Genomic DNA, 72089 nt, shown 5'->3' with positions numbered 1-72089 from the left:
ACCTTTGTTTCCTTTTTCATCCCTTCATTCTTGGAAGTTTAAATGAAAAATTTAAACTAAAACTGTAAAACAACTTATTTGTTTTATTTTGAAAATTTTATGTTAAGTTTTAACTTTAAAATACTTTTTAAAATGAAAGAATGGGTCAAAGATAAACTCTTTTTTTTACCAAATTAGATAATTCCCTAAAGCTATATCCAAATTGGATGGTTTCAAAAATTATTTATTAAAAATAATGATTTTGACTTTTGATATTGATTTTAATTATAATAGATATAAAAAAATAACTTTTTACATCAATTATAATTATAATAAATATAAAAAAATTATAATTGATGTCAAAAAGTTAAAATTATTAATCTTTAATCAATAATTTTTGAAATTATCTAATCTGATATATAGTTTTAGTAAACTTGATAATAATAAAAAAGTCTCAAACATAACAGCCTAGACTATGATGAACTGTATAATATAAAATGAGGGGTAATAATGATTGGACTCTTGATCATTTGATTGAGGAAACAGTATTATATAAAAATGCAGTTTATTAATCACGTGAAGGTTCATTAATTAATGACTTATTGCATGTGTCATTTCTTGTTTATTTTTGTAAGTAGACCATATGTCTTCTTGGGACTTGGTTTAAACAAAATATGGGGGGTGGGGGGAGTTGAATGAATAAAGAAATGATAGCAGAAAATACCTTTTATGTATGTAAGGAAACATTTTTTGCACACTTTTATTACTTTGATATTAGATGCTTCTTCTTTTTTCTACTAAATTTTTTTATCCAATAATTTTTTTAAAAAAATATACAAGATGACCAATAAACAATTCTCATTTTTTTTCTTTTGCAATTAAACGGACTAGACACCTAATCAATTCATCGGTCTTTCAATTGAATCAATTTGTCTTGATTTTATTTTTTAAATCAAGTGATTAAGCAAATATACTTTATAACACTTGAACACGTAGATTAACTAATATAAGAATATTCTAACTTAATTAGTCTTAAATTTAAATTTTGAATATATAATTGTGTTAATTAACACAATATCAAAGTATATTTATAAATACTATATATATATATATGTATATATATATATATATGTATATATATATATATATATTACTTTAAATAATCATAAGGACGTCAATCCCACTCATAATAATGTTGGTAAAATAGGTTTTACGACAGCACAGTTCATTTTCATTATATAGTAAATTATAGTGCCCACAATATCTAACCAATTCTAAAATCTGTATGCATGGTATGCAGTAATTTATAATTATAGCGTTTTTTTATACAGTATAATTATATCTAACCAATATTTTAACAACAGATGCTTGATCCTACTAGTTGGGTCTGTTGATTGTCCTTTTCAAAATTAGCTTGATGTAATTAAGAGATAAGCAAAGAAAAAAGTTTCAGACTATATATTAATAAATTAGTAATTAGCTAGCACTTGCATGTATGATTAGTAAGTGATACTCAAAAGTGACAATGGCTATATGCCCGCATCACCAATACTGCATACAGTAGTGAGACATCTATATGTCTGCACCATCATATATATATGAATATGATAGATACCAAATAGTTTCATTGTGTAGTCCATTCCACTCTTATATAGTCATTCTCTACCACAGGACCATCCTACTTATAGCTACCTATTGTCTACCGAATTGTTACATATTATATATAAAAACACATGATTCATATATAATCTATATAACCTGAATACCGACTATGTATTTGAACTTCCTTTCCCTGTAGACGACGCTCAAAAGCAGACTTACACTGCTCATTTGGGTGGGGGCAAATAGCTCATGCTCTTTCATTTTCAAGTTTTTGCATAAATGATAATACACTTATAATTCTTAAAACCAACAAAATGAAGAGCGTCTGACTTTTTTTCTTTCTCCATGTCGGCTTTCTAAGAATCATCCTAGGCCATTGTTTAAATGTTATTTATGGCTTTTATCCTTTACTTTTTTTTTTGGGCAAATCTTATTATTACTATTCTTTATTCACCTACATTAAATGCTTTTTGAAATACATGGGAACCCATTAGTCGACAAGCAAATTCCCCTTTTTTTAGCTTTTAAATCATTTGATTATTTTGGAATCTTGTTAAAGTAAGGTTAGCTAGCTTAATTATTCGACTAAAATTATCCATGCAACAACAAAAGGCCAAAAATGAAAAAGCATTAAGCATGAATTTAATAACTTAATCTACATAACAACAGAAATGATTTAAAAGAGATATCGCTTATAAAAGTTTAAAATCAAGGTTCATCCTAACCTATAAAGATAAAAAGAAGAAGAAAAAGAAGATAAATATGAAGAGAAGGTCATATATCTTGAAGAATTGTTTCCAATTTCTTCAAGGCTTCAATGGCGGGTGATGATTTCCCATGCTATTTCTCACTTGCGATCCTTAGAGGAGTCAAAGAATGCCCCCACTGATGTAGTTTCTTCAAATAAATAGCAAATTTGGGCTTTCTAAATCACAAAAGACCCTAGGTCCACTAAGATATGAAAATCAAATCGTCATGGATACATTAGTACCGTTGGGTGGAAGTCGGTCGATGCAACATTTTTCAAAAATTTGGTCTGCCTCAGGAATGAAAAATGAATAATACTCATTTGATGGTGAACAATGTGGCATTGGGTGCTAGTGTGCAAAGTCTAATTAAGTTTATGTGTCTCCATGAAAGTTGTAGATATTTTCACCCTTGAAGTTTTGACATTGGTCCCAAGTCATTTTGATATTTACAAGTCAAGATATGCTCAAAACATTCCACCTATGTTAGTGTTGTCAGGACAACAGTTAACTTCAACTTCAAGCCCAATTTTTTCAACAATGCACATTGACTCTTTTTATATTATTTGTACCCTTAATTTATTGATCTAAAAAAAATTATATTTATTGATCTCTTAAAATAGTGTTCTACCCTTAATTTAAATATATGACAAACCTAAACAAATTACACTAAAATATATATAAAACAAACATACACCATTATTTATTTTTGAACTTCATATATAAACAATATTTTTTCTCAGCAAAAAAAATATAAACAATATTTTACAAACGTTCAAACTATGACTGAATAATCTAAAAGTATTTTTCATATTTTTCTAGAAAATAAAATAAATTCATAAAATGAAAATATGTTCTTAATTTTAAAATACATTTTTTTTAAATAAGCCAACCCTAAGTTTTTTTATTACTCATTTCCTTCATAAAATGAGGTATGAAGTAAGAATAAGAAGAATTTAATATAAAAGGTTATTTGTATAATTAGTTATATATTGTCGAGTACATTTAATATATCAATTATTCAATATGATAGTACTAATTAGTAATTAATATATTTAAATTTATTAAATTATACAAAGCTACGGTATTTGGTGACGTGGTTTGATGTGACTGGAGGGCGTTGTCAACACAAACCCCCAAGCCACAATAGAAAAACCGTACAAACTACGAGTTGACCTGGTATTTTCATGAATGACTCCACAACAATATTTCACACCCACCTAGAAATCTTCTCAGTCTCTCACACATTCCCTCGTCATTCCCACTATCCACTCACAACTCCAAGTCCAAGAAGAATGGTTTTTATTAGTAATGGAGCAAAAAACAAACAGTCAAAGTGTTAGAAAATAGTACTAGTCTAATGTTAGATTGTTTTAATTAATATAATTTATATTTATTAAAATTAAAGTGCCAACATATTATATCAATATACTAAATTATTAGTAGTGTATATAGTTTCCATTCCATTTGTGTAATTCTTGTTAAATAAGAACTATATCAAATACTCCACTTAAAACTAATCTAACATTAAAATCGATCGAGGTCGACCTTATGGGGTGGGTACGTAGTATGGATAAAATCTTGAGTTCTAATTTTGTTGCGTTATCATTATATGGATCAATTGATATATTCACACAAAAAAACATTAATTGATATATATATATATTGATTTTGGAGGGAAAAAATTACTACATTTTAAGTTTACCTCTGTTTACAGTGAACTTCTAAAATTTTCCACGTTAATCGCAAAACGTGAGAAGTGTAAAAGATTCAATAGTCATAAAAATAATAAATGCTTAAAAATTTTATGAATAAAAAAACTTATATTTTAAGGATCATTATAATAGAATAGAAGTAGCTTGTAAAAGTAATATTTATATCTTTATAAAAGATATAAACTAAAACATAATAAATTATTAAGAAATAGATGTAATCTCTTAAGATAAATCGGTATAAATTTTTGTGTTTCTCTCTTGCCCTTATATACTTTTAACTTATCTTGATTTGTGGAGTGTGTCTTTTATTTTTTTTGTTTTATAAATTTTTTTATATATCAATATCATGCTTAGATCATTGTCCGATATAGTTTCTTAAAAATCCTTCAAAACCTTAGTTTCAGATGATAAGTTACTCTGCGAAAAGTTGTCAAATTTTTTTATAAATCACAATTCAACTTCTCCTGTGATTTTTATCTTTATAGATTGTAATATAACAAAATGGAATGGATTAGAGTGATATATAATAAAAGGTCAATTCATCGTTTGGATATTTTATAATATAATGAAACAAAAATTTCATTTCATTGTTTGGAAAATGACAAAATAGAACGAGTTATAACTTTTTAATTCTTATATTATCCTTTAAATTTTCAAAGATAAAATAATCATTTCATAATTTAAAAGCTTTGTTCCATTGAGTGCACACTAAATTCGGGGAAAGAAAATAAGAGTTAAGCAATGGAATTGAATGCATCATGATCCATCTTTTTCCATTATATTTGATTCCTATTTTCAAAATCAAACAATGTAAAATACTTCTCTTTCATTCCATCCTTTACCTTCAATCCAAACATAGCTTAAATAACTTTGATAATATGATAATAGTACATATTTTTAATTTCTAAATATTTGTTTCTTCCTTCATTGATATTTGATGGAATTTAAGGATAAAAATGAAGTCTCACATTAAATAGAAATGAACAAATTTAATAACATGTAAGTGAGGAAAAATCTAACCTAAAGGCTTATGGTATGTTTGGTAAGAAGAAAAGAAAATAAAGAGAAAGGAAAACACATATAACAATACAATTTCTTTTGTTTGAATTAAAAGAAAGTAAAAAAAAAATGAAAAACAAGTCAACTTATAGAAAAAAAAATTAAACATTTTATTTTCTTTCACTTTTCTTCCGATTCAAATTTTTTTTTTCTTTCATTTCTCGTCTTTTTCCCTCATTCCAAGCATATGATTAAGATTTTGGGTTGAAGGTGATAATGTTAAATTGGATATCTTTGATGTTTTATCCGTTAGTTTCCAAACAATTGGTATTCATTAATTATTTTATTTTAACTTATGAATGATATTTTTTTATAATATTTTTTTTCAAAATATATTTCATTTTAAATATATTTATTACTTATTTTAACAAAATTAACAAATAATAATATTACAAAATTAACCTTATCATTATTAATTTACTTTTAGTTTTTTAACTCATAATATTAATATTATTAGAGATATAAGTGAAAAATAATTAATATTGTACTCCTTCTGGTTTTGAATATAAGCAACAAAACTCTTATATATTTTGGTCTTAACTATAAGCAAATCTCAATTAATGAAGCCTTATTTAATGATATTATCCTTAAAATATCATTCATTTAATAAGGTTTAAAATTTTTTTTTATGCTTACTATCAAGTTTCAATGGGTAATTTAGGAAAAAAAGTATTTTTAATTGGAAATGAAATAATTTAATGAAGTTAACTCATTTCCTAAATAAGTGTGAAACATGTTTGTTTGTTGCTTATAATCGACACCTGATAAAGAATTAAAAAGTTAAGATGACAATTATAACACAGGCTTAATGATAAATTTTACTATTAAATTTTGTAAATTTTACCATTCAAGTTTTATTTTCATAAATTTTAGCACTTAATTTTCATAAAATCACATATTTTATTGCTTAAGTTGTTTGTTCATCAAATTTACCATCAAACTTTCAACATTTACTGTCTATATATATATAATTTTTTTTTGCATTTTAACATAACATTAGTAACAAAATGATATAAAAAGTCATTTTTTAGATTTTGTATATCAATTATAGTTATAACAATGTAAAAAAATAATTTTCTATATCAATTGTGTATATAATTGATGTAAAAAATAATTTTCTAAATCAATTATAATTACAATCATCGATGAAAAAAGCTAAAAACATTATATCTTTAATAAATAATTTTGGAAATAATCTAATTGGGGGATAAAATATGTAAGAATTAAAAACTCAAATAGTAAAATTTACAAAAATAAATCTTAAATATAAAATTTATAAGAATAATAAAAATCAAATGATAAAATTTACCATTAATCTATTTTATAACAAAAAAAATTCTTATACAAAAATTATAATGTGATGGAAGAAGTAATTTTTATGGCTGTCTTTCCTTCTTATATATTTTTTTTCTTTCTATCAAACGAATCCTAAATGTAAGGCAAAGGCTTGTTCTTGGATAGCGTGATCATCAAAATTAGTATGCAATGATCAAAGTGAATTGATGACAATTATTATAATATAATAACAATAATAATAATGATTAAGAGATGACAGTAACAAAATAAGTGTTGGAGTGGTAGGTGGCTAGCTAGGTGCACTCTACAAGACACTACTATGAGCCGTGCGGGTCGGAATTCCTGTGATAGGCCTCATTCGCCGGTGTTGCAGATTGCCGCCTCCTTTCTCTGCAATCACATTAAATACTTTTTATCTTGCAAAACTTATCATTATCTAATGATGCTAATTAAAACAATAAAATCTTATTTTTAAAACTAATAAATATTCATAAATATTTTATAATTAAATTATTTTGGTTGTAAAATAATTAATGAAAAAAAACCCTTATAAAATAAACAAGAAAAATTCAAAATAATGTCTTATGTATAAGGAAAAGGAGTACTACTGTATTAGTATAATATTTATTTTTCATGAGAAATTAAAAATATAATTTACAAAAAATAATTATATTGCATTCTTTATTAATATGATAAGCTATTGGATTGTCCGTGAGATTGTTAGTTAATATTATTATTTAATAAAAATATTTATTATTTATGTAAATAGAGTAATAATGATTAAATTTTAATTTTTAAAATTAATTTCTTTAATTCTTCAATCCCCGCCTGAAGGAAACAATGCATAACATTTAATATTTGTGGATTAAAACATCTGAGGGTATTTTAGTAAAAACTAATTAATGCAAAAAAAATTATTAAAAGAGACAAAAATCTCAAAATAATATCCTATATTTAGGAACAAAGAAATTATTATTATATTATGATATTTATTTTTTTATGAGAGATTAAAAATACAATTTATAACCAAAAATTACATGTAGTTACTTTGTTAGACTCCTAGTAAATATGATAATTCAATGTACTATTAATGTAATAGTTATTACATCTTAGTTAATATTGTTACTAAACTATTTATTAATAAAAAAATATTTAAGACCAGAAATGATAAACTATTATGTAGGGACTTAAAAACAAAAATTTTAAAAAGTTTATGAATAAAGAGGATATTAATGATAGTTAGATAGAAGTGTTCCTTTAACACTTTGAAAAATTATGATATAGTTTGCATTAAAAAATATACAATAATAATAAATAGAAAAAAAAATAGGTTTGTATATCAATATGTGGTCCCGAAACAATAAAATTTTTCTTTAATAGTGTGTACTTATACATAGACCAATCTTTGACAAGTGAAACTAGGTTTAAACTTCTTTTTTAGTTGGTGTTTGATGCACTTTGTTTCGGGTAGATGTTTTTATTTATATTGTTAAAAAGATATTGATTTGAGTATTTTTTTTAAAAATTATTTAACATAATTTTATGTGTCTTTATCTTTATAAAAATAACATTTTTCTCATATCTTTTATTTTAAGAAGTTTTCTAATATAAGATAAAGATAATTTACAATTAATTACATGATTAATTACGATAACTAATTACATGATATTATCCTGATATATAAAAATAGAGTATTATTATTATTTATGGACAACTTTCACATTCATAAAATAATACTCCTTGCTTGTATTAATTATATTTTTGTGTTAACAAAAAATTAATAATATTTTCCTAAAATATTTATCTCATTAAATTAAATTATTTAATTTAATTATCAAATAAATTATTTTCTTTTACAAAGATTGAAACACTCATTTGTGTGATCCTATAGGTTCAGTACTAAATCAGTAGTAAATTAATTATAATTAATTTACCCATCAAGATAGGTATCTAACGATACTTCTTAACGTCCGGATAGTATGAAGTAACATTTTTTTACCTTCAAGAACTACTAGAAAAATAATATAATATTTCATTCCATCATTTATAGCTCAAGGTTAACTTTAAAGTATAGTATTATTGTCAAATTCTAATAAGCTAACACACTTAATCAATGAATGACTTAAAAAATTATTTTATTCTTTCATTCAATCAATTGTCTTGCATAAGGTTTTAATTCTATCATATAACTAAAACTCATTTGATGGATTCCTTTTAATTAATCATTAATTCTACAAGTATTTAATTATATTCAATATTAATTCAACTAATGCCTTAGACATTAGGTATTCAAAATTAGAATATAATAAATAATTTATTAATTACTATGATAATTTCATGTCAAAGAAAATTATTATATATTTTTTGAGATATTGACATATCAAGGTAATATTAATTATTAAAAATTCTCAATTAAGTTAGTTCAATGATGACATCCACATATACATTATCTATACATGTAATTTAATAAATGAGATCTATTAATTTTTATTCAATAAAGAATATTACATATATATTGATTTATCCGAATTATTGATATCTTATTCGTAATAATCTTATAATCAAGAAAAATTTAAATTAAAATTATAAATAACTTATTTTTCATTATCATAATTTCTATCATGAAATAAGTTTCTAATTTTAATTAAGAATTTATCAAATTAATCATTTAATAAAATAATAAATATGATAATAAAATAAAAAATAATTATTTACTAAAATTGATAATATGATAGATTAGATTTTAGACATACATATTTATTCTCAATAACTAATTTTTTTTATTGAAATAAAATTTTACACATTTATATAACAGGAGACTGGACCGATTGATTTGTAAACCAACTCGTTCTTGATTGGTTATGCAAAGAATTTTTGAGAAATCCAAATAGATGAAGTTTGATTGATTCAAATTTCTTCTCCAAACAGAGCAATGAATAGCCCTAGATTTACCTTTGAGACTAGTAATAATCATCCATTGAAAGGGTTTCCGATCCCCCATTTCTTGTTTACCCATGGTATATTTATCATAAAGAAGTTGTACGTCATATCTGATCATAGAAGTGATAATTGAAAGACAGTTGGTCCACGTTTTTCTCATTTCATCACATGATGCACACCTTATTGGCTGAATGATGCTGTGACTAAATAAGTGTTCTTGAGTGAAAAATATTTTTTGAATGGCTAAAAAGAATAAATGGGTTCATATTAAGAGGACTAGAAGACTAAACACTATTCCAAGAAAGTTTGGCAAAGAACTTACGGCTGAAAATAATTAGCCACATATCCTTGAATGTAATTGTAATATTATTTTTGATATTTTTTAAAGAAAAAAATAGTTTACATAGATAATATAAAATAATTTTATGCTATTATTCAATAATAAATTATTATATATAATAAATTTTATAATAAAATCTTAAAATTCATAGCATACTTTAATTAAATAATAATATAAAATTATTTTATATTATTAATACATAACCATCAAACTTTTTTAAAGCCAAATATTAATAACTAAGCCGACATAAAAGTAACAAATAAATTATCTCACAAAATTAGTTCATTATTGACAACTTTGAGCTTATCATTAATTAAAGTATTGCTAAATTTCTAGCATGCCAACAAGTTTGACCTTTGAGTTGCCTACTAATCGTTGGCAATGTCATTGCTAGTATATTTCATCTTTTCAACCGTTTAGCCATCAAAAACGATAAGGATGTCATAAATACACATGATTTTTTTAATGTCAGTAGTATATTTCATCTTTTCAAATGTTGGCAATGCCATTTCTAGTGTATGAAATATTAAAAGTGATATTTTAATGTCATTGCACAGTAGTATTATCTTTTATTGAGAATTAGTCAGTGGTAAGCGGTAACTATACTTTACAGGCACATGTCATAATTCCACTAAAAACAAATATAGGCACACGTCATAAAATTAATAATAATTTGTAATATTTCATATAAAAATATATATATATATATATATATATATATATATATTATAAAAAAAAAATTATTTACCTTACCTATAATATACTTGATTTACAAGATAAAAACTTGTCAATAAGTTTTATCCAAATGAAATATTTGAATTTTATTTGTAATAGGAATTTAAATCTTGAGTTTTATTTTTTATATTAAAATATTTTATAAATATTTACATTCCAATATAAATAATAATTATAATTTTATTAATTATTTCAGGATTATTATTATTCTTATACCCTTTACTTCACAAATATTATTTTCACATTATGAATTTTTTTTGTCTTATATTTTATTATATTTTTATAAAAATATGTTCTTCGTTAAATTTTTAAAAAAGTATAATTTAGTATATTTTATATTTTCAATTATTTTAAATTGTTTTTATTTTATAATACACCAGTCATTTTCTTTTTGAGAAGACACTAGTTATTCTTTAACAACACTATAATACTGACCCGTGCTTTGCATGGTTATAACTCATTTTCTTAATCAAAAAATATAAAATTTAAAGAGAAAAAAAATGAAAAATTAGCATATATAATGATATGTGTGCAAAATTTTGGATAACTTTAATATAGTTAAAGATAATACACAAGTGCTATGCTAATTTTAAAAATAAAACCGTTGAATTGTATTGGTACATTTTAGGTATAGACCACTAGTCCAACCATTGCCTTGGTACAGATAATTGATAGTAATACTCCGGTGTACGAGTAATGACAAACACATTTTTTTAGTATACTTTTATTAGAAAAACAGAAATTTTGATGAAACTCTTATTTTATTTAGTAATTTTAATTAATAATTAAATATATAATAGTATTACAAAAATTTGTTAGAAAATGTGATATTATTAATAACTTTTTAGGATAAATACTAATCAATGTCATAAAAATATTAGTTAAAAAATTTAAATTGTATTGATTCTTTTTATGGTAACTTAGAACTTAATAATAATTTTTTAAAATTTCTTAAATAATATCTTAATAACACAGATTCACCATATATACGAGATATAGTAATATATTTGCAGTTTAGGTTTTAAAAGCTTCAAAAATTGTAGTTTAATCCATCTTCTTGTACGTACATGCATCCTTATCAATATCATCTCCAGAAACGAATATCACCACAGAATCCAGCATGAAAACCCCAGCATAGTTTCTGCAACTTTTTCTCCACAAAGCTACGCTTGCCTCAGTCACCTAACCCAGCCCCTCAATATGTCCCCTCCTCCATCAACTCCACAAATACCACAAAATCGATCAACCTTTGCCATGTAAACAAAAAATAAATAAAAAATCTTTGCCACGCCTATAACTAGTCCTTAACTGCCACGAACAATAAACTATGCCACTGGTCCTGGTCCTGGTCCTTTTTTAGCCCTAAGCCTACCATTACTTGCCTCATCACCAACAGTGGCAAACCAAATTCATCATCCTCTCAACTTTTGTAGGTGAAAGTTAAAAGAAGACTAATATATCGAAATATCGAGATTGAGATATATTTAAGAAGTTGATTTTTCTCGGTGTTTCAGTTAAACCACTATGAAAGCTTGCATAGATAGAGGATGCCATGCCTACCCTTCTTCCCCGGCACCCAATCTAAATCACCTGACAATTGCTGGAATTCACCAACCCAACCAAGTTCCCTCCTTGTTGAGTTGAGCTCAGCTGATAAAACCACCATTTTGCTATAGGGATTTTTTGAGGAAAACTTAATATCTCAATTAGTGTAAGAGATAGAGGGAAACAATCTTAGTAGAGAATATTTTTAATAATTTAATTGCATCTATTCAATTAAGACTACGGCTAGTCCTTCATAAATAATTAAATTTTTCATTAACAGTCGGTTCAAATACACGAAATACAACCTTGCAAACTCAAGTATAATTGCATATATCAGACTTTCCAAACTCAAAATTTAAGTATTTTTTTAACATACTCTTCAGATTCTACACATTGATCTTTCCAACACTAATAAACTAGAAAACAATAAACATTAATGCTATTTTTGGAGGTTTTTTGGTGAGCTTCAATAATAGCTATAATAAATGAATCTCTCAAAGAATAACTAGTCAATTAAGGCGGTACAATGAATAAAAGAGGAAATTGAATGTGAGTTGAGAAATGAAAGCGAATGCAGTTTGTGTATGCAGTAAAATTTACTTTTCTTTCTTTGCCGTTGCAAACTCTTGATAAATGTTGGTCATATTTGCTTGGTGCAATGACTAAATTTTTAAATTTTGTCTCTATGTATTTAATATAGATGATGCTTTTTAAATGCTTCATAACGAATGTAACACTTGGAAGATTTATCTCACTTTTCTTTTCGCTTTGTTTTATCTTAAGAATATGACACATTTAAACACTACTTCATCTGTTGCATAACAATTATAGGTAAGAAGAAAAAAATAAATTCCAAAATAATTATTATTTTAATTTTTTAATGTAATGTTATTTATCTTTTTTCGTTAACATCCATTATAATACTAATGATAGAAAACAATAATGATAAGATTATTTTGTGAAATTGTTGTTCTTTTCATTTATTTATTAATTTTTTTTGTCTATCTAAAAAAAAATTAGGACAATAAATATTGTGGAACGGAGAAAGTATTAACTAACTTTTCTTTAACTTGATCTCATTATCATATGTTAATATGTTTTCTTCAAAACCAAATGGCTTGTCAAGGATAGTCCTAACATTTTTTGTTAACCAAGTTAATTGCAAATTATTCACGCTAAGCATTATTCTTTTAATCTTAAATTCATCAACTTTAATTTAGAAGTGGAAACAAATTAGACCAAGCTAGACATTTCTTTAAATAGGTCTAGTTTCTTAAATATAAAATGTAAATCTACCTTATTTACTTTATATATGTCAATTTTTAAGGTTTAATATTCAATTTTTTAAAAGCTTGACTTGATGAAAAATCTTTTTAAATTTCTACCGTATAATACCATTTATAAATAGACTAACTAGCCTATCCCTAAGTAAGCCAACATAACTCTGAATGGGTTAATAAATAAGCCCATGCCTTTTAAAAGGCCAATTTAATAATATAATTATAAAATGATGTTAAAAGTAAATTATATATAAATTAAATATATGATAAATATGTTATTACTAAATTTGTAAATAAATAAATAGCTCAATTCATCAAGCTCGAAAGACCTTTTTTCAAAGTTTAAAGCTCAACATGTTTAATAAAATAAACTTTTTGAAATTTTAACCTGACCTTTTTGTCTAGCAAGTTAAGTTTGATCTTAAATAAGCCATGTCAAAGGCGCATGTTAGGCTGTCAAACTGATGTTTACCCTTGCCTAGAGTAAATAGTGTGCAAGATGAACCATAATTGAAATAGTCCATGTTGTAATTAGAAAACGAGTGTTATCAATAGGTTCCTTAAATTAAGATATTGGTTAAGAAACATTTGCTAATTAGATCCTAAATATTTTTTTTAACTAATTAAAAGGATAGCAATAAACTATTTATGTCGTCAACTAATATTTTTTCATTAAATATCTTCTAAGAACACATTCGTAATGAGAAGATCTTGTATGGATGTAATGAATATAGAGGCAACTAATTAAATGACCAAAATGTATTAAAATTATAATAAAGTTTGTTATAGAATCTATGTTAAAATTATTTTAAGAGTAGTGTTATATTCTTCTACGATATTCTTGTAATACTTTACAGTTATATACTAACCAGTACACTTAGTGGTTAAAGAAATAATAAAAATATTTTATTGAGAATCTAACTATTTATTAAAGTAAAAACAATTAACACTTACTCTTTTAAGTAATTAAAAGCTTATATAGCAATTAGCAAGTCTTTACTTTATAAAAAAGAGTATTACATGAAAGGTGAGTATATTTAATATCTTAAAAAACTACTTTTTAAATATATTTTTCCTTTTAATTTCTTTGGAAGAACACATTATATAAGTTCCTCTATAATACTATTTCGATTTTGTATTAGGTCTGATTATAGTTTATTCTTATTGACACTGTGGTTACGCAAAAATTACTGTGACTAACGGTTGCATAAAAAAATGAGAACTTCAAAAAAAAAGAGAAAAAGGTACGATGACAATTTGGTGGCGCTGTGTTCCCTTGTAGGAACGCATATTTGTTTGAGGTCACATGATCATTATTTTCATGGAAATTCGATCTGGTTGCCTCTTTTTCACCGGTCCAAATCTCTCTACCTCAAAATAACTAATCACCCCACTGTTTTATTAGTTAATTGTGACACACAAAAAATAATCACGGATTAGAGTCAGCCCGAAAACAATTTTTTAAACTAAGTGATCCATAGGTAACTAATGTTGTTAATTAATTATTTTTCAAATGGATGCATTTATATGTGCAGTGCATGCTTCATTTTCAATTGAAAACATTGAGAAAGACATTCTAATGTAAATTCAAAAAATAAAATTAAAATAAAGATCTTATTTATTGGTAAAATTACCTTTTGCCATCAAACGTAAATTTGTATTTCCAAACTTGTGAAGCTCAATTTAATCTGTCATTGCCGATAACTATTGATTTAAATTCTTGAAAATGAACAATTTAATCTTAAAAATACTAATAAAACAAAGATAATGTGAAATGTGAGGATAAATAGTATTTAGGAGGAACAGTGAAGAGGGAGTGAGGTAAATGGTGATAAGGATTAAGGAGGGGGACAGCGGAATTTTTATTTTAATGGAAGCGAAAACCATAAATTAATGGACACAAAAGGGGCAATGTGTCACGAAAAGCAGCGGGTTTTCCGGTGCAAAGGACGAGGGACGCAGAAAGCTGTTTCTTTGACACGTGGCATAAATCTGAGCCGTTGAAGGAACATGCGAAGTTGGTATGATCGGTGGAGATGAGATGGGATGAGATTACATTCATTCCGTTGTTGAAGAGAGAGAGAGAGAGAGTACTTGCTTGGTTGCTTACTGTGCAGTGCAGTGCAGTGTAGTGGTTTTGTCATTGTGCCAAGTTAAACACACAGGCTTCAGACACAAAAGGAGGAACTGCTCAGAACTAAAAAAAGAGCTCATAAACTCTGCAGAAACATCAGAGAGAGAGAAAGAGAGGGAGTTATTTATTAAATTGAAGGAAGCATCAGAGGGTTGCAGAGAGAAAGAGAGGGGCATGGCGGCGTTTGCAGTGCAGCGATAGCTGTAAATAACAACTGTGGTACTGTTGTTGGTGCTGTGCTATGCTATTGCTATTGCTATCTTCTCTTTATTATTTTAATTATTATTGCATAATGCACATATATTCATTCACTCACACGCTATATTATTAGAGTATTACAAAAACGCTGAATTCGGAGAGTGACCAAAGAAAGAATTGAAAGCGCGATTAACGCTGCGCGACACTGTTGGACGCCTGTCCTTAACCAACGAAGCTTCAATTACCCTTTCCCCAACCACAACGGCTAATCCATAACGAGATATAACAACAGAAACACAACACCCAACACACTCTTTTTTAGAAAAACATCACCAAACAATTTTAAAAATTAATTAGTTTTTTTTTTTTTTTTTTTTGTGTGCGCTTCTAGTATTTTGTGTTTAATTTCGGTTTTTGGTTTTGCTTGTATTTGTGTGGCCACAACACTATTGATGACTCTAGTTGCCATTACACAACACAAAATCCAACCATCAACAGTGTAATAGTTTTTCTCAACATAAATTCAACAAGTTCTCTACCTAGCTGCTATTGTTGTTATTGTTATTGAGATATTGATATTGATATCATTATTATTATTGTTCTTGACCTCGTCTCGCACTCCCAAATCCCAATTCTCAACCCCACGCCTCATTCAAAGCTCAAAACCCAGGGAATTATTTCAACCAATAGTTACAACTTGCAATAACTTACGACCCTTGTTTTTCTTTTCTTTTTTAATTCTCTCTCTCTGTTGTTATTTTTACATGCTTGCGTCTTTCTTCTTCTTCATCTGTTTCTCAATATCCTACAACACACAGCGATCGAGTTTTCTGATATGGATTTTGGGCCACAATTGAAGCCCGGGTCAGGTCCAGAACAATGGCGGGGTTATTCTCATTAGGAGGAGGAGGAGGAGGGCGAGGAAACAACAACAACAACCAAAGCAGCGAGATTCCACCAGCGGAGACCCTATTCTGGTACAGCAGCAAAAACGACGACGTTTCGTCCTACCACCGAGGGTTTGAGCTATGGAACCAGCAGGACCAGCACCACCATCACCATCATCACGTGATGCATCCACATGCGCGTCCTCTCCTGCAGCGAGATCTTTACTCGTCAGGAGTTGGGCCCAGCCGCGGCGGCGGCGGCGTCTCCGATGATGATCACTCGTCGTCGAGATCGGCTGCGTTGGTGGCGATGCGCGCAGCCGCGGCCGCGGAGGGAGGAATAAGCTGCCAGGACTGCGGCAACCAGGCCAAGAAAGACTGCCCTCACATGCGGTGCAGGACGTGCTGCAAGAGCCGCGGGTACGACTGCCAAACCCATGTGAAAAGCACATGGGTTCCGGCTTCTAAACGCCGCGAGCGTCAGCAAGCACTCGCCGCGTTACAGCAGCAACAGCAAGAACAACAACAACAGCAACAGAGAGATATTTCCAAGAGGCCGAGAGACCCGACCTCTTGCACTCGTTTACCCTCGTCAGGTACATAATAACGCACACTACTACTCACTAACTCACTCATACATACACACACTCCCAGTGCCTTTTTGTTTTGCCTTTCTTTGTTCACAGTGATGCAAACAGAAAGAACTCGCAGTTTCTGTGATTGAGTGATGAATGAGAGTGGGGAAATAAAGGAAAGGAAATGAAAAAAGAAGAGAATCTCTGGCCAGAGAAATTCTCTGAAAAGATATCGGGGGACTGGTGAGAAAGTTTTGGAAGTATACCTGCAAACAATGGAACCGTATCGATTGCGTGTGAACCAAAATCCACCATTTTCATATATCAGCTTTTCTTTCTTTCTCTCTCTTTTCCTATTTTTTTTTTCTCTACCTCTAACCCTTTCCCTTTCAATAAAACACTGTTATGTAGTAGCCCTGACGAATGGATTGACAGCAAGAAACTGTTTTTCTTCCCTCCTCTTTCTTAGCACATTCTCTCTCTCACTTTCACGCACTGCCATTCACCTCCACCACTTTCTTTCTTTCTTGATTATTAGATCACAAGAATCTAGTTTTTTTTTTTTTTTTTCTGTAAAAAGACCTTTGTTTTTAACCATGTAACTAACCCATGTGGTTGTTTATTTTCTTTTCTTCTTCTTTGTTTTTCTAAGGGTTAGAGGAAGAAGGGAATTTTCCTTCTGTGGTGAGTTCTCCAGCTGAATTCAGATGCGTGAGGGTTAGCTGCGTGGAAGATGCTGATGATAGATACGCATACCAAACCGCTGTGAGCATAGGAGGACATGTGTTCAAAGGAATCCTCTATGACTATGGTCCTGAAAATAATAACCACAACAACAGTAATAATAATAGTAATAATAATTACACGGCTGGAGAAACCTCTGCTGGTGTTGTTGCTGCAGCTCAGCCCTTGAACCTTGCTGCTATTTCTTCAGCTGCACTTGTTGATACTTCCTCTTTGTATTCGGCTCCGGTTAACGCATTCATGGCTGGTGGTAGTGGTACGCAATTCTTCCCTCACACAAGATCTTGAAAAAGAAAAAAAAAACAAAAAAAAAACACAACCGGGATTGCGTGTTGATTGTGTCTCACCCTCTCATAGTTCATCTTCTCTTACACTCCAACTTTGTGTTTCTATGCGATATTGTTGTTGTTGTTGAGAATGAGGCCTAGTGGTAAAAATTTGACACTCATATTTTGATATGGATGTGAGAGAGGAAAAAAAGAAAAGACAGGAGAGAAAAAGAGAGAAAGAAAACATATATATATGGATATGGATTTGGATGTTTGTTTTTATTTTATTTGTTGTGCAAATTATCAATGCTTAGTTCAAAAGATAGATCATTCTTCTTCTTCATGTTGAAAAACTAGCAACTAAAGTTACTTGTTTCTTAACTTTGTACGATATAAGGACACATCTGGTTCTAATGTTGTAGTTTGGTGTAGAGTGTCTTCTTTTGTTTCATCAGTTTGTTGCATTATTATTATAATATTTTATTTTATTTTATTTTTTATAAATTTTTTGATCTTGGAAATTGCTTTTTTTTTTCCTGTTTATATACCTGTCGATATAGCTGGTTTGAAATTGAACTGGAAAAGACAAAGTTTTGATCTTTATTTGGATTGAACAACTAACCCTCAAAGAAAAACTTGTTTAGTTCCTTCATATTTTGGATGGGGCGGGTCCAACCATGCACAAGCATATTCCAGTTTTAAAAGGTGAAAGATCTCTCTCTTTTCCCTCTTCCCATGTGATGATCACTGTAATTCCATTATCTCACCCTTGCACAGATCGTGACGTTGAATTTAAAATGGGAAGTATTGCTTATCAATTTGCTCGTATTTAATGCACATGCAGGAAAACTATACGTATATAGGGGAAGCACTGCATTTTATGTGTAAGGAATACAGCTTATGGCATAACCATACTAGAGTATCTCATTGATAAAAGGAAAAACTAAAACAAGTAAAACAAATATGCAAACTACGTTTTCTGAACTTTCCTTAAGCTTCCCATATGATCAATGCAGCATGATCTCTCATCATGAATAACCCCAGTTTTATTCCCATAAAACGATTTGGTTGTAGAATCTTTGAAATTTTGATATATATATATATATAGGCTCAATTACATAATGTATAATGTATAATAGATAGCAACTGGCACCAAAGTCAAAGCTTGTAAGAAATATTGTGAACCATATTGTCCTTATCTGTATGAATATTATTTTGAGCAATTATTGTTATACAACGAATTTTTAAAATCATCATATAAAAAGAGAAGAGAGATGTCTAAAATTTAATAAGTGGTGTAACGAAGCAAAAAAATGTTAAGAGAAGGTGTTATAAAAAATATTCACAATATAACTAATTTTGTAAGAATCACGCAGATTTTAGGGATTGACTTTCGGTAACTATGATGGATAAAATGACGTAGGCGAAATGATTATATATACACATGGACAGTATATGGTATTCACACTTATGCACTTGTCTCTTCTCACTGCTAATGAAGAGTAAAAGCATAGATACAAGTTAGAAAGCCAAGCTGGCACAAATAATTGTGTATACTTCTAAATTTTGCCCCCAGTTAATCTATTAGAAGTTTCTGTTAGGATTTGATTAGTTATCATTATCATGTAGGACTTACATTTCGTGGATTTTCTTTCATTCATATATACGAGTTTTCAGCAGTAGATCTACATTTTCATTCATATAAAAATTGGTAAAAAAAAAAAAAAAGGATTCTAAAAAGAGTAGGTTGTCTTGATTTGATTAAATCCTAATTGATTGGTCGAGGTTCATCAGCATGATGATGTCAGCACATTATATATATATATATATATATATATATATTGTAGAATGATTGCTTCTATGTCTGTATGCATAAGTGTGTGATCTAAATAACGAATCTATCCGTTCGGATATTATCGTGCATGCACTATGATTTTATGGTGACTAGCTGGTTTTAGGTATATAGCTCTCATTAAGTTAATTCAGATGATAACGCGTTGAGAATTTCTTTGCAGAAGAAAACATTGTTTAATTTTTCAATAGAAGGGCAAGAGGCAATTAGTATTATATTATGCATTTTATCCAAGACAATCTTCGAGCAATTTTACATTTAATTAAACAATAATTAGCGTTTGTCTGCTTTCAAAGACAGCATATTTATTTCCCCTTGTCATGTGATGAAATTCCTATTGTCGCCATTCATTTTTCTTCCATGATATTCCGGTGAATTTGAAGCCCATACATATTACCTAGGACTCATGCTTTATCTCTCATTCACAAGGTCCTATCCAAATTGTGAGGTCTGAGTCTTAATCAGTCAGAAGAATTTCATATCATAAACCACTAAAGTTTGTATAGTGTATCTAGCTTGCAATTCAGAACATAAATTTCTCAAAAATTGTTGCAAATTTGTCAATTCCCTAATTATATCACTACATATAAGTACATTCGAACAAAGTTAGGAAAAGATATTTATATGATAGTTTATTTTTTTTCCTTTTAACTTTCAAGAAAAGTACTTTTCTTTTAAAAAAAGTTGTCTGATTAAATAAATGTTTTAGACATTATTTTATGAAAAATATATATATATTTTTATAAGTCCATACTTTAATTGTCTGCTGTTCTTGCATCTGTTAACGCAAGATTGTGTACAAAGTACGCTATTCCTGCTGCTGCTCCAGTTAAACAAGCTGACAAACCTAACCTAAATCACTAAAACTAGTTAGAGTTGTATTTGTCAACATCATCTTACTGAAAAATTAGGTGCTTTTTCGCGAAAGTGTAACTCAGAAATATACTGGCAGATTCATTCATTCATGCCACCACTTTTTGTGTGCTGACTAGGAAAGGCATGCTTAATAATTTCTTGGGTTGCTATTCAGAGATGCTACAACTTGGTGTTTGCATTCAGTTTTTTGCTTTCCAAATTTTTAAGGGTTTTTTTGTTTGTTAGAATTAATGGTTACACAAACCTTATAACGTGGGTGCAAGATGGTGTGCTTTCATGTGGGGTGGTTCCATCTTTCCCAAGGTGACAAAACACTCATATTGGGAACAAAATTGGAGCCCCAGGAAACAAGAATTTCTGGGGTTTTTTTTTTCCTTCCCAATGATGAAATAATTAAAAGCACTTTACCAAGTTACCAGGGAAGTGGATGATGCTGACGACCACCATCTTCTCTCTGCTTTAATAATTCGATTTCTATTCTTGCTACCGGCAAAGAGTAGTGTGTTAACATTACTCTGGACTTGTTGGTGCTTGTTCTACGTTTGAAAAAAGATGAAATTAACGTGAGTTTACTTGCTCCTCCTGGACTTTCTATACTATTTATATTTGATACGTGGCTTTGCTTCACAAATTATTTTCCCTCATGCATTGCCTTTACCATCCTCAACTGTTCCCAATGCCCTCAAACTAGAGTAATTAAGCCCTTAACTATTTTTTGTTGAGATAATATAAATATTAGTCATTTTAATTCTCGTTTTATCTTAAACTTTAAATCCTAAAGCTTTGTTCATTTCATAATTTCTTTTCTATTAGTATAATCTTTAAAAAAAATTATAGTCAACGATATTTTATAAAATAAAGTGGAAATTTTATAAAGTCAAAGTGATTGTCATGAAATACTTTAATAAGGGTTTACTCTTAAAACTGTTGCATCGGAGATTTGAAGGAATGCATGCACACGTTTGATTTCATTGACATTGCTGGACCCGTGGCTCTGAAACTCTTAATAACGAATAAAAGCTCACGGGTATTGGTATCAGGTCAAACAGAAGCCTAGTTGTAGTGATGACAGTTTAAATTCTGATTGGTGCAAGCAAGACCTCTTTCATAGATGGGGGGTGCTTTGCTATTGCGGTCAAACAAGGTTTGGGCCATATTGATTAAATTTTTCATAAATACTCTTGCAGAAAATAAAAATTATGTATTTCAATTTTTAAATAAGTTAGCTGAAAAAACTTCTATAGAAATTAATGCATATATTAATTTTAACTTATAAGGAAAATTCAATTTATTTTATCTTCTCATGAATGTTTATAGAAAATTTATTTAAATAAGGATAATGTTATCTAGTGTTTTAAGAATATTATTTAAGAAATTAAAATTATTATTTTTATCTAGATGTGTAAAATTATCCTGTGCACATTTTTTGACTTTTTTTTTATGACTTTCACGATAAATACCTCTAAATAAAACCTTTGTATATGAATAAGCTCAGGAATTGGGATTCACTGACTGCGGATCTAATAGGCTTGCACTGTCTGAAACTTCACATGTACCGAAAACAATGGCATTATAATCTAAGAAAGATAACTGTTTAAGATTAAAATAAATATATAGAGAGAGTTTATTAGATATGTTACGATGTAGGTTGATTTTGAAGTTAACCATAGTAAATGCAGTGTTTCTGACGAGTCGCATAGGCAATTAAAAGAACATTATTATTAGGGCATGTAGCATAACGGAGAACAAAGGGTGGAAGCTGGCATTAGTGAATGGGCTTATTAAGCCCGAGGGGTGAGTGCAGCATATGTTATATAATTGTACGTTAGTCTCTGCAGTGTGGCATAATGGTTTGTTGTGAGGGTGGTCCCAACAATGCCGTGTACACACAAATAGGGCTTCTACCTTTTGCTCTCAGATCTATCAGAGAGAGACCATGCAGGAGGAGCAGTGTCTGTCTCTGTGTCGGTGTCTCTGAGGGTGCAACCTTAAGTGCGTGATCATGAAGATAACAAGGATGTTAGTATTAGTGAGCCGTGCACGTACCACTTAATGGGATATTTATGGGAAAAAAAAAACAAACTCAAATTCTCTCATAAACTCACCTATTTTGATACCTGCGTGTTAACGTGAAAACAGACTATTTAAAGGTAAACCCACTAGGTTTGACTTAGTACGGAATAATTCATACAAGGTCTTTAATTTCAAACCTTATAAGTTATTATTGTACGCTGAAGAAAAAAGAGACTATATATATAATAACTCGTGATATTAGAATAAACATAACTCCAAACCCATAATATTTTATATAAACTCGTGAATCAACTTGTTTTCTATAAATGCTTGAACCCAAAGACTTTTTCTAGCTACTTTAAATTGGGATACCATTACTTTCTCCTAAATTTTAATCTACCAAAAACTTAACTCCAAAATATTTTTATGCATTTACTAACTAATAAATATATAGATATATACTTACAAATACATACATATTTTTTTTAATAAACCATCTAAATACTTTTTTAGTAGAGATAATCTTCCTTGAATAAAATAGAATTATTATATATGCATGATAAAAAAATTTCCTTTAAACATTAAACTTGCGGTATATATAGAACTCGAACTTGAGACTATTTATTAAACTAATTAAAGTAACTTCCCACTAATTTATTCACATGTTCCGTGATATACATAAATATGTTAATGCCTTGTCAATGAATAAACAAAATAATTAAGTGAATGAATATATAAATTTTTAATTTGCAACGGCCAGCCTTGTTTAAATTTGACGTAGGAATCTTTGTCTCGAGTGCTTGAACTATTGTGAAGATTATTACAATTCATAAATAGAGAGTTTTTCAAAATAAATCATGGCCAAAATAGCATTGTTAAAATCCAAAGAACAATATTTTTTTTCCATACAAAAATATATCACATCTTCAAGATTCATATCACATTGCGGTATTTATTTAGAATTGCCAATACTTGTGTATAATAATCATGGACGGAAATGTACTAATTAATGACTCATGTATAGGAATTCGAACTTATTTTTTCAATATGAAATTGCATCTTCTTGGCCTTATCTATGTACGCATTTGAAAACATTTTAGTAAAAACATTATATTCACCCTCTTCCCCCTGAAACATTGCACCATGTAATATTGCCCGATAATGCTAAAAGCATATTGGTCTAATTTGTGATCAATTGTTTTGCGAAGAATTCTGATGGGTTTGGTTGAAATCCTTTTCATTATCAGATTTATCATATTCCTTCTCAGTCATCTACCATACCTTCTGAATTGCCTTTACGCAAACATCTTTTATGAGTTTAAGAATTGGAAAAAGAAAAATAGGTGTCTTAAAAATTTATATATGTTCTTGATACCACTTTGAAGGAAATTGGTGGAAAATGAAAACATTCAAACTCTCCTAAATCATAACATGCTCATTAATTTTTTTGTATTGTATCCTCTCTGTCATCCTTTGCAGTAGCGACGGAAGCGTCTTGTTTGTTGTTAGTTCATGCCAAAGCATAGTTGGTGTACTCAGCCACAGCCTCATTCTCTATTCCCATTCCACTTCAAAAATTGTTAATTGAGAGTTATTTCTTTTGTTCCGGGTTTTGTGTTTTGTAGAGTTTTTTAGCCACCAATATGTGTCAATTTAAGTACGAAGATATTTTATAAAAAAAATTGTGTTTTGTGATAACATTTAATCACCAATAGCTTAAAAGTATAAACTACATTAAATCTACAATTAGTTAAGGATGAAAATGAATCGTTTTAAAAATATAAAGGGCTAGAATAATTTTTTTAAAAAATGAGAGACCAAATAAAAAAAAGATGAAGGATCAAAACTGATATATAGCCTTTTTTAAAATATGCATTAAAAATAAAAAGTTAAATAGAAAAGGGTTTTGAAATTAATTAGATTTAAGGAATGTATATAGAGAGAGAGAGGGAGGAAGAGGGAGATCCACTTATTTTATAGAGTTACTCCTCATTCTTATCATTCATAAAAATAATTTAATAAAAAATTAAAATTCTAATTTAATTCACAAATATGTGAAAAATACAATAATTATGTTTTGTCATTATGCTTTTTTAAACCTTTTGTCATTTAATTATAATGTTTAAAGATCAAATTCATATTAAGTTATACAACATGTTGTGATACTTTTTATACATTCAAGAAATAAAAAAAAAATTCTTTGATGGACTAAATTTTCATGACTTTACACTTTTGGAAACAATACGATGATTTATCCTTAATTCATCCTCCACCTTAGTATTTACTCATCATTAAAATAGTATTCTAATGCATACAACTTTTAATTTTAATTTTATATATAATTTGTCAAGAGGTTACAATTCCAAATTCAATATTTCATGGAACCCAATCAATAATTTGATTTTTAGTAAAATCGTATATTAAATTTACAAAATCTTATAATTTTAAGTAGGCTAAATTGTAATTTTGATTCCTAGTTTTTTAAATTCATGATTTTGATTTTTTAAATTTTTAATTATAACATTTGATTCTCCTAATTTTATAAATTTATAATTTTGATCCCTTGATAGATTATTAACTAATAATTATGATTATTAGAGATATTAAATTAATTATAAATTAAATAAAATTATTAATCTTTAAATTTTTTCGATAACAAACTATTAACCTTAATTTGATGTTACCGCTGGTGGAGTTATATGCGATAGTGAAAAAAAAGAGATATTTACAGAAAAGAGAAGGAACACAATGTCATGAGAAATTAAGATTAATAATTTTTTATTTAATTTTTTAATAATTAATAATTTTGATTAATTTATAATTAACTTAATAATTTAATTATCAAAATTATTTGTTAATAATCTATCAAAAGGACCAAAATCACCCATTTATAAGACTAAGAAAATCAAATTATAATGAAAATTTAGAAGGACCAAAATCATGAATTTAAGAAATTAGAATGATCAAAATTATAATTTTACCGTTTAAAAGTATAAAAAAACCCTAATAATTTAGGTTAAGTTGAAAATGATCCAGCTCACTTTAGCGTACTTCTACGCTCGAATGAAAAGAAATGCAACGATAATTTGTATACATTTGACGCTCAAATTTATATACAATGTTGGTAAAAAAAAATTATATTATCAATTATAATATTCTAAATGACTTTAAAAGTAAATAATTATCCAAAAATCAACGAAAGTAAAATTCACAATTAGCTAACAATGTAAAAAATCTCTTTACTAACACGTTGTAGTTAACCTTAACCTGCATTCTAACATTCGTGAGAAAAAATGTATTGTCATTTGTCAGTTTGTCGCGATAAAAACCATATCAGAATTATAAATTGTTCACATTTTTTACAATTACTTTTAAAATGACATTAGCGTGGCTCAAAAACCCGACTCATTTGATGAATTTTGTGTCAATCAGTATTTCGATAATAAAATGAGGCTTTGCTCTTCGAAACCTCTTTTCCTCAAGAACAATATTATCTGATCTGATTTCTTTGACAATAATAGCAGAAATTTTTAACCGAAAAGACAGAACTTTACAAATTAGAGAAAAGTTTTCACAGAATCAGCTAATAGCAACCTTAAACTGATAGAGTTTCCTCTAATTACGTGAATCAATTCTACTATGTGTGCAAAGTCCAGTATGCCTTTTCTTCCGAACCAGCCAGAGTTGTTCTAACACGGGTGAACATATATACAAAACAGGTGCTTTTACACTCGGAAATTACTTGAAAGGTAATCAACTTGCCTCTCAATGATATGATGCTTGTATAACGTAATTATTGTCCCTTAACACTCTTTGCCTTCCTCTTTGTCTCTACGAGTGAAACAAGAAGAGTACATTTCTTCTGGATTTGTTTCAATTCGTCCTCTAAGTCCACAACCTATTTTACATCAGCAGCACTAAAAAAATTTAGAACGCAACGACTATTTTAATCATAGTCATCAAACTTTGTTATTTGACTAATATTACCGTCTGTTTCAGTTCAGTCTCTTTTTGCCTGTACTCCTCACACCTGCGGAAAAGGGTTTCAGTAGGATTCTATTCGATAATATAACAGGTAAACAAGAAGCCAAGGCACCTCAAGCAAGGTATATATACACCAAAGTGATTGTCATGTTAACCTTGCATTGCCAAAAGTATGGAAAAATCATACAAAGGTCGACATGTCATGTCATACGTATTAATGATTATTATTTGTAGTGCATTGAATAGTAAATTTAAGATATTGCGATAAAGTAGAAAATCTTGGATTAGTGGGAAGTTTCAGGTATAAGATTGCAGGATATAAATATCCAATCCAACAAAGTATTTAATGAGAACCATGTTATTTCTGGAAAAAATTAGGAATGTTCTGATGTAAATCATTGTCAACGGATCCTAACCCATATACATGCAAAATTATTGAAGAGAATAATACAAGGTAGATAAGATCACATCCAAAAACAAAATAAGGAGATAACAGAACCAAGGTCAATATGCTTTTGGTTGATGTACAACAAACGGATCAGGGAAAATGGTAAGCATTACATTGAAGGAACAAGTATAGCTAGTAAAAAAGAATACGGATGAAAATGACAAATAGTTTATTTGTCTTAAAAAAGACAATTTAAAAAGTTGATTTACCTCTCGAAAAGTTTTATGTTTTCTGCACAGATTTCATCAGGAGATACAGATCCTGGAGTTTCTACTATTGTACCCTGTGAGAAAAAATGCATGCTCATGAACCCCAAATTGTTGCATACCTAACAAACAATAGAAATATTTAATTCAATGGCTGCAAAGTCAATGGTGTTTCTTGTGTACCATTCAACTGGTGCATACAAACTGTACAGCCCTAATAGTAAAAAGATTGTGCTGAGCAGAAATGTTACTATTGATGATGAGAGCAAAGGTTGAGTTGGGAGCCTATGTTAGAGAGAAGTCTTAAATTCAGTTAGTTTTCAGTTAGTTGTAAAAACTGTTTGTGGTTACTATTAGCTGTCTCCTTAGTTAGTTAGTATGCTGTGATTGTTGAGTTGGGTGTCGCCAAGATTGGTGGTGTACAAGGTGTGTGAGGTTGGGAATCCATTGAAGAAGGGAAGATTTAGAGGAAAGAGGAAAGAGGAAAGAAATGGAGGATCTTGCCACGCTTGTGGAAGAATCAGAAGGCTCTGATACCATGTTACATTTAGAGAGATAGAGAACTGATAGAAATCATAATTGTGTTTCCATTGTTGATGATTACAACAAAGGTCTATATATATAGAGCAAAGTTCACAATGAGGCCTAACTCTAACTCTAACAATTACTAACTGATTCTGTTAGTAACTAACAGAATCACAGCATACTAACTAACTAAGAAGAGACAGCTAATAGTAACCACAAACAGTTTTTACAACTAACTGAAAACTAACTGAATTTAAGACTTCTCTCTAACAGCCTATAACGGAAAGTAATAAAGTGACTACCAATTGTACTTGATATGCAATCTATAAATTGTGCAGAAACAATTCAGATTCAGTCACAGACCTCAGAGAACTAGACAACCACCTAGATGTTCAAAGAGTGTACATCTATTCCTGATTTTGCAATGACTGAAGGGGAACATGGTGCATCTAGCTCTAACAGAACTAGTGTCTTTTGAGCAAGCAATCATTGAACCTGAAAGCAAAGCAGCAATGGAGGAAGAATTAAGGGCTATGGAAGAACCACACATGGGAGCAGGTCATATTGATATTACCTTACAACAAAGGGTCTATTGGAGTGAAATGGGTCTACAGAGTGAAGGTAAAATCGAGTGGAGAAGTTACAAATTACAAGGCTAAGCTGGTTGCAAAGGGGTTCCCGCAAAATGCTGGTTAGGAATACAGTGAAGTGATTGCACCTGTGGCCAGAATTGAAACCATAAAAATAGAGGTTGCTACAGCCATTTTTAGAGGTTGGTCATAACATCAACTTGATGTAAATCAACCTTTCTAAATGGGTCACTAGAGGAGGCAGTTTATGTGTGTTAACCTCCTGGTTTTGAAGTGACACTGACTGGACAAGAAAACAAGGTGTCAATTAAAGAAGGCTTTACCTATTGGGTTTCAACAAGTGTAGAGCAGAATATGGAGTATCAGAGCTACTGCAGGTGATCCAATAATTGTTTGCATGTAGACAACTTACTGGTTACTAGGAGCAATGCAACAAAAATTAATGAGTTTAAAAGGAGATTAATCTTGGATTGTTATCCTATTTTTTGAACAAGGAATTTGTTACTACAAGTGATGGAATTTATATGCATTAAAAGAGGTGTACAACAGACATATTGAAAAGATTTCACATGTTGGATTGCAATTCTACTCAAACACCATTGTGGTACAAAGTTGGAGAAGGAAGGAAGGGACAAATTGGTAAATAAACCTTGTGCAAGCAGATTGTTGCTCCTTGAGATTTTTGTTTAGCGGCAGGCCTAACATAGCTTATGGAGTAGGGTTAATTAGTAGATTATGGATCATCCAAGGCTTTCTCACTTGCTTGCAGCTAAGAGGATACTAAGATATGTGAAAGGATTTTTGGACTATGGGTTCTCAAACCATGGCAAAAATGTTTCTGATGAAATATTTGGTTACTATGACTCGGTGGTGATAAAACTGACAGCTTGTACAGCAAGATATGTGTTTAAGATGTGTCGAGCATTTATTTCATGGTGTTCAAAGGAGTCAGTGGTGGCACTGTTCTCATGTGAGACCTCAATGAGAGCTTGTCAAGCCTTGTAACTTGAGAAGTTGATGTCAGAAATGAAGATTAGAAGATAAGAGCCTATGAGAACACTAATAAACAAACAATAAGTCAACTATAAGCTTAGCTAAACACCCTTTTGCTCATGGAAGGAGCAAGAATATTGAGACAAAATTCCACTTCCTCAGAAATTCAGTAAAGGGACGTTAGAGTTGAAAAATTGCAATACTAATGAGTAGTTGGCTAATTTTTAACAAAGCCTCTTAATACTGATTGATTCAAGCTAATAAAAAACATCATAGGGGTGCTGTATATAATTCAGTTAGTGGTTATATGCTAGTGAATTGTTAACAAACTACTTGTAAATGTGTACTATAAATAGTGATGCTCTGTATATGTGATAAACAGAAGTGAGAAATAAAATTTTCTATTCAATACCATATCTCTTATCTTGTTCTCTCTCTTTTCTTCTCTGTTCATGTAAGTGATCTCATTCATTCTGAGTGTATGCTCTAACAAATAATGATCATATTTCATTCCACATACAGTAGCAAGTATATGATTTCAGGCCATACATCAGAAAAATACAATCTTCTGCAGATTACGTCAACTACTTACAAGGTGCTCATGACGCAAACCTTGCATGCCAGTCACTGCAAGACCCACAACTGACTGACTCAGACCACTTTGATGCTCAGCTACCAAGCTAGTATCCTGTTGATCAGCAAGCAACTGATTCTGTGGATTAGTTGAATGTTCAGCTGATTTTCGAATGTGGGCTTCTTTTACCACATTTTTTTGTGATTTCAAATTTGGTGGCTGATATCCAACCAAGTGACAGTGTTCTCTCCTGTTTAGTCCAAAACAAATTTCACCAAATCAAACCCTGTCAAGCCCATAATGTTGATGTTATGAAAAGGCGTATCAGGAAGCTCTAATCAACTTTTCATTCGAAACAATTAATTACTGGTAATTGCACAAAAATAATGCGGCAGAGGGTAATGCTTCTGCTAATCTATATTTACTATGATTCTCACTCTAGCAAATTCTGCTAGCTTTTATGATTGAAACTTGTGGCCACTAAGTATATATAAGGATCTACAATGGCAAATATAATCAACTTTCATGGCCAACTTAATCCACTGTATTCTTTAAACATATAGGGACCCTGTTGTGAAGCAAAAGTAGCTAGCCACTTATTGGAATGCATACAGCTTCCGGCTGCAGTTATTTACTTTTAAAGAAATTACAACTTGAACTAAAGAGTAAAACTCCAAGGAACATTAATAGAAAACCAAAATTGAAAGCATCAATTGCAATCATCTTTTCAAATAAAACTGGAGTCGATAAGCTTTATTAGTTAACACATGAACAATCATTAGGACAATTTATTGATGGGTGCAAGTGAATTAAGAAATTAAGAAATATAAAACATTAAGGAAGCAATAAGCCATGTCTGTATAAAGAAATTCAACACTAAAGTATGTACAACCTTCGTAGAAACCAAGATATATAATTCTACAACAAAATAAAAGAAAACTGTTCCAAGACAAACTATGTAATACAGTAACAAACCAGTAATCCATTGTCATTTGTTTCAGTTTGTTTTCCAACCGAATGAACAGCACTGATCTCTCAAAATCCTGCTTGTCATGCGCTGGTTCTATAAAATTGGCTTCAAGAACCCCTAAATATGTACCAGTAAATTTAAAAACCTGGGAATTTTGGAGTAAGGATATGCAGTATAAGAGTATACATTACTCTAAGTATATTTTACTTAGAGTGATGTATACTCTTCTATGCAGAGAAAATGCAACAGCGAAGAAAAATAAAAATATACCAACAACACAACGCCCTTTTGATGAACCATCAGCAACTACTTTCCAAAAGGGCTGCAGACTCACAAAAGGTTAACCACATCAGAATTAGAATTGGGAGCAAATAATACATTTAGAAACAAATTCCTATTGCAGTTGCACTGCAACCAATAAAGTAATGTGTAGGTCCCTAAACTTCCATCTTTCAATTGACATTCTATATGTTCAAATTAGAGTTTTAGAGAGGGAGAAGGGGCGGGGATGGAGATCAAAGTGATGGAACACTCCAAGTTTGTAGACATGATTTCATATTATGTGTTACAATATGATGCTAACTAAATATGGAAACAAATTATGAGATAGTAAGGAAATATAGAAACTAACCCAAGGAAATAAAATGAAATATGGAAACTAATCCTAAAAGATAATCTAAAATACTCTAAATTATTCTAAAATATAAGGGATAACTACATTTACCTCCCTTGAGGTTGGTGCTTAATAAATTTATACGCTTCTCAGTTGAAAAGTTACACCTACTCCCTTGCACATTGCTTTGTTATTTTTAAGATAACTATGTGTATGGTCAGCACATAAAAATAGGGAAGATATGTGTAGTTTTTTAAAAATGATAAATGTCAATGTATAAAAATAATATATAAAATAGGTAAAAATTTAGTATAAAAAGGTGCAAGTGTAATTAGCACTCAATTCAAGGGAGAGGTCAATGTAATTATCCCTAAGTACAATTAAAATAAGATTGGATATTTTTCATATATTTTAACACACCCCTCAAGCTAAAGCTTATTAAGCATTAAGTTTGATACAAATAAACCCTTTAAATATAATATGGGTTCACCAGATATGGATGGAATTATCACCATCCAAGAGAATATATTAAATTGCACATGGAAATTTAATATTGAACATTTCACACATTTATATCTAAAACTGGTGGTTTGCTGATGAGAATATAAACAAAATGAAAATACTTGAAAAGCCAACTGAAAAAAACATTATTTGAGATAAGGGATTTCAAGCATTCATTACATACCTTGATTAGGCGATTTTTGTGGTACACATTAAATCCAGTAACCTTAATTTCTGCAGCCTCCTTTATAAATCCAATGGTTGTCTTTGTCTCCACTATAGCCTATAATATACCAAATTCATCAGTTTGAAAATCTAAGGAAAAAAGTCATAGTAAAATGTCCATGAGTGATAATTGATAAGGTACTGATTGAATAAACACTGTTATTTATAAAAACATTCTCTTTTTGTGATACTGATACGGAAGAAAATCAATAGAAGAAAGAAAAAGATACATTCAAGAAATGAGGGTGACTAAACATTCTAGAGTATTTAATTACAACTTACTCGTATGTTTCTCTCTCAATATCTCTTTCTTCCTTTCTCTTTCTACAGAAACTATGAATATTCTCCAAAATTCCTATCTAGCCTAACCCACCTTACCCATGTGAGACATTATGCTACTTTTCTTGGTCCTTCTCTAGTCTCTACATACTATAGTATTAGGAGGTTTATCAAAATTAAAAAAAAAATATCAGATAAAATATTGCAAGTTTAAGAAAAATAACCACTCTGCTGGTCATTGATTACAAATTCTTTATTTAATACTTGGAGCATAAGATCCACACAAACAGGTTTTATGTCAAGCAGACTTATATTCATGTATATACATAGTATGAGGGATATTATGCGGAAAATGTAGCAAGTTTCATGGTAGTGCCGTATAAAAAATTGCTTTAAACAATTTTGAATTGCCACTCCATATCATGGATCTAACCTCATTTGATGCCATGGCTAGCTGAGGCTTATATGGAATTACTTTTGAATATATTAAATCGTCCACAATGTTAAATTGATCCACAAGTTTCCCCCTTAGTATGATAGAGAAGTTAGAAAATTTTCTAAGGTACAACATCGAAACATATGCCTGAAACATATAAAGCATCAATCAGAAAACAAAATAAAAATTAGAAAACGGAAACAATAAATACAATTGAAATCTCAAGTATTACCCGTAAAGAAAAACGAAGGCGGTAAGAAATATGTGACTGAAGCTGAACAGTTTTTTTGCACAAATTTTTCTCAGCTCCATGGGTGGCCTCATCTCTCAGCATAATATCCTGCGCAAAAGACCAAAGAAGATCATGGCTGCTATCACAGATACACTAATGTGCTTGCTACATCACAAATATACACTATAATAAATAAGCCAACTGCACGATTATCTTAACAACGAGACTTGTGATAGGAGCAGAAAATTGACCAAATATGGTAGTTGGTACACAGCAATTTGTAAGAGCATTGACATAGGTGACTAAGATGTAGCAAAATGGTTCACAATAACCAAATGTACAAAAAAGATCATTATACCATACGAAAATAAAGTTAATGGCGTGCTCAAATTTTAACTAGTAGAAGTTATTTCTTTCATAGTCTGTTAACTTTCAGTTAGTTGTAACTGTGTAACTCACGGTTGAGTCAGCAGTCAGTCCTTAGTAGTCTATAATACATACATATACATTCTCAACAAGGAACCATTTATCAATTTCAAAAATCCTTTTTTCAGATCTTTCTCTCTTGAAACCCTATCTCTATTTCTACTAGGGTACCATGAGTTGCTAAGATCCTCACCGATTCACCGTTGAATCCTGAAACTTGTGTAACTAACTAAAACTTAACATACTATGACAATAGTGTTGAAAGGCTTTACTATAATGTGTGTCTTGGATGACCACACTTGGTCTTTATTTATAGTAAGCAAATTGAATCAGTATTGATTACATAATACATAGGATGAATCTAATAATGAGTAATAAGGATGAAATCCCAACTTGCTATCAAATAATAAATAAGAGAATAAAATTCTTTAGTGAATGTTTGCAATGTTTTCTTATTTATTTTGTCACAACTCAGCCTCGATCATAAATGCCTGCATTCCCGACATTTGTTTTGGAACATGCCTGTCCTACTCAAACCTTCAAATTTTTCAAGAAATACTAACCAATACATTTGAATATTTCCTCCATCTATAAAGAATATCTCATAATGCATTTAAAAAACAAACCTGCAAATGAAAAAGTTCATATAACAGTGAAGAAATACAACATACCTCAGCATCATCATCAAAACTCAATTCATATATCCCTTCATCATTCAACCACAAATTGTATATTACAACTTTGGTTCCATGTGATCCTATATCATCAAACTGAAAAGTATAAACAAACTGGTCAATGAAAGGAATCCACAACTAACCAACTTTTTAAGTGTAGAAAGAAGAGTTATCAATGGTTCTCTACAATACATTCAACTTATGACATACATCATTTGGAGGTGGTTTGCATGCTAGTGTTTTGGATAGTTGCTTGAGACAGATTACGGTATTATAATGAGAATTGATGTCAGCATAATAGAAAAGGTTAGGAATATATATAAACCTAGTAATGATAAGTGTTAAATTATTTCACTTCCTAAAATTGGAAAAAAAATCTGCTTTTAACTTTTCACTTCAGCAAACCTCATGGACATGCATAAGAATGAAATTCCACAACCAATGTCAGAATGTGAGCTATGAGCCTAACTTAATCCTACAAAACTGGCTTATAAGGTGAGGATTGTAACCCACCTATGTAGTCTATCTCTGCATTATCTTTCGTCAATGTGGGACTTCAACACACCCCTCTAATCCCTCTATCTAGGAGTGACCATAATTTAGGTGGCTTTTTCCAACACCTTCCCTCACGTTGAAGACTATCCGCTTGTAGCGTGACAAACACAGAAGGCCCATCAATGGGTCTAAGATAGGCTCTGATACCATGTTAGATTTCATCTTAAATCCAACTGGCATTAAGTGAAGTTGTCCAACAAATATATAAGTTGTACCCAGAGAATTGAGGCAAGCAGTGTGGAACTTCCTTCCTAACACCCTTCCTCCACATATGACTGCCAAATCAAGTAAGCCTACTAGAATAGACGATTTACCAATATGGGATATAGGGAAAAGGAAGAAGAAGCACACTATCAGTTACTAACATGAAGATTGCAGAGGGGTGGGTAAATGGTTAATTGGGAGTCGAGTATTTAAGCAACATTAGGAACTTAGTTTCAGCCACACCCTACGCTTGGACGGTATGCATTACCTACCACTTGAATTTTTCCTAATCCTCTCCTGAGTGCAAGAAGAACCAATTTCATCTCTAGCTTCAAATATTGTTCCCACAACATGAATATGCTCCGAAGAAGGGAGGGCCCAACCTTCGCACCTAGCCTGCTCAGCTTGTCCATTACTATCGCTAGCTTCAACACTCTCAGTCCATTTAAGCAAATACTTTTGACCCTTTTCCTTCCATTCTTCTTCAGAGCCAGCAAGTTCATCTTCATTTATATTGTGCAAAGTTTGCCTAGTATCCACCCTACCATCTAAATTCAGATTTCTTGAGAGATAATGTCCCTTGCCATGAATGTCTCTAGTAATTCATCGGTCTTTCACGTCCACTTTCATTTTCTCCCTCTCTACTCTCTCATTCCCTCTCAATGAAAAGTGCATCTAGAGAGACAAAATGCAAGGATCAGGGGGTGGCAAGGATCCTTCAATTTTGGTGATTCATTTGCTGGTTTTGGAGGCTTTGGTTCCTTTGGACCTCCTAGAAGTTTAATCTCAAGGTTTTTTGGGGGTAGGGACCCATTTAATGATCCTTTCTTTGCCCGACCTTTTGGAGGGATGTTTGAATCTAGTCCCTTTGGTGGTCCTATTGGATTTCCTTTCCCCCCTAGTATGAATCCATTTGGGTTCCTTGAGCATCCGATCCCGGGTAAGCATCCATTTGGGTTCCTTGCCCGCCAAGCTCCAGAGCCTAGTAGACAAAGGAGGGGACTAATCATTTAGGAATTGGACTATGATGAAAAAAATGAGGACACGATGGAGGAAAAGAAAGGAAATCTGAGAAAATATCATTAGGTCAAACGGTGAACCCTTTGTTGAACATCCATATGATAAAATTGAAGGGAAGAAGATCAGACAAGCTGAGAATGAGAACAAAAGCAGTATAATTGGACCTCAACCTCACAGCAATACTACTGGGCCCTAGCCTCAATCTCACAACTTTTGCTCCCAGAGCTCAATAGTCAGCTAGGGTGGTCCAAATGGAATGTATTATACTTCCTCAAGGACAAGGAGGGGTGGAAGTGATGGAGTGACCTTTGAATAAAGGAAGGAGGCTGATAGTTCAACAAGGCAAGCTTTTTTTTTATATTGTGCAAAGTCTGCATAGTATCCACCCTACCCTCTGAGTTCAGATTTCTTGAGAAAAAATGTCCCTTGCCATGATTGCCTCTAGAAATTAGGTGAAAAGCTTGCCTTGTAGAACTATCAGCCTCCTTCCCCTCTTCAAAGGTCACTATCACTCCTTCTCCTTAGAGGCATTCCTGGCAAGGAACATTCTTTCTCAAGAAATCTGAATTCAGATGGTAAGGTGGATACTAGGCAGACTTTGCACAATATAAAAAAAAAGCTTGCCTTGTTGAACTATCAGCCTCCTTCCTCTCTTCAAAGGTCACTCCATTTCCACTCCCCCTTGTCCTTGAGGAAGTATAATAAATTCCATTTGGACCACCATAGCTGACTGTTGAGCTCTGGAAGTAGAAGCTGAGATTTAGGCTAGGGCCCAATAGTATAGTTGTGAGATTGAGGCTGAGGCCCAGTTGTATAGTTGTGAGATTAAGGTTCTGGCCCAATTGTATAGCTCTGATACCATTTTGGAATGTGGATTTTGACCTAACTCAACCCCAAAAGCTAGCTCATAGGGTGAGGGTTATCCCTCACATATATACTCTATCTTGGCCTTATCTTTAGTTAATGTGGAACTTGGGTTTTTTCAAATACACAACCTCATGCCCAACACTTTTGAGCTTGGTGCATGGATAACATGGTGAGTGACCCTTTAAATGGATCTAGGATACGCTCTGATACCATGTCAAAATCTAAGTTATGAACTTAGCTCAACCCTACAAAACCGGTTTGTAAGGTGAGGATTGTTCCCCACTTATATAGTCTATCTCGGCATTATCTTCAGCCAATGTGGGACTTTCAACACACCCCTTTATCTAGGGGTGACACACAACTTAGTGGCCTTTTCCAACAACTAACAAAGCCATAGTGTCAAAGTTTAGCACATATGAGAAAGTTGCATATGGTTTTGGTAGAAGATGCTAACATCTTGTGGCAATATGCAATTTAAAATAGAATTTGGTGCATAAGCTTGGAGCATAACTAATCATTAATGAGGCTTTTATTGCATGAAAATTGAATTGGGATAAAGTTAGACATTTCAGCTTCTATTTGATACACTCTGAATTGAATGAGTGAATAATTTAGACAATGTATCTGAAAAACTACCCGATGACATTTCTAAAGGATAAGCTCTTTCCTACAGGCAAATAACTACTAGAAACACTACCAAAAAATGATAACTGAATCCAAAAATAATTATTTCTGATGTTTCCAAATGATAAGTTTTTGTGAATATACAATGAAATGAAATGAACCTGAAGCATGAGCTCCTCCTTTGATGTGAAGGGAGACCAATCAAGAATTGTTTTCAAGTTGGCTGACCATTCATGCTGTGAGCTATAAATAATTGGCTCAGCCCAATGACCAGATATGTCAAAATCTATCTGCAAGGAAAAGGAAACTGAATAAAAATATGAAAGCAGAACAAATCCACTGATACGTATGTAAACATTAAAGGAAGGAAATGTCACCATTGGAACAACTACATCATCTTGCCCAGTTCTACGCAAAAAGGTATAGGATAGTAGACCCACACTTTGCGTGGCCCGGCTGAAAAATTAGAAGAATTTAAACGAATAAAATTTCATCCACAACTAAAAGTTACAAATTGAATTCCAAAAGATGAACTTTACATATAAAACCCAAAAGGAAAAAGGCCAGAATGGAAAATATGCCTTCAAGAATAATACTAGCACACTACTCATGACACAACCATGGGAAACGTGGAAAACAAAAAGAGGAATTTACAAAGAGAAAATGGAAAAGGAGAAAATTTTGAATTTTTGTTTCTGCAAGTTATCTTTTCTTTTTATTTTTTCTTTAACCAAAAAAATACATTGTTACCCATGTTTTCTTTCTCTCTTCTATATTTTCTTTCCTCTCATCCAAATATAGTATTAGAAGAAGATATTTTAATTACATAAATAGAGGAAAATAAAGATGGAAGGCATATTCAAAGAATTAAAAGATAGTAGAATGCCTTGGAGGAGAATTTTTTCTCCTATTCTCAAATATCCAATAAAATTGTTCATTTCCTTGTATCTAGCAATTTCCCATTTATCTTTCCTAGGTTCTTACTTCATAGTTCATAATAGGAAATATATGGGAGAAGTCAATTAGTGAGAAGTCAAACAGAATTGACAAGTGGTAGCATGGCATAGGTGAAGCAGGCATGGGCAAGCATTGGATGGAGGTAATAAGATGGATTGGAGAGACCTTGAGTAGAAGAGGGCACTGAATCTATGAAGGGCATTTTGTAAGGCTTCCACCTCAGAGATAGGGTAGCTATCTATGCTTCTCTATGTCTATTTTCATTTGCTATTTTTTCCTGTTATTTGTTACACTAATTAGAGCAGTGCTCTTTTCTTTCCCTATAATTCCAATGTGATTAACATGATATATCAAATACTGATACAATGAATTGAGAGCTATACTAGCTCTTCTTAAGCCTATATACACTAACTGGTTACCTTCTGTCAAAAGCTTAGGCCCTAAGGTCTACTAATAAAGTTCAGAGAGAGAGAGAGATATGAAAGAGGAAAACATTATTGATGTCTTGAGTTGTTACAAACAGAGAGAGATTTATTTATATAATACAGTGTACCTTGTCACACAAGCTTGTCCTAACTAACCGCTAACTCAGCATATATCTAACAGAAAGAGCTATACTAGAACTTTATAACACTATCATCTACTGATCATACTAGGTGAATCTTTCACCAGTCACTAAACATTAAGACACTTTTCTCTGTTTAGTAGCTATCCTTTCTATAACATTAGGATGAAAACAGTGTATAATTGCAGCTTAAGCAAGTCTGCCAAGTGAATCAGGAATTTATTCAACAGAAAAAACAAGAAAACATGAGACACCACACCTACACTACAATATCAAAACATGCCCAAACCAAACCCCTATTATACTACAAGTAGTCATCTAAAATTGATGCAAATCATGTCAAATATGGCCTGCAGCACAAAGGAATAAACATATTAGGTAATTATACTAATTAGTAACATAAACCTTCAAGCACTTATGTTTGTCAACAGCGTACTTGTTCACCTCCATAGTACCATTGCACCCACACATACTCTCCCAAACAGTTCAAGTTAAAAGTTAGCATCCAAAGAATAAAGCATGTAAGATCAATTCAACAAGAAAAAAAATAGAAAATTTAAGATAATTAAAATCAAATTGCACAAACCAATATAAAAAATGTACCCTGAATGCATTGCCCGACTGAAAACAATAACATCAGCACCCAATCTCATGGTACTAGTTTTGAAACCATTGCCATCTAGAATAAAACATGATGTTACTTGGAAAGTGAAGAATTTCAGAGAGAAAGAGAAATTTTATTAATCTGAAAATATGATAAAAGTCACTTATGTACTGTTACTGATATCTAATATTTATACAGGCAACTGAAACTTCTAGGAAGCTAAAGCTCTATGTTATAGCTGTCATAACAGAATGTAATATACTACATACTGGATCACAACTAAACCATATTCACCCCAAAAAAAAAGGCTTAATTATACTTTTGGCTACTTTAATTTGGAATATGTATGATTTTGGTCTCAACTTTTTTAAGTCAATTAAGTCCCTCTAGTCTTGATACCTACCATCTCTCCCAACCCATCTCAGTCACTTCCCAATGCCTGCACCTTCCCCTCCCCAACCAGAAACTTCCTCACCTACCACTATTGTACCTCAATCTAATTCTACTTCACCTCCTCCATCCAGACCTACCAATATTCACCTCATGGTTAAAAGGTCCAAAGCTCGAATTCACCCTACACTTCTACTCACACATGTGGAACACCAAACATGCCCTGCAGGACCCTTAATGGCTTGCTGCAATGCATGATGAATATGCAACACTAAAGAGGAATAATACTTGGAGTTTGATCCCTCTGCCCCCTAACAAACTTCCCATTGGCTGCAAATGGGTATTTCGGACCAAATTTGCTTAATTATAAAAATAGAAGAACTTAATAGGCTCAAAAATAGAAATCACACAGTCCAAACTAAAGGAATTAAAAATGCAATTAAGCCAAAAAAAATTTAAAAGAAACACTTCATAGAATAAGGCAACGATAATAGACAAGCAACTTAATAGCACAGGTATATCTTCTACGATTTGTAGTCATGATAAAATAATTGACTTTCTTTTTAAGAGAAAAAGAGAGATAAATGTGTTTGAGTCCCTGTGTAAATATTTTCATCATTGTTCTCATCCTAAAATACATAATATAAACTTAATTTCTTTGACATATAGGTGACTGGTTCACAAACTTACAGATTGGACTAAATGATCGAGAAGTAGAAAAGAAAAAAATAACCATGTAAAAAAGATACAACTAAAAGATAACTTGTTATCTCACCAAAAACAATTATCATATGAGAGTGTCTAGTTCTTTTCTCTTATTTTTTTCATTTTAAAATGACAACATCATTGCAAAAATGCCCCCTTGTTTTCATGTTGTTTCTCATTTTGTTTCCTTCATAAAATGTTGAATATGGGAAATGGAATGAAAACAAGAAAAAGCTTTGGTAATTTTTAGTGAAAATATATCAACTAAAAATTAAACAGAAAACAAATTGAGCACCTTCTAAAAAGATATTAATGTATATGCAAATATTAACTATGGTAGAGTTTTTTAAGCCACATGCAGAAAAATAAATGAATAAAATATATTCAGATACACTGTCCAATCGTTGTCTTTGACTTCTTTGATGAATAACCCAAGCTCATGCATTTTCGAATTGCATTAGGGTTCATTCCACCACCATCATCTGCACAGGAAACACGTGCTCCAGTAAGCCTTTGTTGCCAATAACTTGAATATCAAACCAAAAGAATTACTATAACAGTAAAAATTAGTCTAAAATATATGAATGATTGCTTAACTTGTTTATTGTTTATAAATTGGTCCCCTAATTTTTAAAAGTTCTAAAATGGTCCCCTATTTATTTAATTAATTAATGACATGTTAATCCTCGTAAAACTTTTCGTTTTCGATTTTCAGGCATGATTTTTAAACCTTTTTTTTTGTTGATTTAAGACGTAAAATATGCCCCATTAAATTCACCTACATGGAAACTAAGGGAACCAACTAATGTTCGAAACAAAAAGGGCTATAAAAGTGGTAAAAGTGAGCCTCATGGGCAATAAAGAAAAGTAAGCCTCATTTTCAGTTTTCTGGTTGCTCATGAGACTTACATTTGGTCTGAACTCCAAACAATAGTTGGTTCTCATAGTTTTCATGCATGAATCTAATGCGACAAGTTTCATGTCTTGAATCAATCGAAAAAAGTTAAAAATCATGCCCAAAAATTAAAAAATGATAAGTTTTACAAAAGGACCAACGCGCCATTAATTAAATAAATAAGGGGATCATTTTAGAACTTCTAAAAATTAGGGGACCAATTTAGAAACAAAAAAATAAAAGGTTAAGAGACATTCGTATATTTTAGCCTACTGATTATGCATGTTTGGAATTGGATACCTAGAAAACATAATGCTGGTGAATTATCCTTCTTGACATCAAGCTTATCAATCTTCACGAAAGTTGCACCATTTTGATTCTAGAAGTATACAGGAAAATTCAGCATTCGGTGATAGTCATACTCTAAAAAAACAATTCTTAAATAGCTTATTAAAAGTTCCATATTGGCATGTCTTAGTTGAAGGTAAGTTTTATTTTTATGTATTGGACACAACTAAAAAGAACTACACAGAACCATCCTTATAAAGAAGGTTGGCTATAGAGGGGGGAGGGGTGTCCAGAATACAAAGAGGAGTGGAACCACGCCTCTGTTCGCAAGGGAATGAGCCACAGAATTAGCCTCTCTTCCTATGTGATGGAAAGAAATAGACCAATCTCTATCCAAGAACTGCAAGGGCCTCAACCAGAGAAGAATGAGGATGGTGGGACGGACAAGTTTTAGCTTGCTAAACTTCCACAATTGGTTGATTATCAGTTTCACATTGTAATTGTCTTAAACCAGTGTTCCAAGCAATGGTTAGGCCATGAATTAAGCCCATATTTTCAGCCTTTATAATATCCCCACTGCCAGCAAAGGAGTAAAAACTAGTAATCCAGGTTTTATTACAGTCACTAATGATTCCTCCTGAACCAGTATCAGCAAGCAAGCAAGTAATTTTCCAGTTTTAAAGCCAAACAAATATGACTAAGATTAAGTTAATTCAAATTCAAAATATTCATGTGCCATTTAAACCATATACATATGTTCCATTCAAATTAAAATACTTTTGTTTGAGAAATAGTGATACACATAAATTACTCCAAGACAGTAACTCGGGCCAGGGCACTAGTGGCAGTGGCAGATCCATAGTCGATTCAGGGGGTGCGTCACCTTTAAAAATTACACGTAACTATCTTGAATGTGTATATTTTTTATCAAGGAGAAATGATCACTAAGCATGACTACTAGTCAAAGGGAGTTCATACCCATGCACATGGAGAATACAATTTTCTATCCCCATCAACCAGGTGAGCCAACCCTTGTTGGTACACCAACTTTGAAATGCCATAGTATAAAGCCAATCAAGAGAGCATTTAAAGCATACAACAAAACTCAACGATATTTTTTTCAAACTGACTAGGAGTATCTTATCTAACAGCCTAGAAAAGAGTAAATTATTTTTTACTTGAATCATACCTCGTCAACAGCATTATCCACAAGCTCAGCAATTGCTGCCAATAATGAAAGGCACATATTATGAATGACCAACATATTCACAAAATATTTAAAACAACTCTTAATTTAACATTTAAAAGAAACATTAAGATATCCCAAAAAATCTTCTTCTTGCTATCCAAAATTGACGAAACACTCATTTTTATTACTAAATAAAACCCACTTTAGTTGTAGAAACAAACACAGACAGCAATTTGAAAGTTCAAATCAATAAGATATGTACACAAAGAGGGTCTTCAAAGATTTTCTATTTGCACGGTTAACACTTAATATAGCCTGAGAGCATAGGTTGCATCAAGCTCTGGCTTTGCCAAGCAACCAAACTCATGAGAGGTAGAAATTTGCAGTAGTTGCAAGAAAGAGCTAATTAGTACCACTATATTCCAACTAAACAAAATTAGAAAAGCAACCATGTGTATCTTCGTAAACAGACAATTACATTCCAAACCAGGAACAAAATCATGTCAGGGAGAAAATTTCCAGGTCACTCAATAGAAGTAAATTACACATCAAACCAGACCATAAAAAAAGAGTAACATTGTTTTTGGAGTGTACATATAAAAATTTGCACTATAAGTTGAACAGATTTTGCAAACCAAATTTCATGTTTGGAACAACTTTCAATGAAGTTATTTGCTTTATTACATTACTTGGAATATGTACAACAGTTAATCTAATAAGAGAAAAATTAACTATTCAGATTAATAAAACTAAAAGCAAACCAAATTTATACACACAATTTGAATCAAAAGGGTTTCAAAAGCAAATGAATTCTTATCTCAGAACTTTCAAACAAAGAATTTCTTCTATAAATTAAATCAACTCCCAAAATTTGTTCAAATACAAGAGAGCCAAAGAAACCACACCTCCAAAAGCCCATTTATGGGAAGTTGCATTAGAATGCAGAAACTTGGGGTGCACCCGAGCATGTTCCAAGTGACCTGCAATTGAAGCAAAAACGGTTAAGGGTATGCTTGAATAGCAGGGTTTGGAGGAGAAAGAAGAATAAGGGTTAACTTTGGGACCTGAATCAATAATTTATTAACAAAGCCATCACTCATCAGGTATTATGAAGGAACCAAATGACCGTTAATCAGCAGCCAGTTTTCAGTTCTTAAGTTCTATTTTGTAGTTATGGTTGTTGTACAGTGATATCATCAAAAGTGTGGTTCACACACCATTGTGCATACATAAATACACACTGATCAAGCATTGTTGTGATTCAGTGACTGACACTCAACTGCGATCTCAGAGATTTCCCTTTCTCACTCCATTCAATTATTCACAACTTCTACAGGTAAACATTTTTTTTCAAAATGAAACCAAGGTTTTTAAAACCAATCAAGGACCGCGATTTTCACCACAAACACAAGGTTTTTAGAGTGCCCGCGACCGAATTTGACTGAATTTGTCCGCAATTTCTGGCAATATCAAGGAACACGACGACCAAGACCGCAATTTAAAACCTTGAATGAAACATTAGCATGCAAGTTTCCGACAGTCAATCATTCATTTTTCTTAAAACATTATACAACTGTATGTACCCTTTCCTACCAAATTCGTTCATCTAAACATAACCTACGAGAATAGTGTGAATTATGAAATTAAATTTTGAAGAAATTAAAAAAATTAAAACTTCGTAGGGCTAAATGTGCAGAACCTTGGAAGGGAGCGGGCTTCGAGGAGGGACCAACAACGTAGTCCCCGGCTTTCCAGAAGCTTCGGGACAGGCCGTCGGAGGCAGACAGAGAGGAACTCGACGAAGGGGTTTCTTGCTGCACAAGCTCAACTTGTGGCGACGGAGTCTTATGCGACGACGCGTCGTTTTTGGCCGGAGCTACCGCGGCGCCGCCGTCTTCGTCGCTGTCAATGTCGACGACGGGGACGTCGTTTTGCTCTGTTTTGGGAAGCAGGGACATGGGAGCGGGAATCGAGGACACTCGGAGATGAACTCTAGTGCCCGGTTTTGTTTTGTTTTTTTCTATAGTGAAATACGGAAGACGAGCGTTGCTTTTGTTCAGGCCAAGTAGTAGAATTTTAAAAATTAAAATAAAAAATGTAATTGTGGTTTTTTAAATTTCTAAAAAAAAGCTTAGGATATGTTGATTTTTTTTTAAAACAGTTTTTAGCGTCTTTTAATAGCATATTGTTAATTTTTAGTTTATAGTTTTTTATATTTTTATTTTTAATATATATATTTATTTATTATTATTATTTTAAAATAAATCTTAATTTTATAGTTTTTATATTATTTTATACTTTTTATTATTTTAACAGTTAATTTTATTAAATATTTATAATTTAGTTAGTTAGTTTTACAGCTTTTAATTATTAATTTGATTTTAAATATTTTAATTTGATCCTCAAGAAATGTTTTAACTTATTTTCAAAATATTTTAAATAATTCAATTTAATCTTAACTTCTTAAAAAAATGAGCATATTCATTTTTAAAAATTTAATAACTAAATTAAATTTTTAAAATTTTTGGAAATTAAGTTAAATCATTTAAAATAATTTAAGAATCAAATTGATAATTAGACTAATAAAAAAATGTCTATATCATGTGTTTGGTTTAAGAGAAGAGAAAAAGAAAATATATAGGAAAAGAGAAGTGGAAGAAAAACAGTAAAAAGTAAAATGAATATTATATTGTTTGGTAGGAAAGAAAAAGGATCTAAATGAAAAAAAATATTTATGTAAAATTAAATGACAAATATTCAAAATAAAAAACGTCATTATACTTAAATAAAATAAAAAAAATTCCAATCTATGCGGATTGCAATCATGACTCTTTATTTTGTTTGAGTTTCTTATGTACCTAACATACGCTTAGGCAAATCAGGATCTTCATATGACTCTCACATCATTTGATCTTATTTATAAAATTTAATTATCTACTTTCATGTGAATTAAAAAAAATAATTGATTTAATTAATAATAATAAATTTTTCTTGAATTTATATTTTTTCTTTTAAAATTATCATTATTATTAATATTCTTTTCTCTTAATTGGTTATCATTAACTTCTTTATTATTTAAAGGTATTTTAATCTAATGTAAGAAATATTATTAATGTTGTCTTATAGAAAGATCCACAAAACTTTTAATTTAAGTTTTATAAATAGGACTGAAATCTCATGGAGTGCTTTTTTGTGTATGTACAATGATGATAATGAGATTCAACCCAAGTTCATTCCAAACGTTCTCAGATAAAAAAAAAAAAAAGAGTTGTTGCATATATCAAATACAAATAGAAATTTATGTTTATTGCTACAAATATAAAAGACAAAACACTTAAAAATAGGGCTGAGTCGCGGGCTAGAACACTTTTTAAAAGACGTTTCTGAGCTCTATCTCAAGTGTGCAATAATTGACAATCTCATCATCTCTAAGATAAAACAACATCATCCAACATGAGTCAGAACTCTCTCTGGACAAAACACAAATCTCAAAATTGCTCGGAAACTCACAAAATGAAAAACAATTTTTTCAACTTCTTTTTCACGTTTTTTTGGTACGCATTTTGTTGGTCCTCTATTCCACATATATAATCTTATAGCCTTAAAAAGAAGGCAAAACTGCAAGTCTTTGGTGAAGTAGTGTCCATGTGAGTGAGTGAAGAGAATGACTAATGTTCGCTGGGTTTCTTTCATCACAGAAGTGTCCACGTTAAAAAGGAATATCTTAAAAATTATAAAACCCATTAAAAGCAATTTAAGTCTGAACGTTCAAAACTAAATTAAAAGCATAAAATACAATTTAAAATAATTTTAACAAATCATTTTACAAAAAGTTAGACCAAAACCTTTGAGAAAAATGTACTTGCACTTTTATTGCTTTAACTAAATCAAATAAAAAATAATGGAAAAAAAGAAACAAATCACATTAATTTGAAATGAGTATTTTATGAAAGAAATAAGTTATTACCTAACAAATTTAAATTTGAATTTTTTAAAGGATGAGATCAATTTAGAAGTATTTTTTTGTATTTTTTATTTGTTTAAAGAAATGTTTAAATGTATTTTATTTTTTCTTTATTAAATATATGTATTTTAAAATTTGTTTATTTAAAACACACAGAATTCAATAAGTCTAATTTAAAACTGTCAGATAAAATTGAATATTATCTATCTTAAAATATATGAAAGAATAAATAATCGAATCAATACTTAAATTTTTTTAAGATTCAAGGAAGTCATATAAGATAAAAATATCATGTATGATTATGTAATAGAAGTTATGCAATAGGGATGACAACAATAATGTCTGTACGTTCTTTGTTTCTCTGCAAATTGGATCAAATCTGAGGCTTAGTCGTTCAATTCAAATGAGAGACTAACATGATAACTAGAACTTATTCAGTCGCACTGAGCTGTGAAGTGGACTCATTCGTGAACTTCAATTCCCTCTTAATTTCACAGTCTACAAGTTGCTTCATATCCATTGGATAAGTAAAGGCTGGATCAATGGTAGAATTATAATGAAAACACATAGTCACTCCTATTATTGCACGGCTTTTGATGAGGAATACACCCTGATGGACAGCAAGCAGCATCCCAAACCAAAAACCCTGAGACACAAACACTGTGCAATAAATATGATTTGTTCCCTTTTTCATTTTTTTTTTGTTTAATTTAATTACAGCGATAAAAGTGACGTTGACAAACTACTATTGATTGCCTGTGTAAAGATGTTTTACGCTCATGGTGCTGAGACATATATTCTCAAAATCCTTTCCTTCTTGTTTTCTTTCTTCTAAAAGATGCAACGTGTAAGTGTGTACTAATGTCTTCATTGAATTTAATGGAAAAATTCACGACCCTTTATCACCTTATGCATGAATTTTTCTCGGTCCTCCTTGTTAAAATTGGAATTTAATTCCTCAGTACTCATGAATCATGGGTGGGGAGCATCATCAACCATGGATAGTTATGTGCATGGGTTGACAATTGACATCTTTAAATTGTGAGTTTCTTGATTTCAGAAGAACTACTCTCTGCCACATCAAGTTTATGAATTTGGATGTAGATGTTGAATAGAAGTAATCAATTTTGAACCCAACTTAATCTTAAATATTTTTTGTATAATGACAATATACATAAATTAAACTTTTTGTTACGTTTCATTATTGTATTTTGCATGACCAACATGGCTGAACGAAAAATAAAGAGTCCCATATCTACTTGGTAGGCAAAGTAGGCAAAAACAGTGAACTTCTATAAATCTCATCAGACAATGGTTACAGTGGGATTGATTTGTGGCATGACTCACTCCATTAATAAAGTTACAAAAAAAGAAACACAAATGACACCATCATAAATGCCTCGCTTCCCAGTGCCCATATCCGGTTAAAAAGGAAAGGGACTGGTACTCCAAATTCACACACAATGGTCCAAATTTCAGACCCGTGGTTTCACATTCACCTATCTAACTATGAAAAAATTTATACATACAAGTCCAGTTAACCCCACCACCACCACCAACATTTCGTTACATAGTTACTACTTTCACACCATGGCATTCAACCTATTCAACTAGACAACTCTCCCTCTCCCGTGGGTGGAGGATACATGTGGTCTGCACTAAAAAGACAACTACCTTTAACTTTAACTATGCTCCTTTTATTGTTGTTCCCTTTTTCTTGCTGTTTAACTTAAGTCACTGCACACTAAACGTAAAAGGGTGTTTCCTTGCCCTTATCAACCCCTCCAATTTGTAGTGGTTGGAGCACAAACTGCTTCAACTGATAACCGCTTCAACACCTTTGGACACGGGTCTTGCCCGAAGTTGCTGTTTGATACGGTGACTGTGCATCTTGGTTTTCCTATACATCTCTGAAACATGAAACAGAAAAGAGGACCGGTTAATATAAGTATATATTCCTAGGAAGCAATTATTAGAAGTTTATGTAATGCATTGTGACCAAAGGAGGTTGAGTCTAACAAAAAGAGACTATTGTCTCACAATGGGGCGAGGACAGGTTAAGTATATATTCCTAGGAAGCAATTATTAGAAGTTAAATGGAATGCTTTGTGATCAAAGGAGGTCGAGTCTAGTGAAAAGGAACTAGTCTCCGCAATGTGTCAAACCAAGGTTCGAATCCACATAGGAAGAGGTTCCTACATCTACCTTAAAAAACATTCCTTCTGAAAGATGATACATGTGAGAAACAAAAAGAATGAAGTGCATTGTGAATTCAAGAGTATGATAGATCACCTTCTCTAATATGACATAGGATGCTGGGGAATGGCAAGCTCCTTGTTCATAGTTCCCACAAGTACCCAAAGGAGTTCCAAAGCTGGCAAATTTAATGGAAGAGATGGTCTGGCCAGGGCTGCAATGCAAGTGAACCTTCGGTGGACGGAACTCTTCGGACTTACCGTAGCTCTCAATGTGCCAGTTCTTAATATTTGGGTGGTACTCTGACACATCAGCACAGACACTGCTTACTGATCTCTTCACAAGTGAAATTTTTGAAGGATTCCCCCCAAGTTCCTCAAAGATAACCAAAAGATTTTGAGTTGTCTTCAACCAAGATCGAGGAACGTGGTACCTGCAACATTTTTGTGTAAATTGTAATACAATATATCTATGCAGTGTCTCATACTATATTCACCAATAGGATACTGTTGCAGAAGCTACAATGTTAGCAATACTTACCATCTCTGGGTTGGTTGACCACAACCAAGTTGGCACTTTGGAGGTCTAAATGAGCCAGCATAGTTACAGTCATTGCAATTACCAGTAGCAAAAGCAGTCCAGTATCTTCCAATACTCTGTCCATTGATCCATATTTGACCTTTGCCCATACCCTCCATATCCAATGCCAATGGTTCATCTCCTTCGGGAGCATCAAAATAAGTCTGCGCAGTTTACGGATTGACTTCATCAGTTTTGAAGCTAGTGTTATTTTTTTCAGTCTAAGTTAGCACATTTCTCTGTAATTTTACCTTGTGCCATGTCAATGGTTGATTTCTTTGAACAACTATTGCTGACTGCATCCACGCAACACTAGAGATACCATTTGGAGAGGCAAGATCCATGGCTTCTCCTTTCAATCCAACCTGTTTAAAAGCATTTCTTAGTGAAATTTTCTTCTTGGAAAGTGAACCAACTTAAGTATCTAAAGTAAGAGTATGCAACCTGATAAGTCCATTTCTGCCCTGACAAGTCCCATTTTCCCTTGTCAAGTCCATGGAGTGCAACTGGACCAAGGATTCCTGTGCTCCATGACTCAAAGTGTTCTCCCACGTTCTTTGACAACAAAATACAAAAAAGCATTTATTCAATAATATTAGTTATTAGAAGGAAAAGAATTGAGCCATTATTAATATTTTTATTTCTTGTCAAAATTAGCTGACATAGTTAGTTACAAGCCTTTCATAATCATAGAAAGAGGGAAAAAGGGGGAAAAAACTTACAGGAAGTCCAATGGCTACACTGAGCAGAGCGATTCTGTTTATTCCAGCAAGAAGGTTTACCTTGCCAGTATATGTGAATCTCCTATACTCCCTTGTTCCAAAGGCAGAACCTGGTTTGAATCATACATCATGTTTACTTTTAGTAATATAAACTAAAAAGGCTTAATGGAAAACTCAAGAAAATTTACATACCAGAAAGTTGACCATTGATGAATACATGCACAGCATGGCCTGTAGACTGAACAATGAGAGTGGGGAGTTCACCTCCACGTAGAAAGGATTCAGACGAACCTATATCAACGCTGCAGAAGCATAGACAGAAAATGAATTACAGAATAAATATATTCAAAATGGCTTCTAAAACTATTTCACTTAGCAACAGATCAGGCTTACCTAGTTATATACCAAAGATAATCACTTGCATCCTTTGTTACATTTATCTGTTCCAGGAGACCAGGAGCAGTAATTGCTGAGCTTTCATCCACAGAATAAATATCTTCATCAAAACTTTCCCATGAGAACAACTGAGTATTTGTTGGCAACATTTGCATCTGAGATGTTTGCACTCCAACCTAAACACGGGGAACAAAAGTTCATCGGTTTGATTTTCATTTTTTAAATAATGTTGAAGATGAAAAAGTTGTGTCATTAGGGGCATGGGTTGAATAGCTGAATACAATACAAGATGATTTCAAACTATGTCTAAATTTTATTACATACTTTTGCTGTGTTGAAGACAACATTTCTGCAGTCTGGGAGGATGCTGACTGACCAAGGAGGCAAGCTATAGTGCATATTGTTGAACATCACTCTAGCAGAGGATTTTGAGTCATAGTTGGAGAGAAAAGCAGCACAATCTCCAGATTCCGTAGTGTATACATGAGCCTGGAAATGTTGACTGTTAGCTAGGATCAGTAAACAAGCTATGCACATGTGAAAAGAAAAATAACTTCGAACTGAGTCAAAACCTGCTGGAATTCCCCTAATGAAGTAACAATTGGGTCAGTTGAAACCAAAGCTCGCTCACACATCTTGATAGCCCTATGAAGCTCTTTAAGATGACCATATTTTGGTTGCCTAATCAAACCTTCAATGTTTTATTGCAGAAATAGTCAGTTATGAGGAGAAAAACAAAAGCAATGTTCCAGGGTACTGTTCTGACAAACACATACCCAAAAGTGTAAGCATTATAGAAAAACATCTGTTGCTTTCAATGTAGTGAAGAGTGATAAATTTTGAACAAAAAAATTGTCAAAATTCATGCATATAAAGTTTCTAAGAAGAAGAACGGTAGTAGTGAGTGGTGTTACTTAATTTGCATACGACTACTATCAGCCAGAATTCTTGAAGAATTTTGGTTTAGTTGTTATGAGGTCAATAAATAGTACAAAATACAAATGACTTAGAAGGTAAAGAATTTTCAGTACTCACCATATTCATCCAGTGGAGCATCATAGTCATAGCTGGTAGCGATGAAAGGGCCTCCAGCTGTTCGTCCAAAATTAGTTCCTCCATGATACTACAAGTAAATGTAAAGACAAATTAGGCTAGTTACAAGAGTAGGTGCCAACATCATCGATTTTTGAATCAGTTTAAGCCAACTAACCATGTAGTAGTTTACAAAGGACCCTCCTCTTATTATAAATCTAGCAGCTGCAAATGCCAAATCCTGGACAGGTCTTTTGTGAATTGGACCTCCAAATTCTGTAAACCTTCATATTTAACAGAAAGTTATGCCACCCATAATATTTCATTTCCTCATTTCTAAATTTTAGTGTCATAGTAAAAAAAAAGTTTACCAGCCACTCCAAGCCTCTGTCCAAATCATAGGCTTATAGGGTCTATTTGGAGTAAATTTATCACAATAGAAGCCATTGCAGGTGTTTATCTGTTACCCCAAAGATGAAACAAATTAATTTAACAAAAGAATTGAAGTGAACACACAACTGTCTGAGTGCTGCTTTTAATTTTCTATATTTTTTAATAAGTTACATGTCACTGAAGATTAAAATAATCATAATATTCATAGAAAAACCAAAACGAAAACCAAGTTATGCTAATGGACTATCAGAAGATTTCATTTTAGTATTATACAGCTTTCAAGATGAAGAGTGAGAATGCTTACCACTGGATCTGGTGCATCGTCTTCCTTGCACATCACCCAAGGGACCCCAGTTCCCATTTCCACAGCCATTTTTGCAGCCCAATTCACATAGTTTTGACCAGCAGCTCCTTGCAACTTACTCTGTGCCCCATATTCATTCTCAATCTAAAACAACAAACACATGGTGAATCATGAATGCATCATTAAAATTCAAACTAGATCTAGAGTGAAAAGCTCATAAGTCATAGCCACTAGTGGTATGAAGAGAAAGCAACGATATGAAGATTAAAATTAAATGCTATGAAATGAAAGACCTCAAAAGTTTACCTGAGAGAGTATGATGGGGCCACCCTGAGACTCAAATAGCCGCTCACTCTTCATCATTCCCACAATCTTCTCAGTGAACCCTTGCATCGCCCTCTGAAACACGGTTCATGCCTCATCAATAAAATTCAAAGGACCCAATAGTCTGATAATCAAAAAACATTTTTGGAAAGTAAAAAAAAAAAAAAAACCTTGAAAGGTTCATTGTCTGTTCTAAAGCTTATCCCCGGAACATACTTAAGCCAAACAGGAAATCCACTGCACATAACAACAACATTCCAAATAGATAAATATAAGATAAAAAAAAAAACTTTTAACAAAATGTTAAGCAATGAGAAGAGTACATCTAAAAGAAAAATGACAAGCTAAGGCCGTGATTACGGCCGCAACATCAAGGTTTTTAGAGTCTTTGCGACCCCATATCCCCATTGCAATGAAACTACGACCACAACCACAATTTAAAACCTTGAGGACAAGAGAATTGCATTGGCATGTTAGAAAATGAGAAGGTTACCCGAAATTCCATTCTGCACAGACATAAGGTCCAATGCGGAGATGAGCATAGAGCCCTGCTTTCTGTATTGTCTTCACGAATCTCACCAGATCATACCTCCCTTCGAAATTGTACTGAATTGAGTTGCATGCAGAAACAAACACATTCAACAAAAGCTCAAATTAGAAGTCCAAAAAAAGAAATAAAAACACAGCAAAACAGAAAGAAAAGAAGAAGAAGAAGAAGAAGAGAATGAAGATGAAGAAGCATACATTGCCAGGAGAAGGCTCATGAACGTTCCAGAAGACGTAGGTTTCAACCACATCAATCCCTCCTTCTTTGGCCTTCAGAATCAGATCCTCCCACATCTGCACCGACACCGTTTCACAGTTACAAAATCATAAAAACTACATAGGAAACTAAATCAAACCTCGTAAAGTTTAATGTCTTGTTCTTTTGTTTAGCTTACATCAGGGGTGCTTCTGGGGTAATGTATGGAGCCGGAGAAGAGGATTCTCCTCTGTCCATTGATGAGAAGGGCCTTTCTGTCGTAGGTAACAAAAGCACGAGCAACATGAGAACACAAAACCAAAAAGGAAAAGAAGAAGAACAATTTGGAAAACGAGGTTGTTTCCATGTTGGCCTATGTGGTCGGAATCAGCAAATGCAGGGAGAAAAGAGAAAGAAATTGAGAATGTGAAATGTGTGGTGATATTCTAAGAGAGGGGTGATGGTGTAACGGTGACAGTAATAGTAATTGTAAGAGGAACAGGGACCATTCCTGAGAAGTGTTGTTGTTCGGTTCTAGCTCGGAGAAGAAGGCAATTTATTTATAATAACTAGCTAGTGTGAAGTGTCATACTGCGACGACACTATAAAGTACTACACTGGTAAACCTACAAGACAGTAACAGTGGTGAGAGAGAGAGAGAGAGAGAGAGAGTAGCGGTAAAACGAGAAAATGGTGGAAACCATTTGTAGAGTTGTCTGAAATCTGAAGCCTGAACAGAGTAACAATAATACAAAATTCGTCGGTAGGTGATTTGCATTTTTGCAAGCTAGTTCCAGCAAGCAATTTCATTATTATTGTTATTTAAATATAAAAACAATTATAATACTATTGTATATAATTTTGCATTTATTATTAACTGTCTTGATGAATTGATATAAAAATGTTTTAATTTAATTAAAAGTTTCAAATTTTATTAAGAAGATAAAACTCAACTGATTGAAATTGAAAAATGTCTTTCATTCATACAAAATATAAAAAATCAACAAAGTAAATTGTGACACTTAACCAATTGATTCAAGATTTAAATTTTATTCTTAAATATGAAATAAATTATATTAAAAAAATTTACATTATATGTGTTTATCATTTTCAACCAAATTTAATTAATACTTCATGAATATTTTAAACCAATATTATAATATAAAAAAAACTCTCAAATTCAAATTCTTAATATATAATTATTTTAATTATTCTCAAAAGAGCTCTATCCGCTGGATTAACTTTAACCTTCTTCAAATATAATTACTTCCTCTACAAGATATGTAGCATCTTTAATATTATCAAAAAAATTATATATCTTGTTAAAAATTATACATCTTGTTGATATAGAGATAGTATTAATTTATTTATTTAATTAAATCATCTTTAATTATACAATTTTATGGGTGTACGGTCTCTCCATTTCTTTCTTTATGGTGTAATTTGTCTGGATATTAAATCATCTTTCTTTATGCCCGAAAAGATTATTACTAGCATGGAACGTAGATATCCTAACTAGAGAGTGAATAATTTGATTGGCTTATCTCCGTGCTAAACCCACCCTAAAGTATGAATTGGCAACTTTTGTAGTTTTAACTAAAACAAGGCTTTTAGAAGGGCAATAATAAACAATATGACTCGTGAGTGTCATGAGCAACCCTCCTACACAATACAAAATCAACTCTTTAATTCCAAAGTGCAGTAATAGAGAAGTGCATTAAAACATACAAAATCAGCATTAAAAAAATAAGTGTATTTATTATTAAATTTTAGTGATTACACTTTAAATTAAATAACTTCAATATATTTTTATTTACTTTTCTAGAATCAAGTTTATTTAAAAGAAAACTCTTCCGCCGTTATTAGTTTCTTTCATATTTTTGTTAATAATTTGAGATGACAAAAATTACATTATTATGCTATTGTTAGTTGGCACAGGTTGAAGGAAACTTATTCTGGCATAAAAATCGTACTTGTCACTAGTTGTCAGCAACTCGATCACTAGATTTTAGAACGTCTTTGCTGTGCACGCAGACACGTTACTGTTAATTGATTGATTATGATTCAATTAAGTTTTCGGAATCTTGTAGCAGCCAGCACCGGATGAAATCCTGAAATCAAGGCAATCAAATACAGTACTACAAAACAAACAATTCGTTTTCAGGGGGGAATATAGTAATGTGAAATTGTGAATTGATATATATATATATATATAATCTAAAATGAAGTTGGAGTACTTGATTCAAGTGCATAATTAATTAATGCCCAATTCTTAATCAATCAAAATCAACAACAAAGCATCGTAATATAACATTCGCTCGTACAATTACATTTTGTGTTAGAATTTATGAGAATTCTTAAATGCATTACACCAATAAGAAGGTGTTCCTTTAAGTTGGTAGAAAATTCAATTCAAATATAGTACCTTATTGCTCAGCACAATTCATATTGCTCGGAATTTTGCTTTAAAATAAACGAAAGAGAAATGAAGAGAGATGAATTAATGTAAAGATCCCTCCAACACAATCAAGCCCAACTTTTTTAGCTTTAAATAACACCAAACTCTTGCCTCCTTTCATTTTTTGTCCTCATTATTTTGTAACACCTGCCACCAAAATAATAATAACAAAGGGAAAAGGATAAATAAGGGAAATTCCTTATTCCTCTCTCTCTCAAAAAAAAGAAAAAAGGAAATTCCTTCTTCGTTCTTGTAGTTTCGGAGTACGTACTATATAGGATCTATCTTTACTCAAGTACGCAAGTAGTAGTTGTTTGTCTTATTGTTTTTTTATTTGGCTACTTCTATTCATCTGTGTATAAATAAGGTAAGATTCAAGCAAGATACAACACATGGATTTTTTTTCGTCCCCTAATATTAATATAGTCCAAAGCTCATTTATTATGTTAAGCGCTGGATAAAAGAAATTATTTTAGTTTAAATAGTAAAATGACATTAAAAATTAGAATTTAATATTGAATACTACAATAGAACAAATACATTAGATAAGTTTTGTTGTTAGTTAAAAAAAGTTTATAGTTATAGTTATAGTTATAGTATATGATTCTTGATTTCAATCGTCATTATGATTTTATTCTTCTAGGTAGGTTATGGTGAGTACTGACTACTGAGTATCTTGGCTCGAGGTAAAGATAGACGAATCTTCACTTTTACAAAAAACAGTAAAAAGCCAAAAATAAGAAAAAAGTATGGTGCGGTCGTACATGTGTGTGCAAATGGCCCTATAATTTAATTAGTTACATTGTCAAAAGCAAATCATATTTTGCGTTATAACTGTTAATTACAGCTTGAATAATCACTTTTCTTGTGCTTCTCAATTGTGGTCACTAGTTTTTGTTAAAAAAAAAAAACATTGTAGTCGCTACTCACTAGAAAGACCTTTAATTGTCTGTTTGAATATAATGTATAAGTGTAATAGTTTCTCCAATTTTTATTGGTGTAAAATTATTTGAGTGTAATAGTTTCTCCAGAAAGACCTTTGATAATTTTGAGTTTAAATTCTTGATATATAACTGTTAAATATTTTAAAAAATTGTCATTCGGGCTAATTTTACACAACTCGAGTAGAATTAACTCCCATAAAAAATAGTATAATCTTGAAAGAAAAAAAAAAAAAAAGTCACCCAATGTGGTAGCTTACTGTGGTTTCTTGGTTGGTCATAATATCCGTCAAGAAGCCCCCACTTGGGACCATGTTTGCTTGTCTCAAGGAAACCACCCAGTTAGTTCCGCTCCATTAATGGTGTTCAGAATTATATTTAGTACATTATTTTTTATTAGATTTCTTTCACTTTTTTTCTCCTAATTTCAACTTTCTACATTGTTCAACGGCGGGAACAGCGGAAGAAGATTAGAATTTGGATCCCAAATGAAAGTGGGGGCTTTAATTAGGTTTTAGTCTAACACACTCCATCTGATTGTTGGTCACCCACTTCATGTCTTAGCTATCGATGTCTCATTTCCATGCATGTATATGTTGATTAATTATGTCTATTTGAGCACTGTTCTCATAACTTTTAGCATAATTCTCGTGGCTTTTAAATTAATTGGATGAAATGTTTTTCGTAATTAAATCATTTCACCTAGCTATAAATATAATTCTATAATTATAAGACATTCACTTGTCATTTTTTTTGTCTTAATATGTTTTAGGTTCTATAAATGTTGGGAAATTTATTTTTACTTTAGTTCTTTTTCACATTATGAAAATTGACCAACAATTTATTAGTTGTAAGTATCATAGTGTTAGCTAATTTGTATAATAAAGGGCCAATTAAAGTTTTTCTGATGTGTAAATAGGTTTTCTAAAATAATTCAATGAATAATAAAAAATTAAATGAATTTCGGGAAGAGAAAAATACCATTTTTACCAATGAATTGAAGAGTAAATCTAGAAAATTTCTCAGTGTGTGGTGGTCCATGACCATCAATATGTAAGGGCAAATGTGATTTCCGCTTGATTGTGCATGGTGGACAAAGCAAGCTTCCAAAAGTATGCGCGCTTCTATTTTCTAAATGCTTCTAGCCTTGTGGTGTGTTTGGAAATGGATTGCAAACGTGTTTTTACACATATGAACCAAAGTTACTACTTGTAGTGCGCGTTTGAATTAAGGTTGAAAATGTGAAATTTAGTTAAATTTAATTTTGTAAACATAAATTTAGTTAAAAATGTGTTTAATGTAGTTTGATTTATATTTGAAGTTTTTTTTTTTTACGTTCCACATAGAAGTAAGAGAAAAGTAACTTTACAACTTTAGTTTAAATGAAAATGATGTTCAATTCAACTGAATTTCTTTTGTGGAACAAGCAAGTATAATTTTCCATAAGGATAAATCTCATTGATTCTCCAAATGTCAAATCAAACACATCCGTAGCTTTTACAATTTTCGGATAAGGGAAGTGAGTTTTGACTACAAATGTGTAGTGAGTAGTTGTGTCTACATCCCAATAAATATACCATTCTTTTTTAAGTTAGTAATGGTTATTGCTTTGATACGTTGTTTTTTGCTTTCATGGTTTGGGCCCTATTCGACTTGGGTTGGGAATTTGAATCTAAAGTTTGGTCCTGGTGTGTGTATAATTCGATCAAGATCTTAGGACTAATGAAAAATTCTTGCAATCCTCCTCTTGAATTTTCACCAAAAATCAAGAGATTAAACTTCCCAAACTTGAATTGAAAGCCTAAATCAGAAGTTCAAATATAATTTGGCTAAGATTTTAAGTCTATCAAAATATTCTTGGTATCTCCCTTTTGAACTCTCACCAAGAATAAGGGATTGTTATCTTTTTTTAGTGTCTAGGGCAACCATTCCTCAAGTGTAAATACCTAGGGCAAACGGTAAAGGAGGAACAACTTAACTACTTGCTTCAGCCGCAGGTTATCCTTGGGATCAATTTCTTGAGGTTCTATTACACCATGTTTAGTACACATGAAAATAAAGGGAAGAGAAAAAAAAAAGAAAATAAAGATACATGTTCTTCTGTTTGGTTTAATATGTTTTATTATTTTCCATAAATATTACAAATTTTGAAAAATCACATATATGAATTTGTAAATAATATGTAAAAGTTGACAATTATATTAGTATAATTTGATCCCTCCTTATATTAAGGGATCAAATTACACCATTAAACTCTTACAATATTTAATATTTTTATTAAATAATTTTATATCAAAATCTAATATTAGATTTAAAGTTCAGATCATGAACTATATTTTCAACATTTTATATTAACGTAAAATTATTTAAAACTTCATTGATATGCCTCAAAATTGAGCGTAGTATATTTTTTAATATATATAAAAGTAATGATAACTTTTTATTACATATTTGTTACTATTCAGTAGATTTTCAAAATCTAATATAAATAATTAAAAAATATTTATAATTCAACAACTAAATTGATAAAAATAAATAAATTTTAGAAAGGAATTATTAATAAGCTAAGAATTGATGTAATTTGATTGCTTTTGTACATATATATATTTTTTTTTTACTCCTTTCAAGTTTTTTAATATATATATATATATATATATATATATATATATATATATATATATATATATATATATATATATATATATATATATATATATTCTTCGTTTTATTCCTTAAATAATAACATTAATTGATGATAAATATGTTGAAAATTCATTTACTTATTTTATCATCAAGGAGTCTTATAGAGTAATCATATGTTATTTTTTATATATAAATTATGTTTTTAAATCTTTCATCAACTAATTTAACAGTTTCAATAATTTTGAATAAATGATGATTTGAAAACATAATTTATTAAAATAAAATTATTTGTAACTTGGTGGCACAATAAATCAATGGAGTGTGAGCATTATTATTATTATGCGATTAGTTAATGTTATTAACTTATAACAAAAACTAAAACAAAACTAATAATCACAGAAATTAAAATCAAAACAAAAATATTTATGGAATTAAAAAAATATTTTTTTATGAATCAAAATTCAAAAGATTATTTAAGCTGGATAATTTTTATTATATTAAAAAAGGTAGATTATACTAAATAAATAAATAATTACATGATACAATAGATTTGTTGGTCAGTGTATGGGCTATGTTTCTACGGAGGTACGGCCAATAGATTTGTTGTCCCCGTCTCTATGAAAATATAAAGTAAATTGTCTTTTTATATTTGAAAGATAAAATTATTAAAAAACTTACTCTTTAATTATTAAAAATAAAATATTCATAAGAATCCAAAATATGTTTTGATCAATAAATGATTTGACGATACAAAAATATCTAAACACGTATCGGTCATGATTGAAGTACGGCCTATGGATTGTGGTTGTCGTACACAAGTTTTCAAGATCTGTATTATGAATTGATTATTAAACCATTTTTAAAAAAATAAACTTAGTACCTGCCCTGCCCAATCGCTTCAAAAATATAAATAACCTATTCTTTAATAATTATGTAAAATTAATTTGATTCTTTCAAAGTAATATTAACTCGTATCATTAAAATTAAACTTTACACACACATATAAGTTTTGTATAAATAAGGTATAGTAAACTTAGCAAATTCTCTCTTATCTCTTATATATTAATTTTTTTATTCCGAAAATATTTTGGAAAACTTCTATTTTATCTAAGTTTTATGTCTTTAGGATCATTACAACTTATTATTGATATTGAAACCCTGTGAGTGTATTTCATTTTTCATATTCATCTTTCATCACTATTTTCAACATTGTAATATTGTCTTTATTCGAGTATATATTCAAATATGTCTTAATATTGTCTTTCCATTACCTAAATTATTGCTGTAGTTGTTGTTTTTAATTGTCATATGTTATCAAAATGTTGTTTTTAATTTACATGCGTGTCTTTTAGTTGCTCTTTATATGCTTGTATTTTTTGTTCACATTCTTCTTATAAAATGTTGTCTTAATTACATATTGAGAACTTGGAAGGTGAGATCTAACAAAAAAAAAGAAGTAAATGACATTTTCTAAGATGAATTTTTTAAAAATCATCTTAAGAAATGTTAATTTTTTAATATTTTTAAAAGAAAAAAAATAGCTTATAAAACCATTTAAAAAAATAATGTAAAAATTAAGATTATAAAACGATTTAAAAACTATCATCAAAAGTATAACTTTTCATACAATTGATTCAAAAATGATTAAAAATCATTTTAAAAAATTACAAATACTCATCTTTAAAAGTAATTTTTATAGTACCAGACCAATTAAATTCAATAGAAAGATAATAAAAATATTCAAGATAAAGAAAGGACATTTTTCTTCTAGAAAAATCAGGAATAATTAGGTCATGTTAACCTTAATAATATCATTTGAAGAGTGATTAAAGATTATTTTTTTGGAAAGTGACTAAAGAAATTAAAACAAGCTATATCAAACATTTCTGATTTGCTTGGTTCAAGAGGATAATATCTTTAACTTTGGCTTCTAAAAACAATTCATCAAATGGTTTTACTATAACTTTTGTTCAATAATAATAAATTTCCCAAAAATACTTCAGAGAGGTTAATTAACATTTGAAGAAAAAACTAATTTTGATTCAGGTTACATTTTCGTCTCCTTTGTATCTTACATTAGATGGTCAATAAGTAGTACAGTATTTGGCTATAACTTAGAACTACTAATATTAAAAGTTAAATGGGGTGAAGGACATATTAGTCATGAATAGTTAATAAATCCCATAATTTAGGCATAAAGAATAGGGGTATCATTTTAAAATGAGGTCAAAACAAAACAACCTTAAATTTATCAATCATAAAGAGATGTTTAGTGAACCATATAAATTAAACAAGTTACAAAGCATTGATGAAGGCCCTAAACAAATTAACACAGAATAAAAAAAAGGATATATAATTAAAGATATAGATTATGAAAGGTACACGAAGTTGCGACAAGGCATGGATCCATGTGGAACAGAGTGGTGGTGTGCTCCTTCCTTGTGGACACCACCACTAATGGCGTCGGTGCACGTGCCGTCATGATTGCTCACGTGACGGAAACTGCTAACGTACACCCTACACAATCTCAATCAGATAACAAAATCTTACTAAAACATTTTTTAATATATTTTTCCATTTTATTTTAGACTTGTTTAATGCACATATTAGAGATTGATTTTTATGTATCGCCAGAGTAACTTTTTTTTTATGTTATTAATTAATTAAAAATTATCCTAATATACATTTTAGAATAATTATTGATTATAAAATTAATAGCTTAGTTTACGCAATAATTTATGATTATAAAATAACATAACTTTTTTACAATAATAATATATTTAAATTAAACTTTACGTTTTATTGAATAACTATAGTTTATATTTTTAAATATATTTTAATAAAATTTACTGTATTCAGTAATAAAAATGCATAAAAAAAACTATTAAAGAATACGTTAATTATGGGTCTGCTTATTATAGCTTCTTCTTTTGTAAAAGAATAATTTCTATTAAAGAATAGCCACTTCTTTTAGTTTTTCAGGTGATTGTTCCAGCTTATTTATAAAGTAATTAGAAACTGAAAAGAATATAAAATTTGATTAAAATCATAAACGGTTTTGAATGATTTCTCGTAAAATTATCTGTTTTTTATAATTAAAAAATCATTTTTATGATTATAAACAAACAAAAATTAAATTATATTTTTATTTTAAAAAAATTAATTACTAAATTATTTTATACTAGAATCAGTTATTTTTTTAATCTCAATATGTCTCAGAACGTGAAAAATTATAGTTGACGGTAAGGGTGCTATGGACGTCAACGTCGATGAGACGTGAAGGATCTTGACACTTGGCCTTTGTTTATATAAATTGGAATATTCCCACGAGGAAGGTGTTCCATGCTAACTACACTATTCCTAAGACTCAATATTTGGCTCCTTCTTTACAGTTATGATTTTCCCCTGCTCCACCCACAAGTCATTGACAACTTAAATCTTTGGATATATAAATTCTGGTTTTTGAAAGCGTTAAACACTAATATATTGAATAGCCAAAGATGAAGAATTCAACTCTAAATATGTATAAAAAAGTATAACTTAATTTTTTGCTAATTCAACTTTATTAACCTTAACGTTTATGTCTATGTAGTATTGTGATGATAAGATGAAATTCATATGTATTATTTAAATGATTATCACGAATTATTCATGTGATTGTGATTTGTATAATTTTTTTTTTAATTTAATCTTTAAATTTAATAATTTACTATTATTTTAGTTTCTGAATTTAACTACTAACTTATATTTTAATTAATTCCTTGACGTAATCATGTATTGTCATTTATTTGTTTTGGTCCTTAAAAGTATTTTTTAATTTTCAATTAAGTTTCACTATACATGTAAATTATTACAATAGTCATCATCACATTTTTTTTACTTTCATTTCATATCTCCCATATTTTTTATCTTTCTCTTCTAAACTTTATAGTTCATGTTTACTTTTACCTTCACCATCTACATGCAAATTAAGTTCACCATTTATTCAATCGAAACATAAATTTTAATTGGAAAATATAACATAAAAACATCTTTAAAAAATTTGTATTTTTTTATATGATAAAAATTGTCTAGCTTACTTAAGAAGTTTCACTTCATTCAATTAAATTTGTTCAAATTAATAAGTTCTTCAACACTCTCAACCACTACATTTAAATTCTTTAATATCTATATATCTTATTATAGTAGTTCATGAAACAACATTCGTCGTTTATATTTATTTATCTACTTGATTTATTTACTTTGATCTTATCAATCATGTATCTAAGGATCACATGAATCACAATATTAACATATGTCATATCAAGAAAAGATAAGATGGTAATGACATGCCATGTAGGCAATAATTTCATATCATAATGCAAGGAACTAAAAATGAAAATAAAAAAAATAAAAATAAAAATACAAATGAAATTACAAGGATTAAAAGAAACAAAAACTTAAAGAGAAAAAAAAATCAAACAAATGTATCATTACTAATGATTACATGCATCAAAATATACTAAGTCATATGTTTAATAGTTTTTTTTATCATTGAACACATGGACTAATTAACATAAGATTGTTTTAATTCAACAAGTAATTTCAAATTTAAATCCTAGATATAAAATTATATTAATTAATAGTATTTAATATATATATATATATATATTAAATACTCGTGGTCTATAAAATAAATAAAATTATTTGAAAATTTATATGAACTAAAATTTGAATAAATAAAGTTAAATTTAGCCCTATTTCCATAAAATTAAACACTTAAAAACTTTATTTTATATTTGTTGCAATTTCTAGAATATAAATTTAGTTAGTTTCATCTTATCTTTCATACACTTGCATTCAGATTTCCTCAGCTTACACATATTTAAGGTAATGAGTGACAAGGCTTTTGATGAGCTTATATAAGCTTCTTTGACGGCCAATAAGTTACTTTGACATTTTTTTGTTATAATAGTTTATTTTTTATATATAAGTTACTTCAATGTATCTTATTTTATAAATTATTTGAAATAACTTCTGAAAAATAAGCTAACTTATAAGTAATTATTTTTTTTCTTAATTTTATATTTACTAATTTAATTGAAATTTTATTCTATCCTTTAGTTCAATTTAAAAACCCTTTTACTTATTTTAACATTCTTAGAAACACTAGATTATATCTTTATTTTTTTTAGTTATTATGAAACTTTGAATTCTATTTTATTTTCAATTATTTTGTTTGATGTTAAACTATTTATTTTTAATGAATTAATACACTTTTTATTTTTATTTTTATTTAAAATGTTTGATCACTTAACAAAAGTTGATAAAAGAATAAAATTATAAAGAAAAATATATTTTTTTTATTTTTTTAATAATATCATTAGTAAAAATAAATATTAAAAATTTATTTAAACAATATAATTTTATTTAATTCAATTCTATTTTTTTTCCAAGTAGAAATAAAAAAATAGTTTGTTAAAAAATTGATTTTAAGCCATGAATAAAATCACCAAATCTTTACTATTTTGTTTATAATACATAATTATTATTGTCCTACTTTTCAAGATTATAAGTTGTTAAAAATAAATTTAAATATTATAAATATTAAATATATATTTTTATGTTATTTGATATTTATTAATTAACTTATAAATTAATTATATTAAATATTTTCAATTAAATCAGCTAGCTTATAAGCTTTTAGTTTGTTTAACTCTTTGGTTATGCTTTCAATTAACTCATCGACTGGTTATAACATAATTTAAACAAAATGTGTATTTTTTAATGAAATTATGTGCTCATTAATTATTTCGTCTCAGCTCCATAATACATGCTGCAAAATCTACTTAGACTGTTGCATGTTCATAAAATTTGTTTGAAGCAATTTGCTAGAGTATTGATTTAGGTTTAGATAACGTAAATTTTAAGATAAATTGTAAGGTTGTAGTTGAGAGAATGCACTAGTTTATTATGAATGTGTCTGAGTTTGGAGTGATTTTTGATAATTGTAAGAAATTACTTTCTCTATATAAAAATAATAATTAAACTTAAGTTTATTAATATAAGTAAATACTACAGCTGTTCACTTTTTAGGAAGGGCATCTATATCTTTAGCTAGCTCATTTTTTTTCCATCATGCCCCCAATACAATTGAAGTTATTATTGCAATGATATAAGTTTATTCACGTAAAAAAAAAAGGTATGTGATGCACCAAATTTGTTGTGCCACTAAACGAGTAATTAAAGATAAGAAGAAACAAGAAAAATGTTGCTTTATCGCTGGTGTATTTGAAAATAAAACAAAAAAGGCACCCAAAACTTTTAACCACATAATTTTTTATATCACCAGATAAAATTTCTTAATACAATGATTGATTAGCACATGGATCGAAAAACCGTTAAAGAAATGATAGTAACAACTTATTGCTGCTGAGTAGAAAGTGTCAAGTGTGATAGTAAACCCCATGAACAAGTTTCGAAGAAAAAGAGATAGAATTGGATTCCTTGGCATCTTGTATTGGCCATGCATGCTTCTCGTAACATTTCTTCATCCACAAGGCTAGTATAAAATACAAGTCACAAGTGCACCTACTGTTCTAGTTCGTCACTATCCAATTGCCAATTCTTGCCACACACATTTAAATGTTGGCCCATCTTCTCTTTCATGATGCTCATTGGTCTAAGATTGTATATTTCTACAGCGTAACGTGGCTCATCCTGAAATGAAGGAGTGCCTTTGGTCCATAGAATTCATGTCTTCTCTTTCAATAATTAGACCGTTCTAAAAGTGCATGGGTTTACAATTTTAGCCACTTTCTCGTTTTGACGTACGGGACCATGAAATTGCTTTCACTAAACCCTTAGATGAATTAGCACTGGCGCCACAAAAGAAGGCTTCAACTGTTTATAATTGGTAGTTTGTTTGTCACTTTGCTTGCGGGAGTTAAGTAAATTGCAGCTTGTGGTGTTTTCTTTCTTTTTTTTTTTTTCAATTTCAAAGTGTGGTGGCTGATATCATCATGATATCATCATAACCGGGAATTTGTTTTGTCGTTGAATAAAATTTAGAATAAATTATATGTATTTTTTTAAGTGTCCTACATATATAAAGGAGCTACTTTAAATGAGTTGGTTTAGGTTTGAGTTAAACACTAAAATAAAATTCAACCCAAAGTGTTTGAGTTAAATTGAATCCATGACACCTATCTGAATACTTTGAATGCTAGTAATATATAATACTTTGTCTAACACTCTTTATTATTGATTAAGTTTTTTTTAAAATTCTATTTCTCATTTAATAACACTCTTTCTCAATTTCTCTTATTTAAAAATGAAATTCAAATTTATGATTTAAATCTGTAAAGAGCTTTCTACTACAACTTTAGTATTGTTGTTATGCCTCTTTTATATAATATCTCGTAATATTTTGATTGACAAGTTTGATCATAAGATGTCAAGATGTCACTAGTATTAACGGTTACCATCAATTATTTAGGTTGAATTAGTATTATCTTAATTATCTCGGTAGCTTTATTATATACTTTTAGAAATTACCTTTTATTCTTCATTATGACTCCTAAGCAAATTTCATTCTACTATAACAATTTCAGTATTTCCTTCCGTTGACTACATCAGTATAATGCACCCTTGGGTCATTGCTTTACCTCTTGGCATTTAACGGCCTCAATATTACCCGTGCCATATATTTTTACATAGTACAGCTTCTCATCATTGAAATTTATTTTCTAATCCAAAACAAAGTTCTTAATGTAAACATATATTTTTTTGGTTACATTATAATGTCAGCATATCTATTTTCTTTCTTAAGAGGCAAATTATGTTGTTATAGTCTGTCAAGAAAAAGGGCAACATAAAACGGAAAGAATAAAAATGAGGTAGTTGCGGTTTCTACGTACATTATAATTAGAGTACTCCCCAAATCGAAGCAAGGAGCAATCATTTTCCATTTCAAATGCTCAAAAAAGTCAGAACATTTAAACGGATAGAGAGCACGGCAAACTTGTAAGGCATCACGACTTCCCCGTAAACTTGAACAATTATTAGTTCAGTTCATGCTTTGTTCATGTATCCTCTTTTTTCGCTATTAAATTTTAATGGTGGAGAAGCAAATTAACTACTACAAATATCAGTATAAAACTATAAATAGGCAAGTGATCAAGTATAAAACATGCAATGATATCTATGGCAACAAGATGAGTCCACTCTACGTGTATCTGTTTAAACCCAAGGCTATTTACATTTTTTAACTTGTAAATAGTTTATTCGTGAGGAGGCTCTTTAAATTTTAAGTCGTAACTATTTTTTTAACTAGTACCATTCTAAAGCTATTTGACCATAGAATAGAATTATTATCGTATAATAACAAGAGCTAGTATTTTTACCACACACACACAAAAAAAAGAGTAGTGCTAATTGTACGAATATTGCTAACACGAATTGATACGAATTCAAAAACAGTCAATCAAATTAATTGTATTAACATCAGGTAAAGAGCGGATAATAACTATCTGCAATAATTTTTAGAATCCTTAGATAATTCCTTGGGCAACTTGTGAGTGAGTGGCCCAATGGTTTCCTTCCAAAAGTAAAGGGCTGTCAGTTTAGCATGTTGAGAAAAAAAGGAAGTTACTATTTGCACCCTCTTATTTGCTAGTACACTTCTTTTATTTTTCTTTTCCAAACTTACCCTGAAAGTACACTTCCCTTTGGGAATCTGGGTAAGTCTCTCTACAACAGCAGAATTCAATGGAAGCATCACTGTGGTGGAGTTGCAAAAGCTTTCACAGTCCATATACAAAGAGTGAAAGAATTGAACGACTGGTTAGGTGGGGAAATACACAGGAAACAACAACACGTGTGGCTTAGAAGTTGGAACCCTTAGAAAGAAAATGAGGCCAAGAGGGCTTACGACATTTCCGTTAAGTGTTTTTGGGTCAAGGAACATCAATTGCCTTTTGAGAAAAATGGTTTCTAACAGTTTTGAAAGTGTAGTTTTAGTGAGAAGAAAATATGATCCCCTTCCTCACTTGATAGTAGTCAAGCCACCCATGTTCTCATGCCCATATTGAGAACACCAAGCCTAAAAGAATTACCAAGAAACCAACTCAATTTTAGGATTACATCTGATTTTTGAGCAGTGAGTGGGTGTGAGAATATAGGTGTTTGCTATAGCTACCAAATTTATTTTATTCATTTTGTAAGATTCTATTTTCAATTACTGTGGATTGTGCTGAACCAATGATTTGGTGATTTTAATTTGTTACATATTTTGCTCAAGTGTTTGAATGAAGGTAGACAAGAATTATTACACAAACAACTTTTTTTTTCATATAATAGCTTGAAGGCCATCCTTGTCCTCAAATTCAAGGGGTTTAATCATTAGCGATCCTATCATTTTGGTCCAACCTATCATGGTTGACCATAACACTTGTAAGTTAGTCACTGGTCATTTGGAGGAGGCCATCTCTCGCCTCACCTTAGACCACTCTAAATTTTCCACCAAAATTGAATCCATCCTTGACCATTTAGCTACCATTCATTTCCCCTACTCCTCTTCTTCTTGACACTATTCCCTCCCCTCGCCCTCACCTAAAACTTGAGATTCTTGTTTCAATGGTTCTGACCTAATGATCTTCAAAATTACTCAGTTTTCTTACTACCAAGGAATTCCAAAGGAAGACTGCATCTCACTTGCCTCATTTTTCATGGATAGCCTTGCCCCTAGTTGGTTCCAATGGATGTTCTGCAATGGTTTTATCACCTACTGGAATGGGTTTTTACAGGCTCTAGAGACATGCTTTGCCCTTTCATTTTACGACAATCCTAAAGGGGCTCTATTCAAGCTAACTCAACATGGTTCTATCAATTCCTATCTCAATGACTTCAAAAACCTAACCAACCAAATCGTTGGGCTCGCTCCACCTTTCTTACTTAGTTGCTTTATATCTGGCCTGACACTCCACGAGGACAAGATTCAGAATCGCCATCATGCTTTTTGTACTTCATCTTCTCCGGCCCATCCATGTCGTTGTCTACTTCCTTCAAGTCGTCCACCTCGCGCATGTAATTCAAGAATCTTTCTTAGGAGGAGCTATAGTTTTGTCGTGACAAAGGTCTTTGTTACAATTGTGATAACAAGTGGAACACCTCTCACCATTGCAAGGCCAAGGTCTTGCTCCTTATCTCTAATGATGAGTCTGATACTGTCCATGGTGCCACCCCCGGGCCGATTTTGGAATCCCTTGACCCCACCCTAGGCACTTCGTCCATTGATGATGTCGCGGATCCCTTTCTCCCACAAATTAGCTTAAATGGTATGTCTGGTCTTCCTACGCTAGAAACCTTTTGCGTGTATGGGACTGTTCAGAATACACGCCTCACTGTTCTTGTCGATAATGAGAGCACTCATAACTTTGTTCAGACCCATGTTGCCAAGTTCTTAGGTCTTTCTTCCTTGTGACCCCTCCCTTGCGGGTCATGGTATGCAACGGCTCTGTGCTTGATTACACTCATGTTTGTTCACAAGTCCCTATTGTTATTCAGAATCATCAATTCTTTGATGACTTTTACATATTACCCATTAGTGGCACCCTCATTGTTTTGGGCGTGTAATGACTGAAAACCCTTAGGCCAATTACCATGGACTATTCCACTCTTACCATGAGTTTTACTGTTTCAGGATCCCCTATCCACTTTCGTGCGGACATTCCCTTTAGGCCTGAACCCATCTCAGCTCACCAAATTAAATGATGCACCTAAACCCATGCCCTCTCGGCCCTTTTCCACTTGACCTTACTACCCACACCTGACCTTTAACCCGATCCACCATTCCGAACACCTTCTTCCCGTCATCGAGACCCTCCTCACCATATTTGTCTCCCTCTTCCAAACCCCGACCACCCTTCCCCCACCTTGCCCAATTAACCACCAGATTCACCTCCTCTCTTCCACCAACCCTATGAATGTCCACATTTATCGTATCCCCAAAAGATATAGTTTTAATTTTTTTTCTAATCTATATTTAATTACAAGCAATAACTCACAATCAGATAGTTAGATGTCCAATCAGAACCTATGAGGGGAACTGGTTGTATACCAATTTTTTGTATAACTAAATTTTATATGTAAATGAATCAAGTATCTAATAGGCAATGCTAACAACATTTCGAGCTATGCATAATTTAGGTCAAAATATTTACTTAATACATCACTGTCAAGGTTCTGAAACAACAAAAGAGACTAAAGGGAGTTAGGGGGTGCAACAAAACACGAGCTTGAGTTGGCAGAAGCTTTAGCGTTGATTTGGAGGAAAGTCATGTGACAACTATGTTTCATGTTGTGGTGGTTGTAGGAACCTTTAGGAGAAAAAAGATGATAAGAAATGAATAGTGGTCACTAAGTGAGAGGTGGAAGTGACTTAGATTAAACAAAATGTTTACTAAGATTCAATTAATGACGTCAGTATATGTAAGTTACAATTTCTCTACGCAACTCATAAAATAGAAAATGTTAAAAGGTGAGGTAAAAAAAAAGAAGCAATAGTATAACTCTCAACTTATTTATTGTGTGCAATTTGAAATTTTGAGTTTTTTAAAATAAAAAATTTTAATAAAATTTAATTTGACATGTTTTATTTATTTTATTTTGATCGAATCAAAAACTAATCCTAACATATTTATTAAAACAATTTTTTTATATGTAAGAATAAAAAAACAAATATCAATGGATTTACATGAAAAAATGATTTAATTATTTAAAATATAAGAAAAAAATAAATATTGGCAAAATTTAGGATAGTAATAAAATTGTAAAATTTTTAAAATAAATAACTAAATATTTCTATTTTAAAATAGAAAAATTAAAATAGTAGAGTGAACAAAATAGGAGACCAAATTTAAAATAAAAACACATTGAACTTAATTGAAAAATAAAAAAGGAATAAAAAAATATAGAAGATACAAAGTATAATATTTTTTGCATCTAAACATACCTGTCATTGTTAATTGTGGGATCGTGTCGCTGGTACAAGAGTTGTACAATTCCACTAATTGAGAAAGTAACAGTGGATA

General features: G+C 30.8%; 3 protein-coding genes across 12 annotated transcripts; 1 reads left to right on the top strand and 2 right to left on the bottom strand.

The window, feature by feature from the left end:
- Nucleotides 1-15168: 15168 nt before the first annotated feature.
- On the top strand, nt 15169-18495 carry LOC114381842 (protein SHI RELATED SEQUENCE 1-like). 2 transcript variants are annotated; one of them, XM_028341075.1, is made up of 3 exons: nt 15169-15590; nt 16429-17052; nt 17684-18495. In XM_028341075.1, the coding sequence occupies exons 2-3, from the start codon at nt 16449-16451 to the stop codon at nt 18061-18063; spliced, it is 984 nt and encodes a 327-aa protein (XP_028196876.1). In that variant the 5' UTR covers nt 15169-15590; nt 16429-16448; the 3' UTR covers nt 18064-18495. The 2 variants fall into 2 exon arrangements, with proteins under 2 accessions (XP_028196876.1, XP_028196870.1); XM_028341069.1 differs by having other exon boundaries at nt 15170-15590; nt 16388-17052.
- Nucleotides 18496-26193: 7698 nt separating this feature from the next.
- Nucleotides 26194-45354, bottom strand: LOC114381805 (protein MICRORCHIDIA 1-like). 9 transcript variants are annotated; one of them, XR_003660085.1, is made up of 20 exons: nt 45024-45354; nt 44230-44304; nt 43325-43359; nt 42148-42226; nt 41345-41434; nt 39857-39932; nt 38109-38187; nt 37893-38021; nt 34459-34557; nt 33362-33469; nt 33127-33276; nt 32374-32472; nt 31346-31397; nt 31081-31192; nt 30124-30355; nt 28523-28666; nt 28312-28443; nt 27607-27708; nt 27427-27500; nt 26773-26815 (listed from the first exon to the last, which is right to left on the bottom strand). XR_003660085.1 is itself a non-coding variant. In XM_028341024.1 (18 exons), exons 1-18 carry the CDS (start codon nt 45280-45282, stop codon nt 26579-26581), a joined length of 1941 nt encoding a protein of 646 aa, XP_028196825.1. In that variant the 5' UTR covers nt 45283-45354; the 3' UTR covers nt 26194-26578. The 9 variants fall into 9 exon arrangements, 4 of the variants coding, with proteins under 4 accessions (XP_028196825.1, XP_028196833.1, XP_028196853.1 ...); XR_003660081.1 differs by lacking the exon at nt 27607-27708; XM_028341024.1 differs by lacking the exons at nt 27607-27708; nt 28312-28443; nt 28523-28666 and adding an exon at nt 26194-26683 and having other exon boundaries at nt 27427-27545.
- Nucleotides 45355-48560: 3206 nt separating this feature from the next.
- LOC114381794 (beta-galactosidase 3-like) lies at nt 48561-54646 on the bottom strand. The gene is made up of 19 exons (XM_028341015.1): nt 54176-54646; nt 53979-54074; nt 53728-53840; nt 53405-53471; nt 53217-53309; nt 52911-53054; nt 52585-52673; nt 52392-52497; nt 52217-52304; nt 51754-51872; nt 51506-51670; nt 51179-51357; nt 50978-51087; nt 50786-50895; nt 50508-50618; nt 50315-50428; nt 50025-50227; nt 49581-49917; nt 48561-49198 (listed from the first exon to the last, which is right to left on the bottom strand). Exons 1-19 carry the CDS (start codon nt 54341-54343, stop codon nt 49064-49066), a joined length of 2547 nt encoding a protein of 848 aa, XP_028196816.1. The 5' UTR covers nt 54344-54646; the 3' UTR covers nt 48561-49063.
- Nucleotides 54647-72089: the final 17443 nt, after the last annotated feature.

The sequence above is a fragment of the Glycine soja genome, chromosome 2 (genome assembly GCF_004193775.1).
Source record: "Glycine soja cultivar W05 chromosome 2, ASM419377v2, whole genome shotgun sequence".
Lineage (NCBI taxonomy): Eukaryota > Viridiplantae > Streptophyta > Magnoliopsida > Fabales > Fabaceae > Glycine > Glycine soja.
This window is presented reverse-complemented; position numbering and strand designations above follow the sequence as displayed.

Bases quoted from the DNA above. Each gene is read 5' to 3' on its own strand.
- LOC114381805 (XM_028341024.1), bottom strand. From the start codon at position 45,282: ATGTCCCTGCTTCCCAAAACAGAGCAAAACGACGTCCCCGTCGTCGAC. The intron at 44,305-45,023 runs GTTCTGCACATT...CTTCAATTGCAG, and splicing joins GAAGCCCGCTCCCTTCCAAG to GTCACTTGGAACATGCTCGG. The intron at 42,227-43,324 runs GTATGATTCAAG...GTATACTTCTAG, and splicing joins TGGATAATGCTGTTGACGAG to AATCAAAATGGTGCAACTTT.
- LOC114381794 (XM_028341015.1), bottom strand. From the start codon at position 54,343: ATGGAAACAACCTCGTTTTCCAAATTGTTCTTCTTCTTTTCCTTTTTG. The intron at 50,619-50,785 runs GTAAGTTTTTTC...TTGTTGTCAAAG, and splicing joins GTGTAGCCATTGGACTTCCT to AACGTGGGAGAACACTTTGA. The intron at 50,228-50,314 runs GTAAAATTACAG...TAAACTGCGCAG, and splicing joins AACCATTGACATGGCACAAG to ACTTATTTTGATGCTCCCGA.
- LOC114381842 (XM_028341075.1), top strand. From the start codon at position 16,449: ATGGCGGGGTTATTCTCATTAGGAGGAGGAGGAGGAGGGCGAGGAAAC. The intron at 17,053-17,683 runs GTACATAATAAC...TGTTTTTCTAAG, and splicing joins CACTCGTTTACCCTCGTCAG to GGTTAGAGGAAGAAGGGAAT.